Genomic DNA, 65,000 nt, shown 5'->3' with positions numbered 1-65,000 from the left:
TTGGATTTTAATAACTTTGTGGGGGGAAAAAAGAGACAGAGCTGCCGCTCCCTGAATGCTCCTAAAATTGCATATATTTGCATTAAAACCCGTTTTAGATCAATTGCACAAGAAAAAGTTACGATAAGATCTACCTAAAATGACTGTTTCAATGGTTATTTTCAGTTCTTTTTTTATATTTCACATTTTATAGGCCTTGTTATGTTTGTTAGATTAGCAATATGTGCCTTCCGTTTTGTTTTTCAGGTAATATTTTCACTTTTTCAATTTTGCTATCCAAGTTCGACCTTGTCTCTCTGAAGTTTAAATTGTTTAAAAATAGTATTATAGTTGTTAAAATGTTAATTTTGGTGTCAGTCATTTCCTAACAGACATACTAACATATGCAATACATTAATATCTCAGTTGGGTATTCATCTTGACAGAATATAGAGTTTAAAAACCGGCTGTCTTTTTGACCGCCTGTGGTCATTTTAGGTAGGAGTGAAATCCCAGTCGTTTAAAACTGAAAAACAATAGGACGGTACAGCTGTGCAACAACAGTGACAGGCCCTCGTCACAGAATAATGGTAGGTTGTTAAAAGGAAATTAACCCACATATTTTGTCATGGCAAGACACAAACCTCAGAGAACAGACTCAAAATGACGTGATCTAACGTAACTATCCACTAGATGACAGAAGATGTACACAATCTGGCGTTTCTAATTGCAGACATTACACTGAACAGGCAGGAGCCACAAAACCTGTAGGATGGACTTTGTCTTGTGAGGGAGTGACCAGACAACAGCCAGTGGCCTTGGAACATGTTTGATAACTCAAGGTTTAAATGACAAATGAGGCCATGAACTCTAAAAATCTGCGCTGACAGCATGTGGAGACACAATGTAACTTTGCAGTCCTATGAAGCTTCAACGGCAATGAGCAAACCTGACCCTCACACTGCCTGCATGCACCCTAACAATGTAAACACTTGGGATCATTGTAAGGACCTTTCAATAAAAATGGCATGTAATAGGGGTGTCCGGGTAGTGTAGCGGTGTATTCTGTTGCCTACCAACACGGGGCTCACCGGTTCGAGTAGCCTTTTTACCTCCGGCTTGGTTGGGCATCCCTACAGACATAACTGGCCGTGTCTGTGGGTGGGAAGCTGGATGTGGGTATGCGTCCTGGTCACTGCACTAGCGCCTCCTCTGGTCAGTCAAGGCGCCAGTTCGGGGGGGAGGGGGGACTGGGGGGGGTAGCGTGATCCTCCCATGCACTGTCTCCCTGGCAAAACTCCTCACTGTCAGGTGAAAAGAAGCTGCTGGTGACTCCACATGTATTGGAGGAGGCATGTGGTAGTCTGCAGCCCTGCCCAGATCAGCAGAGGGGGTGGAGCAGCGACCGGGATGGCTTGGAGGAATGGAGTAGCTGACCAAGTACAATCACGAGAAAAAGGGGGGGAAAGCAAAAAAAAAAAGAAAAAGAAAAAAAAGGCATGTAATAACTGTGAGTGTGTGTGTTGTATGGGCAGAAAGGGTGTTGCTTTGTCCTGACTGAGTGACATTTCCTTCATGCATTTCAATTAATGGTGATGCCGTAAATCGTAAATTCTCACACAACACCAATTCCTATGTGTGATTCATCTTGAACTGAATGCTACTCACCGACTTTAAAGAGATGGTCCCAAACGGCTACGAACTGTTTCCAGAAAGGCAGGTAGGGCCAGGTGGATCTGGGGAAGAGGATGATGATAGGAGAGATGCGAAACATTTCCCCCACCGAAGTGATGAACTTTTGGGTCTCCTCTGGCACCGCCTCGTTCAGGCAGCCCATGCGGGTTTCAAACAACACCGAACTGATCCCTGCAGTCAGAACAGAGGATTTCAACCACAGAATAGTACTCTTGATACATATTATGAGGGGGCGCAATTTGGTTCTTTGGGGTTGATAAGTATCCCTAAATAAAATAAGAAAACCGAGTACACAGACCGGCTCCCCACAGCGGCGAGGCAAACACCGCTAAGAATTTCAAGAAAAAATTCCTGATTGACCCGGTTTTTGTTTGTTGTGTAGGATGCAGGTGGTTCCCGACTGATTTCTCCTTAAACTCACATTCAGCGTGTTAGATGTATAACAGTCACTTCACTTCTGCCCGAGCTTAGCTGAAAAGGTTTCTAACTTCTAAGCACATTGCAGTCATTCATTGCAATATGTAAGATGAACCTCAACAATATCTGGAACCAGTGGCGCCAGAACGAGTTTTGAAGTGGGGGGAACACCCAGCTTTGGATGACGCAATAGGCTAGTAAACCTTTTCACATCAACTTCCTTTCATTCTGAGCCTCGCCTACTGCTTTTATACAACTAAATATGGTAGTGTTTGACTCAAATGGCTCCTGTTGATACAGACCCTTGTGTTTTTCACTCTGAGAACGGTTACACTGTAACCAACCAACCAACCAACAAACCAACCAGTCAATATGATTTTTTTTTAATATATTTCCCCCTTTTTCTCCCCAATTATGCTTGGCCAATTACCCCACTCTTCCGAGCCATCCCGGTTGCTGCTCCACCCCCTCTGCCGATCCGGGGAGGGCTACAGACTACCACATGCCTCCTCCGATACATGTGGCGTTGCCAGCCACTTCTTTTCACCTGACAGTGAGGAGTTTCACCAGGGGGATGTAGCATGTGGGAGAATCACACTATTCCCCCTAGTTCCCCCTACCCCCTAAACAGGCACCCTGACCAATCAGAGGAGGCGCTAGTGCAGCGGCCAGGATACATACCCACATTCGGCTTCCCACCCACAGACACGGCCAATTGTGTCTGTAGGGACGCCCGACAAAGCCGGAGGTAACACAGGGATTCGAACCAGCGATCCCCATGTTGGTAGGCAACAGAATAGATGGCTACACTACCCGGATGCCACAATATGATTTTTTAGAGGTTCAAAAGGGAATCAAAATCCAAACCTTATTAAAACAGAGTCTTTACATCCAATATGCCTACTAACATGCAAACAGACAGCACCGCAGCAGAGCAAGGTTTAGTCCCCTAGACTTGTGACGCCATGCAAATGCCTTCAGCACAACAAGTTCATGATGTATTATACATAAAAATGCACTTATCAAATCTTAGAAAGTAAATGTATAACCTGAAAAGTAGAAAAGTGTGGTCACTATTGTGAGTGGTGGCAATTAGGACATTGAAATTCACATTTTAACATTAAAAGTGATATTGTGGTGAAACAGTCAGGTGAAAAGAAGTGGCTGGCGACTCCACATGTATCAGAGGAGGCATGTGGTAGTCTGCAGCCCTCCCCGGAAGAGTGGGGTAATTGGCTCTGAAGAGTGGGGTAATTGGCTGGATACAATTGGGGAGAAAAAAAAGGGGGGGGAGATATTTTGTAATAAGGAAACATGACCAGTAGGCTTCATACTTCAGCACATCTAACAATTATCCAATGCATGGCTGCATGTCTAGCAACAAATCCTACTGAAAAGTGCACTAAGAAGAATGAGTGAGGTTTACTCCCCTATTATTTTCCAAAGTACTGACTGTGCCTATCCCCCCCCAAAGCAAAATCTATTTAACACTTTGTTCATGTCCAAGTCATCAGTCAGGTCTTTGTGGATGTGCAGGAAAAGCAGATTGTTAAGCCGTTTCTCTGTCATTGTAGACCAGATGATGCAAGTATTCAAATGATGGAGTCTCGAGAAACTCCGCTCAGCTGTGGCATCACACATCAGCACAGTGAGGTAGAGGCACAGTTTGTCTACCTCACTAAAAACATCTGCTGCATCTCCTGCTGCTGCCACAGCAACAACAAGGGTGGCAATTTGATGACTTTTGATATGTGTTAAGTTTAGCACTGAGTTGTGGGATGTCAAAAGACTCGGGAGCATTTTCAACTGTGTGTGGAGTCTTGCCATGTACACATCGCCGGTGTAGTGGGTGGCAATGTTGTACGGAATTGCGACCATAACACCTGAAAGTGAGGGGATAAAAAGTCTCGTTGCCCCTCCTATTCCCGTGCCATCGACTGGAATGAAAGTTCACATAGTGCAGAATGATCTGTGATGTTGTCCTCTTCCACAGACCTACTTGACAAAATAAGGTGTTCACTATATCTTATCTGAGGCTGACACCTTCTGGGCAATACCTTCAAGGTCATTAGGCTGACTGATACTACAAGGCTACTCAACTACCTCTACAATGTCTCACTGTGTACTTCAACCCCAATCTCAGAAAAGAGGACAATAAAGCCACAGAGGCTAATGTCTTTGCTTTGTTACATGTAATACTAATCCACAAACTACTACTCCTACTACTTTTGGCTGCTACCGTTAGGGGTCGCCACAGTGGATCATCCGTTAACCTAATCTACTGATCCACAAACTCACACTCCAAATTATAGTTTCAAAATGCATATCTGACATTGATAACGAGGACAGCTGTTAGACATCCTCCCCGATTTCAACAGAGTTCACAGTGTGTATACAGTAGTGGAACGAGATAAGATAACCATCGTTTCTACGCGAGGGTGGAATAACAAGCGGTTCTTGGAAACTTACCATAGCAAAAACAGTCATGGACAACAGCTCATTATATTCAAAAGTGATCAAATTCATATGGACTGGCTTTTCAGAGTGTCTGCCGCTGACCTTCGAACGCAAACTTGTAGAGCTCCCCTGCTAGGTCATGGACCATGACACCTTGGCCTTTGGTTTCCTTCAACCAGGCCACTTTGTCGATGAAGTCTGTGACCACTTCGTTGATAGCGTTGCTGTAGGACGAGACATGCTTGGGCTTCAGCATTCGAGGGTTGAGGATGCTCCGAATACGCTGCCACTTAGCTCCCATCCTGCCCAACACACAGGAGTAGTTTTCAACATTGTAAAATTGACTAAAAATTAGAGAAATTCATATATTTGCCTATTTTTGAAGATGCCTAGGTAACATGAGCAGCATGTATTCACATAAATACAGTAAAATTTTGAGGGTGGATGTACATGAGTTATAGAGGTAAATGCATTAACTTTTATCAACCGTTGTCATGAATTATTCCGTTTGTTAGGAAAAATAAAATTATTCGAGTGCCTGTGTAATTATGCCTCAGATTCCAGGGCATTTCAGTTCTTATGGCTGGCCAATTAGTTTATCTCAAGATACAGGTATGGCTCACAATTCCACATCAACTGCCCTGCTGGGTTGGTATTTCAGCATAGCTTGGCAAGTGTTGCCACAACAGGTCTGACAGGAATGAATCCGTGGTAAGGCAAAGGGGTTGCTATTACACAATCGATTAAACATGTTACTCAAACGCTTCAGAAAAGATCTTCCAAAGCCATGCTTTTACTCTGACTACAGTAGGACAATGACTCTTAAAACCCATAAAGGTCACTTTGAAGACTTCATCTGGAATTATGTAGTGATCTGTGTTTGTAGATTGCAGCTCAGATCAATGTTTGTTGAAGTCAGTGAATCCGGGAAGCCAGTCTAAAAAGGACTCTGTGTCTCTCCTCAAGTCACTTTATGTGTTGAACAGGGGTACCTTTAGGGTTTCACTCACTCTGTCAGAGGTCCATAGGCCTGGTGGCGGAGCTCTCGGTAGCCCCGCCAGTGTGGCATGTCTGTTCTAACCGGGTGTCGACCCTCCTGCCTCAGTACCTGCTCAATCATGTCCGCACTGGCCACGTTCACTATGACCAGAGGGCCATACTTGGACTTCCAAAGAGGACCATAGATCTTGTTGTGTTCAATCTAGGGGGATGTACAATGAAGATGATATGAATGGTTAGAGATAATGTGGATGGGCAATTAGGTCCATGTGACTAACCTCTTTGAGTGCTGAGATTGGTTAAATTTGGAAAATACAGGCTGAAATTCTGAGGTTGTGCTCAGAAATAGCCAACTGTTATTCATAAACCATGCTTCCTCTGTGCACATTTGGAAAGATACATAGCTCCCTTTTCTTTCTCCGTCTATCTACATAGTTACATACAGCCTCTGCAAGCAGCGTTACAGCTTTCCATTATTCATTATCATACATCCATTATCTACCATTTTTATAAATCTACCTTTATCGTGAATTTCCATCATATGCTATTACATGCTGTATGCACTGAGACCAGCAAACAAGCTTTCACCTATACTGTACCTGTGTGTCAGTACAGCCAATAAATACCCTTTATTTAAGGGGAGGATAAACACGATCTCCATCAAAATCGTTCAGATTATTCCTCTCGTGCTTTTCCATTCAGGTAGTAGTCATACTAAACCTCCTCTGTGCAAGTTGGGGATGCTGTTTATTTGGATAGGCTAAACCTCGCTAAGCAGTTTTGTTTAAAAAAACAACAACAACAAAAAAAGAAAAGAAAAGGGAGGCGCTAATAAACTCCACGTCCCAGTTAACTCATGCACAGTGCATTCACAAGTGTCTGCTGAGGAGCTTTGGACTGAAGGGGCAAACGTTACTTGAAACACACGCGACTAGAAACGTGCCCCTATCGGGCGGCAGGAAGTCCAGCTGCACTCCGGGATACGTCCGCACGTAGTGTGACATACTTGCATCAGATGTGTGGTCTGGAAATAGCCCTTGCCGAAAAGCCAGTATAAAGACGTGAGGAAGTTCGGTCCGTCCAGGTCCTCCATGGTTTTGGGTTTGGGGTCGGTGCCGACCACAGTCGACTCGTCACGTCCCAAGTCCCCATTGCGGTTCAGCGTCGCCGTCACCCTCTGTATCCCCTTCGTGCTTTCTCGACGACCGGCACATAATCCGGCGTTTACGAGGAATTTGCTGAACATTTTTTGGCGTCAACAGTGCCTTCGGGTTTGATGGTCTACCATGTTATCCACTCAGATTCCGAGTGTAATAACCTTCACCCACCACCCCACCCCACCCCCGTCCGCCCCTTTCGGGTGCCCGACCCGTCGCTCTCCACTCCTGGCCCGTCCTACTCCACCTGCCTTCCCCTCACATTAACCCCTTCAGTACAGGCGCACGTAGGCAGGTATGCGGGGAAATCGCCATACACGCAGTCTCATTGGATAAACTGGACAAAGTGTAAGAGTCCAAAACAATTTTTTTTTCAACCAGACGGAGGAAAAAAAGCGATTTAATATTTAAAGGACCAATCTATGCTTTCTTTGAGCACATAAAACGAGGTATATATTTAGATGCACAATTTAAGTTTGCGTTAGTCAGAATAATAGTCGGTAACACTTTATTTTAGGGGGTCGGAAATTCCCTAGTAATTTCCTAGTAATAAGGTGGTAGTTTTTACAGGTAATTTTACAGCTAAACCTAACCCTAACCCTAACCCAAACCCAAATTACAAGGTAATTTCAACCTTATTTCTACGAAATTACGTGGTAATTACCACCTCATTACTAGGAAATTACTAGGCAATTTCCGACCCCCTAAAATAAAGTGTAACCTAATAGTCTTACTCAAACGATCATGATTTAATATCTGGGCCCGTTTGGCGCCAGTGTGTTGTGTTGCTAAGGGACCACTCGAAGACACACGTCTGTTAGCATACGCTTCTTTTCTTCAACAAACCACGTCACACTCCTTCTCCCCTCTTACAGTCACTTACATCCTATCTTGTCCTCTACCTCCCCCTACTGTCCTCCAACTGCATCAACTCAACACATCACATATCCCCTTTGCAAAAGATAACATTTCCATCACCAACTATACAATCACTGCGGTGCTTATGTTGAACTATATAAGCTATGAACAGTCTTACAATAACAACAGAATACCTTGACCATAAAACAAATAACAGTTTCAAAATAACAGTCTCGTGCAGACACTACTAGGTTATTAAAAATAACAGTTTTGAACTAACAGTTTCATACCAACAATAGGCTACTCTTGTTTTAGTTTACCGTCCTCACATAACATAATCCTGTGCCCAAGCGGGCGGCCTCCTGACCCTGACCTCTCGCAAAGGGGGCCGAGCATGTAGTGGGTCAGGCTGGACTCGGCTACAGTCTATGTCAGGCCCCTTGGGAGGAAGGGCCTGCCCAGGGTCTGCGTGACCCTGAAGGGGTAGGGCTGACGTGAGATAGGATGCATTCCAGGTGCGCCCATCAGACAGTCTGTAAGTGTACTGGCCTCTTTGCTCATGCACCTGAAGAGGGCGAGAGTACTTTGACTGTCTCTTGCATAGTATACCTGGTCTCCTAACCCTGACCCAAGCAAGACCCAGGAGGAAAGTGCACTGTGTTTGCCCTTCTCTTCTTGTCTGCATTCTCCTTCATCTTTCTCTGCTTCTCTTTCACTGTTTGTGCTGTGTTTTGTGCTTGTAGGGATGTGACAGGCTGTGGTTTGTGGAGGCCTGTCACATGGAGTTTGGTGTGCATCTGACATCCGTGCAACAGCTCTGCATGGGTGCATTGAGTGGTGGCGTGCCTGGTTGCCCTATAGACCTGGAGAAAGTCTCTGGTTGATGCTGTCCATTACTTTCCTTCTATTTTCGCAGTCAGTAGACTATCCTTCAGACATCGATTAAATCTCTCAATTTCTCCATTGGCCTGGGGGTAGTAGAGTGAGGAGCGTTTGCGTGCAATTCCCCTGTCCTTTAGAAAAGATCCCATTTCCTGTGAAATCAGTTGACTACCATCGTCTGAGATTAACTCTTTTGGGTTTCCTTCCCTGCTGAACACTGTAGACAGGAAGTGGATCACTGATGCAGAAGTTACTTGGGACATGAATGTAACCTCAGGCCACTTGCTAAAGTAATCTATGAGGGCAATAGCAAAATGGCAACCAGGGGCTGTGGACTCAAAAGGGCCTACAATGTCTATTGCTACTTTTTCCCATGCAGCACCTAGGAATGGAACAGGTTACATAGGCATAGTATGTGTAACAGCTGTCTTGTCATGCTGTTGACATGTGAGGCAAGATTTGATTGTGGCTTCGACTTGTGCATCCATCCCAGGCCACCAGTAGAGGTCCCTGAGACGTTGTTTCATTCTGACAATGCCCTGATGTGTCTCGTGAGCCAGTCGTATCAGTTGTGGCTGCAGTTGCTATGGCACCAGTAGACGGTGGTCTCCCCGCAGGACACATCCATCTACTACGGACAGTTCTGCTCTCAGTCTGTAGTAGGGTGTCAGCGTTGGATCCAGACCCGAGTGTGGCCATCTTGTGGCAATGAACTTGCGCAGCTGTGACTGAACAGGGCATGCTTGACAGGCCTCCTTGAATTCATCTGCAGACACAGCTGAGAAGCTGCCGATGAGTGCCACCACCTCCAGCTCGTCCTCCTGTCCCTGATCAGCAGTTAGCAATGGGAGCCTGGACAGACAGTCAGCTGTGACATTTTCTGTGCCAGGTCTGTACTGCATGTCATAATTAAACGACAGCAACCTAACCGACCACCTAGGTATACGCATACCAGCTCTGTCCAGCCCCTTAGAGGAGAGTAGTGTAGTGAGGGGGCTGTGGTCTGTACGTAACGTGAAGCGTCTGCCCCACAGGTAGGTCCTCCATTTCTCTGTAGCCCAGGCACACCCCAAAGCTTCTTTCTCCACCATGGAGTACTTCCGCTCTGCTGATGAAAGCGTGCGTGACGCGAACGCCACTGTTCTCTCGGAGTTGTCTGGGTGTATTTGAGTCAGCACAACCCCAACCCCATAATCTGAAGTGTCAGTGGTTACGATGGTGGGCAGATCAGGGTCAAACAAGGTCAGCGCGGGACTGTGTACAATCAACTGTTTCACTGTTTCAAAGCTCTGCTGTGCACTTGCGGTCCAGACATATGCAGCATCTCCTCGCAACAGGCCGCGCATAGGCTCCACCACTGAGGAGTAGTTGGGAATTAACTTTGCATACCATGAAGTGAGCCCCAGAAAGGAGCGGAGGCCAGAGGCATCCTTGGGGGCAGGTGCCTGCAACACTGCCTCCACATGACAGGGGTCTGGCTGTATCCCCTGGGCTGACATCCTGTGGCCCAGGGAGCCAAGCTCTTCCTGCCTGAATTTGCACTTTGCCATGTTCAGTTTCAGTCCTGATGCATTGATGGCCTGGAGTACTGCTCGGAGATGGGCATCATGTTGTTCCCTGGTTTTCCCATGGATGATCACATCATCCAAGTAGCATTGGCACCCGGGTAAGTCTTTCAGTATGGTCGTCATCATCCGCTGGAAGCAGTTAGGCCCTGAAGCCAGTCCATATGGGACACGTTTAAACCTGAAGAGACCCTCGTGTATGATGAAAGCTGTGAGATTTCTACTGTCCTCATGGAGCAGCCCCTGATGATATGCACTCTGCAGGTCCATTGTGGAAAAAACAGTTCCCCCTCTGAGCTCTGAAAACATTTCCTCCATGTGTGGGAGAGGGTAGCTGTCCACCACTATAGCCTTAGTTTCCTGCAGTTATTACAGCGGGCCGTCCTGGCGGGGCAAGATGGGTAGGAAGCTTTATGGTCGCGTGCTCCACATCTGAAGCATGTTAGCCCTTGTCTCGTCGCGTTGTCTCTCGTGGACGCTGGCGGTCCCCTGGGTGTGTCCACCGGCTGCACACCCACAGCTGCCGCGGGCGGCGCTGCAGCCTCAGTTCCCCGGTCCATGATTTTAGCATTAGATGTGACGGATTCAATTAGTCCAGCAATAGTCACAGCCTTTTCCAGAGTTAGGGACACCTCAAGCAGCAAACGCTCCCTTATCCGATTGGAGTTAGTCTTTTCCAAAAACTGGTCCCGTAGCATGTCATCCTCAAACGTTTTAAAGTCGCACGTAGCAGCGAGTTCTCTCAGCGCGGACACGTGCCGTGCCACTGATTCTCCGTGATACTGACTCCTTTGTCTAAACTTGTATCTTTCAGCCACCACGTTAACAGCAGGAACGAAAAACTTCGTCAGTGCAGCTACCGTTGGTAGCTGACAGGTCTCAATACGGTTTGTATTGAGACCTGTGAGATTTCTACTCAATACGGTTTGTATTGAGACCTGTCAGTTCATTTGGGAGTGATATGCCAGACATCCAATCCCGTGTTTTATGTTTCAGCCCGTTGTTTACAGTTGAATTAAGGACTGTGCCTTTAAGACTTCTATCACTCTTGGAAATCGTCAATTTGTTTACAGGGGAATGACTTGTTCTTTTTTTGTTTTGATAAGCCATAGGACATTATACAGGGTTGAATATTTTTCTAATCTCTTCACGTGGAATAATCTGCTAGTGTTTGTGTAATGGTTATTAAAATGCTGTAATTCTAAATGCACTGAATGGGAACAATTATGTTAAAAAAACATCCACTAGCTGTGCACTGAGTATAAAAAAGATAAGTTAAAATTGCCGAGTTAAAAATGCACTCTGATCTGCAGATCAGGTTATCTGTAATCCATTGCTCTGACCTTCCAGGTAAAAAGATGGGGGTTAAAAGATATAACATATGCGTTTAAAATGCACAGTCTAATTCTAATTTACATTCCATAATGATTTGGGAAAATACACTTTAAGTTACGTTTTGCAGTGTTTCCTTATTTCGCCAGGTTTAGTCGTTAGACTGTAATCTACTGATCTGTTATCGATTGCTAATGCCTCGTTTAGACCTGTAGGGGTGTTGCCTGCGTTCGGCCATTACAACATCGGACTTGACTGCAGCAACACCGTGTCCGTATTTTGTTTCTGTCTATTCCCCCTTACAGGGGCGTAACATTTGGAGGCACCGCTGGGATTGTGTGTAGCGTGGGTCAGCGTCTACCAGATATGTCCCCCAGCCGTCACGCATCCTTTTAATCAACCCACACATCGAGAGCAGGTGGTGAATCGACTACAGTGGGTTCCTGACCATCTGACGGCAGAATGCATGTAATCTGGGGTATTTCTACATACCAGGAGAGCTGCTACGACTACCCAAAGATTAAAAGGTACCACGTCACACCGTTAATATCCACGCTCTGCTAGAAAGATGGATTCGTCGTCAGAGTTGGAGAAAGTACAGCTAGAAGTAATAAGAGAAGTATGTGTGTGCTGTCCAGAGACATTCTAGTGGAGTTGTGTGACAATCGAATCATCGCCGGAGCAGAGTTCGAGCATGTTACTGGCAAGGGTGGAACAACTCTCATCACACTAATTCCAAACTACCTACAGAGCGAAGAGCTAGAAAAACTTGAGGAGAAAGGAATGGCTTACTTGCTTCATCTTAAAGACAAAATCTCTGAGCTCCAGACAGTTTGTAAAACTGACACACTAAAACAAGTAGACGAGGAACAGAAAAAACAAGATGAAGAGAAGGAAAGAATACTGAGGGAAATTGAGGCTTTGCAGCTTCAGTTGAAACAGAATAAGAAAGACAAGCAGGAGAATAGGGAAATGAAAAACATGGTTTCCAGCAGGAAGTTAACACAGAGCACAGTCCACAGTCATGCACTTCCCCCATGGCATAAGGACTTTAAAATAGCTGGCCAGATCGGTGAGCCCGGTTAGAAAGATCGACTGATCTTTTCAAGTCTATCTCGTCAAATCGAACATGGCCTAAGTAAGGGGTTTCCAGAACTTGAGATTGTAGATGCAGTGATAAGAGCAATATCCCCTGGCATGCAACTTCGTAGCTATCTCGGGGGAAAAGCCAATTTGACCTTATCCACATTGCGGCGGATACTCCGTTCTCATTACCAGGAGAAAAGTGCAACCGATCTCTTTAAGCAGCTGACCTCAGAAGTGCAGGGCATCAAAGAAACCCCACAGAACTTCCTTATTCGTACTTTCGACCTGAGACAAAAGATCTTGTTCGCTTCACAGGAATCCGAGTCAGGTCTCCAATATGACCCTGGGTTAGCGCAGAAAATGTTTCTTCACGCTGTGTTAACTGGCCTGCTGTGACAACATCAAGCGTGACCTCCAGCCTTACCTGGAGCAAACCAACATTTCTGATGAATTGTTACTAGAGCGAATGAACACAGCATGTGCCTATGAGGCAGAGAGGCAAAACAAAAAAACAAAAAAATTGTTAGGACAACAACGGCCTGTCATTATCCACTCAGCCCAGTCAAGCGACGCTCCCGTGGAAAAGAATGAAGAACCGCCCACTCAACAAAACCCTGGTAAAATTTCCCCTATTGTTCTCTGCCAGCTTGAAGAAATTAGGTCTGAAATGGCTATGCTCAAAGATCTGAAAGCTGAAGTGTCTCAAATTAGGGAGTCCATGCAACAGCCCCAGTACCAGCCCAGGCAGCACCCAACAGCAAGGGGGGCCAATGGCGCATCAGTTCCAGTTTTCCGGTCCGCAGATGCAGGACCCGCCACAGGGATACTGGTTCACCCGTGGCCCCGGGCACAGAGGAGGAACTGCCCATTACCAGCAAATGTTTGCCCCTCAGCGCAGCTTTCCTCCATCAAACCGTGGGCGAATGAGGAAATGTTTCAGCTGTCAACAGAATGGAGCTGAAGATTACTGCACGCACTGTTATAGGTGTGGCAGCAACGAGCACTTCCTTGCTGGTTGCCGAGCGAGGGAACAGAGACAGTTTCCTTTAAATGGGGAAAGGTCGCTCGCATGGGACAGGGAATGATCAGTGACACAGCAAGGTCCCAGCACTGTGCACACTGTGGACAAAAGGAGGAACGGATAAGACTGAAACAATGTGCATCATGTAAGAAAGTGCTCTACTGTTCTAGGCCGTGTCAAGTGGATAATTGGACTGTACACAAAAAAGAATGTGCATCCCCCTCATGTATGGTTAGGAGCACTACCCCAAAAATAAAAAAAACAGGCTAAAATGGCTCCATTGGTAGGGAAAAAGCATGTGATTGATTGCTTCATCGAAGGTCCAAGTGTTGAGGCTTTGTGGGACTCAGGCTCCCAGGTAACAATAATCGATGAACTATGGAAAAAAGTGAATTTACCAGACACAAGATTAAGAGACATTTCTGAAATTCTGGACATAATAGAGACCCTAGACATAGTGGCAGCAAACGGGGAGAACATGCCATATGCAGGTTGGGTAGAGATAACTTTCAGGTTAGCTTCAGAGGGAGCACCCACCACAGAAGTTATTGTCCCCACACTTGTAATGAAGAGTGGTATTGCTCAACCAATTATTGGTTCTAATGTAATTGGCCTCATTATAGACAGTGAATTGAAACAGCCCAACAGTACTAACAGGGAACGGCTGAGTGACACATTAAGAGCAGCATTCAATTCAATTCATTGTCATTAAAAACAATGTGCAGGCACATGTTAAAAATGAAATGAGGGCTGTGGCTTCACCAAACGGTGCAAGACAGACACAGACAAACACAAGATATACACACATGAAGACCAAAAGCTAAAAATAAGTTCAAAAAAGAGCTGGAGTACAAAATATTTAATATCTACAGACGTTCAGTGGGTAGCCAGGTTCAGGTGGGCAACAGCTTGTGGAAAGAAGCTGTTTTTGAGCCTGGTAGTGCGGGCTCTGAGGCTCCTGTAGCGCCTCCCAGAGCGCAGGGGCGGAGAACAGTCCATGGTTGGGGTGGGTGGGATCTCTGCTGATGCTCAGACCCCTTCGAAGGCAGCGTTTGTGACAAATGTCTTTTATGGCTGGGAGCTCGGTACCGGTGATATGCTGGGCCGCTTTGAAGATCCGCTGCAGAGCTTTCTGGTCTACTGAGGTGCAGCTGCCGTACCACACTGAGATGCAGATGGTCAGGATGCTCTCTATAGTGCAGTGGTAGAAGTTGGTGAGAATTTTGGGGGGTAGACGGGCGCTCCTCAGCCTCCACAGGAAATGCAGGCATTGTTGGGCCTTTTTCACAAGGGCCTGGGTGTTTAATGTCCATGAAAGGTCCTCGCTGATGTGGACTCCAAGGAATTTAAAGCTGGAAACACGCTCCACTTCCACCCCATTGATGTGTATGGGGGAATGGCTGCAGCTTCTAGACCGCCTGAAGTCCACAATCAGCTCCTTTGTCTTCTGCACATTAAGGACAAGACTGTTGGTAGTACACCATGATGTGAGGTGCTCAATCTCGTCTCTGTAGGCCGTCTCGTCATTGTTGGTGATACGGCCAATGACTGTGGTGTCATCTGCAAACTTAACTATAACATTTGAAGGGTGACTTGGCAGGCAGTCGTGGGTAAAGTGGGAGAAAAGGAGGGGGCTCAGAACACAGCCTTGAGGGGCACCTGTGCTGAGGGTCAGGGTGGAGGAGGTGTGGTCACCTAACCTAACAGACTGAGGTCTGTTGGTCAGGAAGTCCAGGATCCAGTTACAGAGAGAGGGGTTGAGGCCAAGGGAGAGGAGTTTGGTGGTTAGTTTGGCGGGGATGATAGTGTTGAAGGCAGAGCTGTAATCTATAAACAGCATCCGGATGTAGTATGTGTTAAGTTCAAGGTGGGTCAGAGCAACGTGCAGGGCAGTGGCAATGGCATCCTCAGTAGATCTTTTGGGACGGTAGGCGAACTTATGTGGGTCGAATGTGGGGGGGGGGGGTAATGTTTTTGATGTGAGCCAGAACCAGTCTCTCAAAGCACTTCATGGCAATGGGGGTGAGTGCTATGGGTCGGTAGTCATTCAGACATGTGGATGTTGGTTTCTTGGAGACAGGAATGATAGAGGTGGTCTTAAAGCATGCCGGGACTTTAGATTGCGACAGTGAGAGGTTAAATACAGGTGTGAAGACACAAATTCCCGGGCCAAGCTAAAGCTTTTGTAGAACAGGTAACTGCTGTCATAGAACAAGTCAGTACTGAGCGTGCGAATGAGTATGTAGTTAAGACAAAAAAAGAGAGGATCAACATTCCCAAACACGTCAGTCCAAGTTGAGTGCCAAGTGCATATGGGCTCACCACAGGAAGATACCTCATTAATCTTTGAGCCTGATGTGAATCCCCGCTGGACGGAGAGACTTGAACTGTGTGACACGCTCATTAAAGTGACTAAACCCTCTATTACGGTAAGCGTGCAGAACCCTACAGACCATGATATGGTGTTGGCAGGGAGAACTGTGATTGGGACTGTCCAGCATATCCAGGCAGTCTACCCAGCCTCCATACTGGAGGGGTCCTGCCCTCCACCTCCAGCCACAATGAATCACATCAGGGTTGAAAAAGATCAAACTACTGGCGATGTTTGGGATCTGCCTGTGAATCTGAGCCACCTCAGTGAGCCAGAGAGAGAGAGATGGCTCACAAGATGTTAAGAGAGGAGTCTGCCTCCTTTTCGAGAACGGATGATGATATCGGCTGCATGGAAAAATTGCAACTCAGCATATTGCTGAAAGACACCGAACCTGTAGCGAAAACATATCTTTCCGTGCCTAAGCCACTTTACTGGGAAATGAAGGACTACTTGAATGACCTCATCGCTCAGGGCTGGGTAGAGAAGTCTAATTCACCGTACACATCACCGGTCGTGTGTGTTTGAAAAAAAAGATGGGAGTCTACGACTGTGTATTGATTTCCGGGAAGTTAACAGAAAGACTCCCCGACTGCCAGCCCATTCCCAGAGTGTAGGACATAATGGATGGCCTAGGAGGAAACTCATGGTTCTCTCTCTTAGATCAAGGAAAAGTGTATCATCAGGGCTTCATGGCGAAGGAGAGCAGACCCCTCACTGCTTTTGTAACACCGTGGGGTCTGTATGAATGGATCCGAATCCCCTTTGGCTTGATGAACGCTCCGGCTGCCTTCCAGCGCTGCATGGAAGAATGTTTGGAAGGGTTGAGGGATGAGATCTGCATTCCATACTTGGATGACATGCTGGTCTTCAGTAGATCCTTTGAGGATCATGTGGAGGATGTGAGGATAGTGTTACAGCAGCTACGGCAGCACGGAATAAAGCTGAAAGCCAGTAAGTGTGAAGTGTTCAAGCGCGAGGTCCGCTACTTAGGGCGCATCGTGTCTGCTGAGGGCAGTAAAATGGACCCCGCTGACACTCTTGCAGTGAGAGCTTTAAAGGAGAAGAGGCCACGGACTGTGGGAGAGCTGAGGGCAGTCATGGGGCTACTGAGTTACTACCGACAGTATATTAGGGACTTCTCCCGCATCGCTGGACCTCTTTATGCCCTGACCGAACTGGACCCTGGATCAGATAAACAGGACAGTAACACAAGGACAAGAAGAGTAAAAGGAAAGAGCAAAGGGACACCTTCACAAAAGCTGATTACATGGACTGACAAGCACCAACAAATACTGGAAAGATTGATTGACTGTCTGGTTGAGCCACCTACACTACCGTTCAAAAGTTTGGGATCACCCAAACAATTTCGTGTTTTCCATGAAAAGTCACACTTATTCACCACCATATGTTGTGAAATGAATAGAAAATAGAGTCAAGACATTGACAAGGTTAGAAATAATGATTTGTATTTGAAATAAGATTTTTTTTACATCAAACTTTGCTTTCGTCAAAGAATCCTCCATTTGCAGCAATTACAGCATTGCAGACCTTTGGCATTCTAGCTGTTAATTTGTTGAGGTAATCTGGAGAAATTGCACCCCACGCTTCCAGAAGCAGCTCCCACAAGTTGGATTGGTTGGATGGGCACTTCTTTGAGCAGATTGAGTTTCTGGAGCATCACATTTGTGGGGTCAATTAAACGCTCAAAATGGCCAGAAAAAGAGAACTTTCATCTGAAACTCGACAGTCTATTCTTGTTCTTAGAAATGAAGGCTATTCCATGCGAGAAATTGCTAAGAAATTGAAGATTTCCTACACCGGTGTGTACTACTCCCTTCAGAGGACAGCACAAACAGGCTCTAACAGGTACTATTTAATGAAGATGCCAGTTGGGGACCTGTGAGGCGTCTGTTTCTCAAACTAGAGACTCTAATGTACTTATCTTCTTGCTCAGTTGTGCAACGCGGCCTCCCACTTCTTTTTCTACTCTGGTTAGAGCCTGTTTGTGCTGTCCTCTGAAGGGAGTAGTACACACCGGTGTAGGAAATCTTCAATTTCTTAGCAATTTCTCGCATGGAATAGCCTTCATTTCTAAGAACAAGAATAGACTGTCGAGTTTCAGATGAAAGTTCTCTTTTTCTGGCCATTTTGAGCGTTTAATTGACCCCACAAATGTGATGCTCCAGAAACTCAATCTGCTCAAAGAAGTGCCCATCCAACCAATCCAACTTGTGGGAGCTGCTTCTGGAAGCGTGGGGTGCAATTTCTCCAGATTACCTCAACAAATTAACAGCTAGAATGCCAAAGGTCTGCAATGCTGTAATTGTTGCAAATGGAGGATTCTTTGACGAAAGCAAAGTTTGATGTAATAAAAATCTTATTTCAAATACAAATCATTATTTCTAACCTTGTCAATGTCTTGACTCTATTTTCTATTCATTTCACAACATATGGTGGTGAATAAGTGTGACTTTTCATGGAAAACACAAAATTGTTTGGGTGATCCCAAACTTTTGAACGGTAGTGTATATTGGGATTCCCAGATTTCAACAGATTGTTCATCATGCACACAGATGCTTCAAACCAAGGCCTAGGTGCAGTGCTGTATCAAGAACAGGAGGGGAAGCTCCGTGTAATAGCCTATGCGTCTCGCACACTGACCAAAGCTGAAAAAAATTACCATCTTCATTCAGGGAAACTTGAATTTCTAGCCTTGAAGCGGGCTGTTAGTGAAAGGTTTCGAGATTACCTAATTGGCTTATCTTGCACCATATACACAAACAACAATCCACTTACCTATGTGTTGTCAACAGCCAAACTCAACGCAACTGGGCATAGGTGGGTTGCAGAATTAGCAGACTTCCACCTAACTATCAAATATCACCCCGGCAAAGAGAATTCTGATGCTGAGGGCCTTTCACGGATGCCCTGTGAAAAAGAAACAATGATGGAAGAATGCACAGAACAAATGTCCTCTCCTTCCGTGCAAGCTACAGTACAAGCTGTGGAAACAAACGTCACACACACAGCATGGTCTGTGATGGCTGTCGGTTGTGCTGAGACAGATGACGACACGTCTATGCCCTTTTCAAGAGCAGCTATCTGCAAAGCTCAGCAAGATGATCAAAACATTGGCCCTGTCATAGCCTGCAAACTGTCAAATAAAAAGCCTGAGGGACAGCCGCTAAAATCATTAAGTGCAAAGAGCAAGTGTTTACTCCGTGACTGGGAAAAACTCAGCCTCGATGGAGATGGGGTACTTCACCGAAAGACTGCAACTAGAACACAACTTGTTCTACCCGAAATACACAAGACAACAGTTCTGAGACAACTCCACGACGAAATGGGACACCAAGGTGTGGAATGCACAACATCACTCGTTCGGGATCGCTTCTTCTGGCCACACATGCAGCGAGAGATAGAGCTCTATGTCATTCAGTGCTATGCCTGCCTCAAACAGAAAAGGCCCTGTAGAGAAACAAGAGCTCCACTCACCTCGATTGTCAAAACTCAGCCATTCGAACTTGTATCCATTGACTTTCTGCATTTAGACAAGTGCAAAGGTGGATATGAATACATATTAGTGATTGCTGATCATTACACACACTTTGCACAAGCCTATGCCACAACATGGAAATCTACCAAAACTGTTGCCGATAAGATATTCAATGATTATGCGCTGAAGTTTGGGTTCCCTTTAAGAATCCATCACGACCAGGGAGGGGAATTTGAAAATCAGTTGTTTGCGCAGCTGAGGAAAAACTTTGGAGTGATGGGCTCAAGAACAACACCGTATCACCCACAAGGCAACAGGCAAGTTGAGCGGCTAAACAGAACATTACTGCAAATGCTGAAAATGCTTACTGAGAGGCAGAAGTCAAATTGGAGAGAGTCGTTGCCCAAGCTCATCTATGCCTACAACAGCACTCGATGTGAAGCCACCAGCTTCTCTCCCTTCTATCTTCTATTTGGGAGATCACCAAGATTACCTGTTGACTTACTGTTTGGCTTGACCCCTGAGACTGGAACCACTGATCATCAAGAGTACATGAAAAAATGGAAACAACAAATCTAAGAGGCATATGCGATCACAACAGCAAATGCAAAAAAATGTGCTGAGAGGGGCAAACGAAATCATGACAACAAAGTAAGGAGTTCTGTCTTGCATGAGGGTGACCAGGTTCTCGTTAGGAATATGACACCCAGAGGAGGAACAGGGAAGCTCCGTAACCATTGGGAAGATTGCACCCACAAAGTCATCCGTCAGGTGGGAAAAGATATGCCCATATATGAAGTACTGCCAGAGCAAGGCAGAGGGAGAGGAAGTAGAATACTGCACCGTAACCTCTTGTTGCCATGCGACTACTTGCCCCTAGAGATTCAGTTAAAACCTAACAAAGAGACAAATCCCAGCTCACACCAGTAGAGACGGGAGGACAAAACCAAGAAGCCGACAATGATGATAGTGATGATGATGACTATGGATACTATATGCCAAGAGATCAGCCTCTGCCTGTGGTCCAGCCTCAGATAAATACAGAGAGGATGCTGACAGGGAAGTCACACAACCGTCACAGGATGCTGAGCCTCAGCAACAAGGCATTCCTCAGCTGGATCAGAACAGGGGAGACATATTGACTAAGGAGGACACATCAGGTCAAGAGGAGAGAATAGTTCAAGAGGAAACTGCCCTGGAAGAGAGAGTGCCACTACCACTGTCACCTGTTCAAAGTGAAAATAACAGTGGAAATGAACAGCGATACCAGCGACCAGTGAGAGAGAGACAACCTCCGAGAGTTTTCACATATGATCAGCTGGGTAATCCCAGTTGTTACAGTACTGGACTCCCAAGTAACACCATGTACTGGTACTCGCCAGCACCCTATGGAGCTATGTAAGCGACAACTGCAGGGATGACTCTGGTACAGCACTTTAACTACCAGCCTGCTGTTGTACCAGGGTACAGAATGAAGAGCACACACACAAACACCATACAGTCAAGGACTGTTGGACAAGCCAAGTGCAAACACATATACACCATACACTCATGATGGACTGTTGAAACAGCGGAGTGCTGACATATACACACACACGCTACACACTCATGAACTTTTGATTAAGCCAAGTGCTCACATACAAACCCTTGCAAGGATGATCTGATAGCATTATATGCACTGGGTAATTGTTTTAAACGTTGATAACCTGCTTCCTGAGATGTCGAGAACGGCATCTATGTTGATGGGGAGTATGTAATGGTTATTAAAATACTGTAATTCTGAATGCACTGAATGGGAAAAATGTTAAAAAAACATCCACTAGATGTGCACCGAGTACAAAAAAGATAAGTTAAAATTGCTGAGTTAAAAATGCACTCTGATCTGCAGATCAGATTATCTTTAATCCAGGTAAAAGAGGGTAAAAAGATGGGGGTTAAAAGATATAACATATGTGTTTACAACGCACAGTCTAATTCTAATTTACATTCCATAATGTTTTGGGAAAATACACTTGAAGTTACGTTTTGCAGTGTTTCCTTATTTCGCCAGGTTTAGTCGTTAGCCTGTAATCTACTGATCTGTTGTCGATTGCTAATGCCTTGTTTGGACCTGTAGGGGAATAATGTGTTGCCTGCGTTCGGCCATTACAACATTGGACTTGACTGCAGCAACACCGTGTCCGTGTTTTGTTTCTTTCTATTCCCCCTTACAGGGGTGTAACATTTTTTACATCATACATTAGGGCGGCACGGTGGTGCAGTGGTTAGCACGGTTGCCTCACAGCAAGAAGGTCCTGGGTTTGAGCCCCAGGGTAAGCCAACCTTGGTGAGTCATCCCGGGTCGTCCTCTGTGTGGAGTTTGCATGTTCTCCCCATGTCTGTGTGGGATTCCTCCAGGGGCCCCGGTTTCCTCCCAGTCCAAAGACATCTAAGTCAGGTGAATTTGCCATACTAAATTGTCCCTAGGTATGAATGTATGAGTGTGTGTGTGTCATTCGGCCCTGTGATGGCCTGGCGGCCTGTCCAGGGTGTCTTCCCGCCTGCCGCCCAATGACTACTGGAATAGGCTCCAGCATCCCCGCGACCCTGAGAGCAGGATAAGCGGTTCAGATAATGGATGGATGTACATCATACATTAGATCATAACTGCAGCAACACGAAGGACTGGGTTTTATTTCCATCGTCAATGGAGCCATTTCTTGAAGGACATCAGCAGTATCCAATACAATAAAATATAACACCACACTTAAAATTATAATCTTTATTTATCTACAAAGGATTTAACTGCAAACAGACTGGCGATAAATTGAATCTGCAACCGTCTAAGGAATTTTTTTTAAAATAATTTCCTTTTCCATTCCCCAACAGCCAAGAAGAGCGTTGTCTGTGTCTCACTACTTTCCAAAACGTAAGAGATGCCAAAGAAATGTTTCAACATAAATACAAGCTTCCCGCATGGTGAGAAAGCAGAAATGAGGCTTGACAAATAAAGAGGCCATTGTCACAATAGCTGGCCAGGGTAAAATAAAGGCACATGAAGTGCTTTAAGACTCACAGATGTGCAGCATCAATGCCTATCTCAGTACAAAGTAAATACTAACTTGCACTTCAGATTGCTCTGCTTACCGACTAAAAGTATATAAAATATATTAAGCAATTATCCATTGGTCAGAGTATACAGAAAAAAATAAATAAGTCAGATTCAAGTATTGCAGGATCAAAGATACAAAGCTAAATATTTTTTCCCCCAAATAGGCATCACTGAGAAAATCCTTGCATGACCCGAACACTAAGTCTAAAAGCATCTAGTGCGCTTGTTACCCAAAAGGACACAGATATTTTGAAATGTCATACAATAAACAAGGTCCCCTTTTTCATTTAGACTATTCCTAAAATGTAAATCAACTCAAATGACTGACCGTTCCCTCAACACTAATGCTAGGAGAAACGTATGGAGCAGAGAGCTCCACCCTGATATCGATGTAGCCAATCTTAAAACCAGCTCACAGCCAGCCCTTCACTTTTACTTCTTTAATGACAAATTAACCACTTCTGAAGAGCAACCTACTAACATAAACAAAGGAAACGAGTCCAGTTGACACATCAATTTTTTTTTGATATATCCAAAAACTGATCAGAGCTTTCAGCCCTTGTCTGACCTGAGGCACTACACAAGTTGAAAACAGCTCAAATACGGAACATTAGGGATCTTGTTATTCCAGAGGAAACCGTAGCTATTTAATTTGAAGTTACTTTGAATAAATTTAAATTCAAGTAGTATGAACTCCCCTCTCATTTTGCTCCTCTGGTGATCCTGACGTCCTTAACAGTTACAAGCACTGCATGTCTGCAGTCAGTGAGGTGAAACATCAGCAGCTAGTTTCTCTTCCCCACAAAGTCAAGTCTCCCTTTGTTCTATCAGTTTAAAATAGTTTCTTTGGATAAAGTTTGAACATAGAGAAATAAATGTAACATTTACCTATCTTAGATTTGCTGGGCTAGAAGCAATAAATTTCTCTGCAACTGAAGGTGAAAGAAGCCCTGCCTCAAAGCACTTCAGATACTTGGAAATGGGCCGACGACTCTCTGTCGAAGAAGGTAAAACAACTGTTCCACTCCATATGCATCTGCATGCCCAATTTCATTCCACATCACTGAAAAGGCTCCAAAGGTGTCCACACAGCTAGATGCGCTCCGTGTTGTTCAGTCATCACTTTCACTTCCTGATTCACTTAGTTCGAGGTCATTCTCTGAAAAAGTCAGGGAAATAAATTGTGTGAAAAAAACCCTCACTCTATAAACATTTACACTACATAACATAATGGCGCCTTTTTACAATGAGTCACATTTTCTCTTCAGCATCTTTTGTTGGTGCTTTCAAAAGAAAAACAAAGCTCAAGAAATGCATCATTCCAGCCTATGTTTGACTAAGGGTACATGAGGTTTATAAAATCATCATGGGCTAGGCATCCCACTTCTTACAATAGAATTGGCAACTCACTGAGTGTGTTCATAAGGAGGCCCCCTCCTCTCTCCTCTGGGCGGTTAGCAGAGGAGGAGGTGGGATTATTTGTGGTGGTGGTGAGGACGGGCATGCCCTGTTGGGCTGAGGAACTCCGTTCATCCTCTGAGTCGCTACTGCTGGAACTGTCATCACTACTGGAAGAAGAAGAGCTCTGGGAGTCGGAGGAGGAGCTGCCGCCACTACTCATCTGGTCCATGACCTGTGCCTCTGCCATTAACTCTGCATGAAGCAAAGCATGTGTTAAAGATGCAAAGTCAGAAAACAAACATTATACAAACCCCAATTCCAGTGAAGTTGGGACGTTGTGTAAAACGTGAATAAAAACAGAATACAATGATTTGCAAATCCTTTTCGACCTATATTCATTTGAATATAAAGACAAGATATTTAATGTTCAAACTGATAAACTTAATTGTTTTTTGCTAATATTCACTCATTTTGAATTTGATGCCTGCAACACGTTCCAAAAAAGCTGGGACAGGGGCAACAACAGACTGGGAAAGTTGAGGAATGCTCAAAAAACACCTGTTTGGAACATTCCACAGGTGAACAGGTTAATTGGAAACAGGTGAGTGTCATGATTGGGTATAAAAGGAGCATCCCCGAAAGGCTCAGTCGTTCACAAGCAAGGATGGAGTGAGGTTCACCACTTTGTGAACAACTGCGTGAGCAAATAGTCCAACAGTTTAAGAACGTTTCTCAACGTACAATTGCAAGGAATTTAGGGATTTCATCATCTACAGTCCATAATGTCATCAAAAGATTCAGAGAATCCGGAGAAATCTCTGCACGTAAGCGGTAAGGCTGAAAACCAACATTGAATGCCCGTGACCTTCGATCCCTCAGGCGGCACTGCATTAAAAACCGACATCATTCTGTAAAGGATATTAACACGTGGGCTCAGGAACACTTGGGAAAACCATCGTCAGTTAACACAGTTCGTCACTACATCTACAAGTAAAAGTTAAAACACCACCATGCAAAGCGAAAGCCACATATCAACAACACCCAGAAACCCCACCGGCTTCTCTGGGCCCGAGCTCATCTGAGATGGACTGACGCAAAGTGGAAAAGTGTGCTGTGGTCTGACGAGTCCACATTTCAGATTGTTTTTGGAAATCATGGACGTTGTGTCCTCCAGGCTAAAGAGGAAAAGGACCATCCAGATTGTTATCAGTGCAAAGTTCAAAAGCCAAAAGCCAGCATCTGTGATGGTATGGGGGTGTGTTAGTGCCCATGGCATCATGGGTAACTTGCACATCTGTGAAGGCACCATTAACGCTGAAAGGTACATACAGGTTTTGGAGCAACATGTGCTGCCGTCCAAGCGATGTCTTTGTCAGGGGCGTCCCTGCTTATTTCAGCAAGACAATGTCAAGCCACATTCTGCACGTGTTACAACAAGGTGGCTTCGTAGTAAAAGAGTGCGGGTACTAGACTGGCCTGCCTGCAGTCCAGACCTGTCTCCCATTGAAAATGTGTGGCGCATTATGAAGCACAAAATACGACAACGGAGACCCCAGACTGTTGAGCAACTGAAGTCGTACATCAAGCAAGAATGGGAAAGAATTCCACCTACAAAGCTTCAACAATTAGTGTCCTCAGTTCCCAAACACTTATTGAGTGTTGTTAAAAGGAAAGGTGATGTAACACAGTGGTAAACATGCCCGTCCCAGCTTTTTTGGAATGTGTTGCAGGCATCAAATTCAAAATGAGTCAATATTTGGGGAAAAAAAAAACAATAAAGTTTATGAGTTTGAACATTAAATATCCTGTCTTTGTAGTGTATTCAAGTGTTTTTATTTACGTTTTACACAACGTCCCAACTTCATTGGAATTGGGGTTTGTATATAATCAGAATTTCTGCTTGGAAGATTAGGTGCCAGCCAGTGTCCAGGGTGATTCCGGAATGTTGTAGAAAATGGGAAAAAGTCTGGTCATATCATCTGTGCCTTGCATGCACAATACAATAAGTACAAGAAGAATATCAATGCAAATAGTAAAATATTTTAATAGTACTTATTTTAATGAAAAGCTCTTTGCCATGTAAACCAATATTCAAAGTAAAGCCATGAGTTGACTTACATGCATATTTAAAAATGAATATCCATTCATCTCTCGGATTTATCTTTGCCTCAAGTCATCAACTCCCATATTTTCGTAATGTGTGTGTGTGTGGTGTTAGTGTGTGTGTGTGTGTGTGTTAGTTAGTGTAGATAGCGGGACCGAAAACTAAAGCACTTATGATCCTAATTGTTTTTGGAGGTGGTAGGTATTGTTCCAGAGAGTATGGGAAAAATCTCAAAAAAGTAAAATTATGCATAAATGTGCAAAATATGCATTTTTCTAAAAATGGTTAAAAACCACTTTTCTCGGCATTTCAGATGATTCTGAGCATCTTTGATTTTTTTCACCTATATAAAAAACTTTTTCTGGGACTTAGAAATGTTTTGGCATTATGCAAAATATGCATTTTTGCAAAAATGCACTTATGATCCTAATTTTTTTTGGAGGTGATAGGTATTGTTCCAGAGAGGACCAGAAAAATAGCAGAAAATTAAAATAATAATAATAATTATGCAAAATATGCATTTTCTAAAAGTGACTAAAAACCGGCATTTCAGATGATTCTGAGCATTTGGGGGAGGGAGTTGGAGTGGGGGGGACCACTTTTCTCGACATTTCAGATGATTCTGAGCATTTGGGGGGAGGGAGTTGGAGTGGGGGGGCGGTTAGCTGGCAGGATGAAGAGGAGGGAGATTTAGACAGGTGGATAACCAAACCGCTACATTGTAGCGGGGTTCTTATAGTTTAACAATAAATCTTTCATCAAAGCTAAAGCTGCTTGGGAGAAAGAAATGAATATTGAGCTTTCAGATGACTGGTGGGGTGAAGCAATTGAAAAGGTAAGCTTTACTACTTCATGTGCACGACTGGGTCTCGTTAGGTTTAAGGTCCTTCATTAGGATCCACTATTCCAAAGCCAGATTAGCAGAAATATACCCAAATGTGAATATCAGATGTGACCGGTGTAGCCACGCCCCTGACGACCTCAGCCACATGTATTCTTTTTGTCCAAAATTACAAAAATTTTGGGGCATCATTTTTAAAACTTTATCAGACATGGATAAGAATGGATATGCAGCTATGTCCCTTAATTAATTTTTGTTATCCTGTTTTTTTTTTCTTTTTTTTTTTTACATGGTGATGCTGGTCGCGTGGCTTGGGTCCTGGGCTGCTCCGGTGGCTGCTTGGCATCCTCCTCATCATATTCTTCATATATTTTATAATTCCATTATAATTCTGTTATCCTCTTTCAATGTTGTATTCTGTAATTTGAGTAAACACAACATCCATTGCACGTTGTCCATTTTGGGGAGAGAGAGCCCTCCTCTGTTGCTCTCCCTGAGGTTTCCTCCTATCTTTTCTCCCTGCTAAAGGTTTTTTTTTTTTTTTTTCTAGGGAGTTATTCCTTATCCGATGCGAGGGTCTAAGGACAGGACGTTGTGTTGCTGTAAAGCCCACTGAGGCAAATTTGTAGTTTGTGAGATTGGGCTAGACAAAATTGCCTTGATTTGACTTGATTGCCATCTTTGGGGTCCCTGTAGACATGCCAAACTTACATCCCAGACAGGCAGATGTAAATGCATTTTCTTCCCTCCTCACAAAAAGGAGGATTCTACTCTTGTGGAAATCATCTAGCCCTCCAAAAGCAGCTTCCTGGTTGGAGTACGTGTTTTTTTCCCCTCAAACTTGAGAAAATCAAGTTTACACTTAGTTCAGTTTAGAAATTTATTATCAGGCGGTAACCCTTAATATCATATTTTAGCAAGCTAAAAATTATTCCAATTGATCAGCCATATCTTACTTAACTTACTAGTTTAATGTCCTAAGGATTACTTTTATTACAAAGTAATTCTTCATTTATTCATTTAGTCCCTTTAGTCTGTCATTTTGTTTACTTACCACTAGTTTGTTGTCCTCATAATGGTTTTTTTTGCACATCTATTAAGTCATATAACGATCTGTGTCATATGTATGTGTGCTAAATTTTGATGTGTCCCATATGTATGCAACTTAAGTAGCCAGTGTATGTGCTTTGATTTATCACTTTATTTTTCACATCTCTTATCATTCTGTATTTGTTATCCTAATTCTAGTTCACTTTACCAATGGTTATTTGATCCTATGTATGCCCTGTCAGCTACTTGTATTTAGTTCGGTTTATTATTATTATTAGATAGAGATACTTTATTATTGCCATGCAACAATGTTGGTGGTAATTGTTTTGGTGCAGCGTGGTAGCTCAGTTCCAGTGCAAAAAGAAAGAAAAACAAGCAGCACTATAAACCATTACAACAACACATACAAAAAGGAAACGCATAAAAATGAGAATATGTACAGTGAATATATATGATACTTACAATTCAGTTCCCCAGCATATCAAGTAGCCCACCAGGCAGAGTACAATGATTGATGTACCAGTGCAAACAAGTCCAGTCTGAGTTCAGTCTAGTGTATGCAGCTCAGTATATGGGATTTTGTAGCAAGGGGGGCTAGCAAGGAATGTCAAAGTGTTCTGAGAGGTTGCTCTGATGGCCAAGCGGAATTAACTGCCGTTCTTGTAATCCGCTCGTCACGTGGCTGGGAGGTTCGTATCCCAGACTCACTATAACCGGTCACGGCCAGAGCGTCCACGGGGTAAGGCATTCATTAGGCCACCCTTACCCGAGGGATAGTGGGTGTAGATCGGTGTAGTGTTCGGGGACTCGACGTTCTCCAGCAACCCCTCTGGCCCATCCGGGCGCCTGCAGCCAAGCAACCGAAAGCATTCTCCCTACGTCTCCTTCACGGCCTAAAGGTAATGCAATCCATGCGATGCTTCAGCGTGTAAAATAGCGAGAGCAGCCAACACGAGTTTGAAGGAAGCTGGTGTTATGACTATCTCCTTCCTGTGGAAACGTGAGCCAGGGAAGTTATCCGACAAGAGTTCCGGCCATATGCCATTGGGTTAATCGGGTGGGATAAGGGGAAAAAACTAGAAATAAATTTATTTTTAAAAAAGTGTTCTGACTGCTGTAGGGCAGAAGCTATTTTTGAAACAAGTGGTTTTGGTTAATATGGAGCTGTAGCACCTTCCAGAGAGGAGAAACTGGAAGAGGTGGTGAGCTGGGTGGGAGGGGGTCAATGATTATTTTAGCTGCCCGGTTGAAGGTGTGCTTTATATACAGTCAGATGACTGGGGGTAGGTCACAACCAATTATGTAGGAGGCTTTAGTAAAAATTGGCTCCAGTTTCCTCTTGGTGTGACTGTCTTGAACTCCCATTGCAGACAGTGAGAGATGATGTGAGGATGCTGTCTATGATGGCTTTATAGAAGTGGGTCAACAGGTTTTTTTTGACATGATACTTCTTCAATTGCCTAAGGAATTGCAGTCTTTGCTGAGCCTTTTTGATGGCGTGGTTGGCGTTGATGTTCCATTTCAGTGTATGTAGATGTAGTGTATGTAGTGTATGTAGAGTATACTATGTAGGTGCAGAGGAATTTGAAGGAGTCTGTCAGGGCTATGGTTTGGTCAGAGATATGAACTGGGGCTTAGATATTTATCTTCTTCCTGAGGTCTACAGCGATTTCCATTGTTTCTGAGGTATTGAGTAAGAGGTTATTGTTGTTGCACCAATGTACAGCCGCCCAATTCACCTCTTGGCAGTAACGAGTCTCTTCATTGTTACTGATAAATACAATGATAGTAGTGTCATGCGCATACTTGAATATTTTGACTGAGCTTTGGCGAGATGTACACTCGGTGTAGAAGGAGAAAATCAAAGATAACAGATCAGTACCGAGGGTCAGAAGGCATGATGTAGTGTTGTTAACCTTGACAGGCTGAATTCCTATTTCTAAGAAAGTGCAGTGTGCATTAACACAGAGCTGAGTTGATGTTCATGTCTAGAAGCCTCGTGAAGAGTGAGTGAGGGTTAATGGAGTTGAAAACCGAGCTTAAGTCAAAAACAGAATGCGTGTGTAGGTGTTGGTTGATTCCAGGTGTTGCAGAATGAAGTGAAGAGCCAGGTTTATAGCATCCTTAATGGATCCATTAGCCTGGGGGTTGGCAACCTGCGGCTCTGGAGCCAGATGTGACTCTTTTGCCCCTCTACAGTGGCTCCCTGTGGCTTTGACAAAAATTATATGGAAATGAATAACAGTTACTTTTTTGCCATTGCTGTAGGCCTAAAGTGATCCTTATGTTCTCCACACTGAATAAAAAAAGTTTTAAAATGTATGCGTGTCATAGCCTACGTCTATGGCCGGCTCCTTTTCCTCTAAATTTTACTGAACCTCAATAGCTGTGGCTAGTCTTGAGTCTCCCTACCATAAGTATGAACTACATAATCCAAATATGGCTCCTGCCTCACAGAAGACAGCCTGCAGTATATGCCTAATAGAGAAGATCAGCAGTGACATCAGAAACAGAAATCGTATTAAAGGGGTGAGAGTGCGATCCTTTAATAGACTATTCTTTTGCAAAAACGGTTTAGCAAGTTGTGATTTTGTCAATGACTTGAATGACCCTTAGCTGTTGGGTTTTATGCTCAGGCCTGATGGTTGATTGCTGTACGAGGCTGGGGGAAAAAACGAGGATTACCTTACACTGAACTGGACTTTTGTTCAGTTCTGTGTTTTGTTGGTAATAGCATCCCCCAATTAAAAAAAAAAAAAAAAGCAAATAGCTTTCTTTAATGTAGTTCTATAATTTCACAAATGCAACAACACATGGTATCATTGTAATGGAAATGGAAGTTCCAAATAATCATAAATAGCCCACTGCAGAGTAGCCACATGTGGTAAATCTTAATGAATACTCATTTAGACCTATTAGTAATGTTGATAGGCTAATAGGCTGTGTTATCTTCATTATTAGGCTCAACTATGTTTTGTGGCTCCAGACAGATTTTTTTTTTTTTTGGCAAAATATGTCTCTTTTGATAGTAAAGATTGCTGACCCCTGTGTTAGCCCGATAAACAAACTGATATGGATCCATCAGTGGGGATATAAAGGACCTCAAGCAGGGAGGGACTAAATGCTCAAACACTGACATAGCCACTGAAGTGAGGGCAACTGGCCGAAGTCAATGACTCCTGTTTTGGCTGACTCAGGACCAGGATGATGGTAGATTTTTCAAAAACACTGCGGGACTGCACACTGTCGTTAAGGCGGTATTGAAAATGTCCGTGAACACTGGAGCCATTTAATCTGCACAATGCTTTCCTATTACCTTGTTCTTTGAAATTTTTGAAAAGTCTCCTCACCTCAGCCTCCTGGATGGAAAAAGGAGGGGTGAGGGAAGGTGATAAGAGTGGGGATGAGTGCTGGGTTGTGTACAAGGTCAAACCATGAATAAAAATCATTGAGCCTGTCAGGGAGACTAGGGTCCTCATCTGGGGGGTTTTGCAGTTTGTCATCTCCTTCAGGCTTTTCCAGGCTGCTCTAGGGTTATTGGTAGCGAGTTGTTGTTCCAGTTTGTTTTTTTTTGTGTAGTCATACTTGGCTTTCCTGATTGCAGAGCACAGTTCATATTTGGCAGACTTGTATTTCTCCCTGTCTATACGATTAAAGGCAGAATTCCATTAATATTTTCAATATTTTCAACTTTTGGGGGTGGGTAGGGGGTTATGTTCTATATCAGCGGTCGGGAACCTATGGCTCGCGAGCCATATATGGCTCTTCCGGTGACGGCATATGGCTCCCAGACAATTTTGAGTTGAAAATTATTTTTTTTGCAAAAAAATCAGTTTGGAACTGATTTTAAAATACTTGTGATATTTCTTAATAATACTGTGTCATTTTAAAGTAAACAGAAATTAGTTTTGAAGATAAATTTCATGGGTCACGGGTCACCCGTGGGTCGGGTCGGGAACCAATGGCTCGCGAGCATGTCCGGGTCATTGTAAAGGTGAAGAAATCAATTTTATCAGATAGCCAACTAGTTTATCCGCTTCAACCCTTGTAACGGAAAAGATGGCGAAAAGAAAAAAAGACGATGATTACCGTGCATTCCAGGCTGCGTGGACAGAGGAATTTGCATTTGTGGAGAGAGCAGGATCTGCGGTATGTCTAATATGCAATGATAAAATTGCATCGATGAAACGGTCAAATATAAAGCGGCACTTCGATACGCACCATGCTTCATTTGCATCGAAATATCCAGCGGGGGACAGCAGGAAAAGGGCATGCGAGGAGCTACAGCGGAGAGTGCAGACGAGTCAGCAGCAACTACGTGTGTGGACCAAGCAAGGTGACGGGAATTCCGCTAGCTTTGCGGGGGCTTTGGCAATAGTAAGGAATGGAAAGTCATTCACAGATGGCGAGTATGCCAAAACATTCATGCTTGATGTGGCCAATGAACTGTTTGATGACTTCCCAAATAAAGACAAGATAATCAAACGAATAAAAGACATGCCCGTCAGCAAGAACTGTGCACGATCGTAGCATCATGATGGCAAATCAAGTCGAGGAAACACAAATTAAGGACATAAACGCCGGGACATACTTTTCTCTCGCGTTAGATGAGTCAACAGACGTTAGCCATCTATCTCAGTGCAGTATCATTGCCAGGTATGCTGCAGGTGACACACTGCGTGAGGAAAGCTTGGCTGTTTTGCCAATGAAAGGGACAACAAGAGGAGAGGATTTATTCATGTCTTTCATGGAGTTTGCTAAAGAAAAAAAACTAGCGATGGATAAACTTATTTCTGTCTGTACTGATGGTGCACCCTGTATGTTGGGGAAGAACAAAGGATTTGTAGCGCTTCTCCGTGAACATGAAAAGAGAGCCATCCTAAGTTTTCATTGCATCCTGCACCAGGAGGCGCTTTGCGCTCAGACGTGTGGCCAGGAGCTTGGCGAGGTGATGTCTCTGGTCATTCGAGTGGTCAACTTTATTGTTGCCCGAGCTTTAAATGATCGCCAGTTTAAAGCTCTGTTAGAAGAAGTTGGGAATCATTATCCCGGTCTGCTTTTACACAGCAACGTGCGTTGGTTGTCAAGGGGGAAGGTGCTCAGCCGTTTTGCAGCTTGCCTGAGTGAAATCCGGACTTTTCTTGAAATGAAAGGCGTCAAGCATCCTGAGCTAGACAACACTGACTGGCTCCTGCAGTTTCACTATCTCGTGGACATAACTGGCCATCTGAACCAGCTCAATGTGAAAATGCAAGGTATTGGAAATACAATCTCATCCCTTCAACAAGCAGTGTTTGCATTTGAAAGCAAGCTGGAAGTCTTTCTCAGGGACATTGAAACAGGTCGTCTTCTGCACTTTGAAAGACTGCAACAATTTAGAGATGCATGCTTAGCAAGTGACTCCACTCAACATCTGGATCTCCAGCAGCTAGCTGGCTTTACGTTCAATCTCCTGCAGTCATTCAAAGCACGTTTTGGAGAATTTCGTGCGCGCACTGGTCTTTTCAAGTTCATCACTCATCCACATGAGTGTGCAGTGGACAAAATCGACCTGACATGCATCCCCGGGGTCTCTATCGGAGACTTTGAGCTGGAAGTTGCTGACCTGAAGGCATCAGACATGTGGATGAGTAAGTTCAAGTCACTTAATGGAGAGTTGGAAAGTCTTGCGCGACAGCGAGCAGAGCTGGCGAGGGAACACAAGTGGACAGAAATTAAAAATCTTCAACCTGAAGACCAGCTGATTCTTAAAACTTGGAACGAGCTTCCTGTGACATACCACACAATGCAGCGTGTGAGTATTGCCGTATTGACCATGTTTGGCTCTACATATGCATGTGAACAGTCTTTCTCGCATATGAGGAACATTAAGACCAACCTACGCTCACGTTTAACTGATGGAAGCCTCAACGCCTGCATGAAGCTCAACCTCACCACGTATGAACCAGACTACAAGGCCATCAGCAAAACCATGCAGCACCAGAAGTCGCATTAAAAGTAAGACATATTTAATTTATTATACGTTAAAAATACTATATGGCTCTCAATGAAATATATTTAGAAATATTTGGCTTTTATGGCTCTCCCAGTCAAAAAGGTTCCCGACCCCTGTTCTATATGCTTGAGGGGGAGGGAGGGTAGGAGGGAGTGGGGAAAGGGTGATGGGGATTACTGTTAATTTAATTGTATTAAGATTCAATAAAACTGTATTGGAAAAAAAATAATGTAGCCAATTTCAAAACCATCAAACAAAAGAAATGCAAAGTAAAGGAAAATGGCTTACAGCTATTCCAATGTAAAAAAAGACACTGAAAATGGGAAAAGAGTGATTAAGGGTGAACTATTTTGCCATTTTGTCACATAGTTGTAGGAATGGGTATCATTAAGATTTTAACGGTACTACTACTCATCAATCCGGTACTGTAACGGTACTCTTATCAGTTCTTTTTGTCATTTTTTTAAGAGAAAAAGTAAGACAAATTAAGAACAGAATTAACATTGCTTTATTTTCTCATGTCTGGACAGGGCATTACTTTTAATAACTAACCCATGTTTATATAATTTAGTTAGCTCTGTGTGGGTTCGAGGCTGCTAGTACACATAACATTCCTGAGGTGAATGGGCAACAAGAGATTAACTACGAGCTAGGCTGTCGTAAACTCTGTATTTCTCCGCCTGTATGTGTTGCACTTTCGCTGCATGTTTGGAAAAAGACTGCTTGTATTTCCACGCTTACATGCAAAAGACTTGTTGCACGTTTCGCAACAAGCACTGTCAGCATCGACTCTAGTGACGTATAACCAGACTTTTGACCGTTTAGTTCTCCCTCCGCCATTGTCACTGAGAGCAGGCTCTTTGGGTCTGTGTGTGTGTGTTTGTGTGTGTGAGTGTGTGAGTGAGTGAGACAGAGAGCTGGCCCCGCCCCTCCGCTCGCACATACAGCAGGCTCCAAGAGAGATCTCTTTTCTGGATTGGGAATAGCGAAAATGTATGATAGACAAATGTCTTAATCTTATTGCAAATTAGAAATGGAGTTGGGCAGGGAAAAAGTGCAACGTTTATGCAGCCTAAATAAATAGGAAACTTATTTTCTTAACTTCTCCGATACCGATAGCAGATTCGTTAACATCGGAGTTTATCAATGCTAAGGTCTTTAACAACATAACACCGGTGCCCGTTTAATCCTGCGTTTCAGTACCCATCCCTATGTAGTTGTACTTGATTTGTATGGCGGTTGGGCTACAGCAGCTCACGTAGGGCAATCCAAGTACGTGACTGCCCGGGGTTATACATTATTAAACAACAATGAAAATTCATTCATTTTACTCATCTAATAAACACTGAGGCCCACCTATTTCCCCAAGAGCTACATTTTTGATAGAAGGGTTTGATCTTTTGTATCTTTTTTTTTGTTTTGTTTTGTTTTGTTTTTTTTGTATCTACTGAATCTTGTTTTTATTCATAAAACTTTCTATTCTTTAGGTGGAATTATTGCTAGACACCATGGCCGACGAGATTTGTTTGTCAAGAGTTTTAGACTTTCGGTAATTACCGGCTAACAGAAACATAAAACTTACCTGATGCATATTCAAACACAGACATATGGCATTTCCTAGTCACTCATAATACACACTTAATGCCACCACGGGCATATTGGTTTGTCCAAGTATGAGTTATCATGGATAAGAGCATCAGCGAAAAGCTTAAAATGGACATGAAGCAGTCAATCAAGTTACCATGATTTACTAAATGTATTTCCACTCTAATCAACAATTATATACCAAACATGGCAAATGTAAACATATAAAAGAAAAAAATAAGCCACGTAATATCTTTCGTGGCAAGGGGCCACCATCTTGCAAGTACTATAACCTGTGACGTCACGGGGCTGGTTGGCTTGGCTGAGTTCAACAGATACACAAGGCTCAGCGTTTTCGGTTTTATTGTTCAAAGCCATCCAGCATGCCGAATTTAGCCACAAGAGGACACTGTTACATAACCTCACATGAAAAGGAACAACTTTTGGATCCGTGGAAACATAAAATCCGGGTGAAAATCAGTTTAAAAATCTGGGTATTTTTCGGTGAAAATCGGTAAAAACCAAAAACACTGAGCCTTGCAGATACAATGGTAAAAGAGAAAGTTGGAGACTGAGGGGCAAACTACACATAGAAAGTGTTCATGTGGCATCATATTGTTGTGTCAGACCTCTCAGACATGTTTTGCATCACACTGGCTTGTTCACCAGAAGCATGTAATCTAGTCAGCTGTGTGACAACTAATGTTAGGTACTGTCATTGTAGGCTGACAGCTGTTATTGTCAACTAGCCAACACTTGGGTTTAGCGAGTAATTAGTACGGGGTGCAAAATAAACAAAAACGTGTCCATCAAACAATTATATGTAAACAACGTGCACATAGAAACATCATTCACACTGTATCCCATCATATTCCTGTCTCTGGCCAACACCTAGTGTGTATTTGTTTTATTTTCCTGCATAAGGCTAATGCTATTGGTCCATTCACCGGCAGTTACAGCTACCTTGACTTACCTGTTATTGACAGGACGCTCCAGTGTTCCAGATCGGACATCTTTCAGTGAAAGCACGCCACCTCCAACACGTCCACCTCCCGGCATACTATGCTGAATGTGGTGATGCGTGATGACGCAACACATGGTTCAGACCAGCCTCCTGACAGCAGATGGACTCCGATACGGTGGGTAACAGCCACACTGACACCTAGTAGAGTTGCCGACCCGCTCTTCACCCCAAAGCACCAGCTCCACAATTTATGGTCTTTTCAGACAGTAAGCAACACTCCGCCTGCGTACCCACGGGGTCACAATGTGCTCCTCGTCAATGGACAGGCAGACAAGTGTGCTACGAGTAAACGCGAGGCACGCTTTGCGTGATAACCATGGAAATGGCTTCTGTGCACTACTGTATACCTGTCAGTACAACTGTATTTTCTTTATAGGCTATAGCAACATATTAAAATATATCTTCAAGAAATATTGAAAGAATATAAATAACATAACTACTAACTTTCAGATTAGTTCAGTTAATTAGTTTACTAGTGAGTTGGGTTAGTTGAGAGGAACTCATGCATGGCAAGGATCAGTCTCGTCCATTTTGTGGGGTAACACTGCGCATCGGGTAGAAAAAAGTTCAACACAATTAAACTCCGGCAGTGGACAGGCGTGTGTGTGTGAGACAAGCACGACTGTGAAAGTTTCATGGGATTGCCAGATTGGGAGTGATAACACACCTAAGTAATTAATTTTCTTCAAAGAGAGATGAGTGGGAAGGTATGGAGGCACCAGCAATCTGTCAGGTGGAGGCGGAATGACAAGCAGACTCAATCCTGTGAAACTGTCGCTGTTGTGCTGGTCTCACACACACGCCCGCCACCAGAGCTGAATTGTCTTGGAACTTTTCTGTACACGACATGCAGGGTCACCCCACAAAATGGACAACAGACTGAGCCTTGCCGTGTTATTTAGTTACAGACCCTTACAATATTTCTACAGGATATATTTTAATATGTTGCTATAGCCTATAAAGAAAATGCAGTTGTAGCTAGTGCAAAAAAGCCATTTCCATGGTTGCCACGCGTACAGCACCTGGCATTTATTTGCGGAGCGCTTGTCTGCCTGTCTATTCACATGAGGAGCGCATTGAGACCCAGTGGATCCAAGGGGCTATGCAGGCGGAGTGTCGCTTATCGTCTGAAAAGACCATTATTCCACTCGGTTCCCACACCTTATCAGCTCGAATGCAAATGCAACTTGACAGAATGAAGAATTCTGACAGAAATTATTCAGTACTGTTCTCTGTTTCAACGGTAGTTTATGAAAACGGACTGTTTTGTCCTTGGCTGTAACCCCGTAAAACTAATTTTTACATCCAAGAGCAATAAAATAGCTGCCTCCCTTTTGTCTTCTTCTGTCCTGTGGCTCCTCAGACCCCAACTTTCTCTATCTTTTACCATTGTATATGTTGAATTCAGCCAAGTCAACCAACCTCGGGACATCACGTGTTATAGTGCTGCAAGATGGTGGCGGCCTTGCCATGAAAGCTATGATGGGGCTTTTTTTTCTTTTTATCTTTACATTTGTCATGTTTTTATGCAATTGTTGATTTGAGTGGAAATACATTTAGTAAATCATTCTAACTAGATTGACTGCTTCCTGTTCACTTAAACTGCACAATGATTGAGAGTTTAAGATAAATGCTCGCCAGTAGAGACATGATCTTAGATGTGCCCAATGCCAGAATGCTACCTCTCTCAATGTCATCCATGGGAGAAGCAGGAGACATCTTTTCTTTAGGCGGAGAGCTCTTGGAGCATGATGGGGTCTTGTTACTGCTGCCGCTGGTGGTACTCTTCATCTGCTGGCTCAGACGAGAGGTCAGGTGAGACTGGATCTTACTGCTACCCTCAGCCCTAAATACATAGCAAAGTCACACAGGTAAAAAAACAACAACAACAAAACAAAAACAGATACACTTATTTATGATCGGGTAAAATGCAATGAAGAATCAATCAGGAATAATAAAATGATGAGGATGAATCTTAAAATAACAATGCCAATGTGGGTGAATTAACATTGGTCTCTTCTGTACCAGGCCAACCAACCTGGTCTTTTTCACAGCGATGTTGCTGTTGAGTTTCTCCAAGCGGTACTCTCCGGTATCATGGTTCACAATGAGAATGCATTCTTTCATGTAAGGCCGCTTGGAACCCTTGAAGACTGTTACCGGGGCAGTTGAACCCTAAAAACAAGTAACAAGAAAGTCAAGTCAATTTTATTTATATAGCCCAACATCGCAAATTACAAATTTGCCTCAAGGGGCTTTACAGCAACATAACATCCTGTCCTTAAACCCTTGCATCGGGTAAGGAAACACTCAATAATCTAAAATGTTATGCTTCAGAATGCTTAACACATGATTATTTTTAATGGAGGATCACACATTCATAAAATAGTGAGTCAACTAAAATTATAGAGCATCGAGACTACAAACGTTTACCTCTAAATTGGGTAAAGTAATGGTGACTTGCTCTCCTTTGCCAACTTCAAGCTCCCCTTCACATGCCGTGTCGATTGAGGCAGGTTTGAAGTCATCTGTTTCAAACACATGTAGAAAACTGCTGGTAAATGAAATGACAGCCAGGTTCAAACGACGACGAGTTGTGGTTGCCGTCTTTCCCCCAAAAGATGGCGACAGTGTCATACTCTGCGACCACTAGTATTTATTTCGTTAGCTAACATTTTGACAGCTGGAGCGTCAGCGGTTAAAATAAAGTTGAAAAGACCTAAGATATGGACAAAAAAATAGGACTGATTATGGGGAAACAGAGAGTCTACGTAGCTTCGTAAACATCGCCAAGCACACATCCGTTCCGAATGGACCGCCGATCAACTTCCCCTTGATTTTTAGCTAACAAGCTAACTAGGAAGCTACCATCGTTTACCGCTAGCTAATCGGACAATTTTCTGAGAAATATCACTTACATCGCACCGTGTGGTATGCACTTTTGGGATGCTTCTCAAACGTCTCCCCTAATTTCAAGACATGCTCTTGATTGTCAAAGTTTGAATATGTAGTTCCATTCATTCTGGGAGTTTCATATAACTGAAAACTTTATACAGCTGCTTCCAATCCAACACCATCTATGGTAGAATTCCGGCCACCTCAAACCTACCACTAAGCTCCGCCTCTTTGCTGTGATTGGTCAAAACTTGCTGTTTCCGTTCTCTGATTGTTTTGAAAATCTGTCAATCAAGATTTGGGCGGAAGTAATGAAAAGAAAGCTTCAGCGCTCATGTCACATGGCCCGGTGGTACTCGTTTATCGACCATCTTTAACGTCCGTTATTGAGTAACTTCTCCCCAGAAGGCCAGGCCATCATCTGTAATCAATTGCAATGGTTTGCTCCCTTGATCTGTCCATAATATGATAAACTTATCAATTTAATGTATGAATGAAGAAATATCTAAAGAGAAAATACAAAAAGAATAAGAAAATGAATGACACCAATAATGGGAATATTAATAATGAACATTTACAAGTTCTGTAATGCCTAAAACTGTATCATCATATCAGATAGACATAGCCAGATCTCAAGAATTAAACCCATGGTACATAATTTGTAGCTCAATGTCACAGTTTCAAGTCAAATACAAAAGTATCCACTTAATTCCTAAATTTAACTAATAAAAAGTAGCCAAAACTTGCCTCACTTACTGGTGAATTTCTTTTCAAGTTAATTTATTCCTTAATAATATTGTATTGTGGGTTTTATGTTGTAATCGTTCTGTATTTTATTGTTTACATTCCTTAAAAGTGTGCTGATATTTAGGCGACAGGCATGGGTGCAAGTCCATGAATATTGGGATGGCATCCAGTGCTTTACCTGTGCCCCCGTCCACAGGATTAGTGGTTGTGTCAGGAAGGTCATCCAACGTAAAATTTTGCCAAATCCGTGTGAGGATTAACAAGACCATACCGGATTGGTCGAGGCTCCATACTGGATTGGTCGAGGCTCCATACCAGATAGGTCAAGGCCCGGGTTAACAACGATCACCATTGGTCCTGTGCCCTCACAGGGTACTGATGGAAACTATAAAATCTGCTGTGGTGACCTCTGAGAAACAGGGAACAAGTTGAAAGAAGAAGAAAAGTGTGCTGATATTGCATCGTCATTACCATATGCAGTTGAGATGGAACTAATTATAGCCACAAGAAATGGTAACGCTTTTTATTTACAGTATTTTTCCAAGTGTGGTGTTTCTTTAGCCTGCATGAAATCAAAGGCTGTTGAATACATGATTTGGAACAATAGCCATATTAGCAATACTGTACAATCAGCCTACACTATGTGGGCTAGCTGTTGAGCTGAGCAGGTAGCTAATGCAATAAATTAACAGTCACCTGCAGTTTCAGTGTATTGGCTGAGCCTACAGGTGGGTAACGTTCTCATCTTCTTTAGCCCCATGACAGTGAATATGTTTTGTTTTTGTTTTTTTGTCCTCAAATCCTTGGTGAATCCAAAGTCTTAAATGCTACCATGTGTGCTCTTTATAAAAAACCATATGCTGCTATGTCTAAATGTTGGCGAATCAAAATCAAAGACTGGAGAAGTGGAAGGTTGAGGTTATGCAGGACAAGAGCATTATCAGAGAGCTGTCACAACAGTATTCTTTTTTCCCCCCTTACCAACAGAGGACGGAAACAAAGGAGAAAGTGTGTGTGTGTGTGTGTGTGTGTGTGTGTGTGTGTGTGTGTGTGTGTGTGTTGGGAGGTTATTATTTGCCAGGTACAGTATGGACCCTGTAAAGACATGTAAGCCAAGTGATGAAGGTCTGTGATGGGCCAAAAAGCGCAAGAGGTAAATAATAATAGAGAGATGGAGAAACAACAGGTAATTCAGGGTGGGGGCTTGTAATGACTGAGTAACAGAGAGGAACAAGTTGATCTGAAAATCAGTGAGAGATAGATTAGCCTGCTGTCTTAACTCTTGTCTCCTGGTTGAAATCAGGCAGTTATTGCAAAGGCCTGCATTCCCTTTTCATGCATTTATCAATTGTTTGTCAGTTTTCTGTGCTGAAGGTTGTTGAATTCAAATCAGAATCATATTTCACTGGACATGGTGCTCTGTGGACATGGTGACGATAGATCATGAAAGGGACTGTAACCCATTTCATTGTATCCATATCCCATGTGAAAGGAAGCCAGTAGGGGCTCTGTTTCCATGGATGAAAGTAAACAGTGGCCATATCCCTTGATGATATCAGTTACTATGGGGTTGCCCTTGTACTGTTGGGGGTAAAGTTGACTGTTTCCAAGCAACAATGCACAAGTTCACAACACTGAACTTCAGTTGAGGGTCTCCTGTGTTGTAAGCCAATAGCAGTGGCGAAAAAGATAGGGTACCCCAGGAAATACAAGCCTTTGTAACACAGTATGAAAGTCTACCTATTTGTCTGATGCATGTGGCCTACATACGGTCACATTTCACCTTCCAACCTATCATGACGCTGATGATGAAATGTAGTGATCTATAGGTCGTCTTTATCAAAAGCATCCTTTCATCACCGATAGCCTTTTTAAACGAGAAAGCTGATTTGACTCCACCGGTTGCCTTTTCACGTTTTAAGAGCAAGACGTTGCTCAAAACACTGGACGAGCTCTTCGGGTCTTATGGCGAGGGACAGCGTAATGATCCACCCCAAGCTACTTTTGCCTTTTGAGTCCTGAGGGGGTCGAGGGGGACATATGGGCTGCGTGGTGACAGGCAGCTTTTTTTTAAAAAAAAATTTGGGCCAATCAGGGGCTGAGTTAGCGTTTGTCCAGTGTTTCGTTCCCAAGGAGATCTCCCTAACGAGAGGAGATGTGTATCCGTGATCCTCCTGCACAGATCATACCCATCTACACATACACGCGTGAGTGAGAGGTACGACGTCAGGGAACACACGGGAGCACGGATCTACCCACAGATCTGTCCGTTCAGGTGATCCTCTCGCCGCTGGCTCCGTCTGCCATCGGGACAGTCGAGTCGAGGTAGTTCCGGCACTTCTCTCGGATGCGATTGAACAAGTGACTCGGGGGTAAGTATACAAGCAGGGATGGCGAAATTCCCCATTTTGCTGAGCAATAGAGATCCCGGCTTGTTCTTCTGTTTTCGGCTCCGGCGCCGGGTTTGGCACGTCAGCGCAGCGTGCTGGAGGCTTCCCTCCACGAGCGTGGTCCGTATTGTCTGGTGTCTCTGCGTGGCTTCTCTGGTTCACCGTGAAGCTTAGCAGTCAGACAGGGATATGCGACCGGTACATTACTCATTTTGATGAAGTGAGTAGAGGAGGACAGCGGTGGAAACAGCTGCCGGAATGAACGATAGGCTCGCCTCGGGGAATCCTCCAAACTGGGTCCTGTTTTACAGACGGACCACACTGCCGTTTAAACCTCATTACTACAAATCACGTATACGTACTTAACATCACTCCTCGACAATTTTCCAAACCACAATATTGTGTTTTGGGATTTTTTTTAATGTTTTTTCCCCTACCAGGCAGTTGTTGGTGTCCGTTCGTTTCGTTGCGGTTTATAAAGATTAACTTGATTGAAACAGGTACGGTCAACATTTCTTTTCCTTTTTTTCTTATCTGTCCAAGTTGCGTTGTCGTTATATGGATGTACAACTGAGCGCGTGCGAGCTGATTAGAGAAGTAATGCCTGCACGCTTAATTAACAAACGATACTCAAATGACTTCAGCATGAATTGCGGAGAGGCAGGCAGAGGACTGATTGGAAGGTGGGTCTGTCAACCCTAAACGTCTGAATCAGGGAATGGGTAATTTAGCCAAAAAAATTAAAAGGGAAATAGTGTAAAGTATACTCGAATTGTAGTAAATGAGGCAACACGTACATAAACAATGACATGGGGTCGTTTTGAAGACCGCTGGGAGTGATGTTGAGGCAGGTGCTCCTGTTGAAATGCGTGCTGCTGGCTGGCTGGCTGACCCCCACAGGGGATGAAATGATGTGATTTGATAGAACAGCAAGCTCTTTGTTTTTCACGATTGTATGGTAACAATGGTCTTCAGTTTTGTTGGTCCTCTCTGCTGCATACGTGTAAACCATCAATGATAATTAACAAGTTGTGCCCTATCATGTGCCATTGAGGGCCGTGTGTGCAGGTTTTCCTTCCGACCTGACACTGTTGACGAGTCCCTTCCCTGTCTGGTTGAAGGTTTTTGTTATTGGTGAACTTGGGGCTGAAATGCACCATGGTTTAAGACGATGGCCACAGGACTGGAAAGCCATTTGACTTGTCTCGAGGGCTCTCACAAAGGCAAGTCCCATGTCCCTGTGTATAGTCCATCATTCTGCTATAGCACCTGTAGTCTTCATCCCACGTTATTGGCCCATCACGTATGGCAAACCGATGAGTTATGAATCACCTTAGCTACATTCTAACAAATTCCAAGTCTTATTTCCAGTTTTTTTCAAACTGGATGTAAGAATTCACTGAGGCCGGTCCTTGTTTCTCTGCACATATCAGAGCATCGGGATCTGAACTGCGCCTTAGTGTTTCAATGTATAACGATGTAAATTCGTTTTAAGGGCGGGTGGAGGCAATCCAGACTAGTGGAGGAAGTTGACGGAAAAAAATATATCTTCAAACAGGTTCATGATAATCTCTTAGCAGAATCACAGTATCAACCTTTCTCTCTCTCTCTCTCACTCTCGCTCTCTCTCTCTCTCTCTCTCTCTCTCTCTCTCTCTCTCTCTCTCTCTCTCTCTCTCTCTCTCTCTCTCTCTCTCTCTCTCTCTCTCTCTCTCTCTCTCTCTCTCTCTCTCTCTCTCTCTCTCTCTCTCTCTCTCTCTCTCTCTCTCTGTTTATATCTTGAGAATGAAGGCCCACATTGGCAGTTTGTAATCGTACATGACACAAGATTGATGTGGGACACGCAAAGGGGCCCCCACATAGAAACTCATAGATTTTCCTCCCAGGTACACTGTTCAAATGTTGCTTGCTTGATCCCCGGAGGAGCCCGGTGGGGATTTAATCAGTGAGGTGCTCTGAGGAAAGGTCAGGGAGTGGCCCCTGTGGGCTCCTACAGATTCTGGATAGCCAACTGACATGCACGGCCTGGCCAGCCAAAGAAGAGTCAATACCACTAGGCTTAATGAGACGGGTCGATCAGTCAAGTTAAGCGACCAGAGATGTGCACTAGCAGGTGAGGGTGCCCTGGGCGCTCTAATGCAAATGTGTATACTTGTGACAGGAATCATAATGTATGTGTTTTCCTTTTCCCCCCATTTGGAGCATGACCAGTCAGGCTGGTCAGAGCATAACAGCAATCCATTTACTTATTGGCTGAGATAAGGAGTTTTTTTAGTCCAGTGATTTCCAATTATTTAGCCCTAAGTGATAGTCATTAGTGTGCTCATTAAAAGATTAAGGTTATATTTCATGAGATGTTTTTGCATCGTGCACCAAATGTGCACCAAATGCAGTGCACCAAATGTGCACTGCAGACATTAGTATGATTACGACTTTAACCATGCATGATGTAGGTTTCTACTTGTATACTGATTCCACACATACCAAACAAGAGAATCCACCTGGGAAATTTTCCTTGTCTGAACTGTGTAAATTATAACGCCATGATCAACAGGGACCATTTTTTTACATCCCCACAGAGGCAGAAAAAGTAAAGTCAGAGGTACTAGATTCACATGTAGGACCACACATGTAGTCTATCTATTGAAATGTCCTTGTGGGTTTTGCTGTGTGGGCAAGACAAGAAAGGGAATTGAGAATTGGGATCACTGAGCATAAGAGTAGCATCAGAAATAGGGACGAGAAGTCTCCTGGAGCCAGACACTTTAATTCTGCTGGCCATGGAGTTTGTAGGCTACGGTTCATGGGAATTGAGGCTGTTAGGCCACTATTGAGGAGAGGAGATAGGGAGAGGATACTTCTCCAAAGAGACACCCATTAGATACACTAATACCTCACTCACACATGCAGTCTTTCCCTGAACTGTGCAGGGACGCTTCCTGCATGGGGTCATGTGTGAATGTGAGCAGGGATTGATATTCAGGGAAATCTCTACCGCCAATTTCCCACCTCAAGATACCTCAATGTATCGTTTCAGGGAAAATCTCAACATCTCTATATATATTATATATATTCTCTGCACCGCTGACTGCTTTTTATCACTTCTTATTTCACCTGTATATTAGAATCAGAATCATCTTTATTGGCCATGTAGGTTTGCACACACATGGAATTTGACTCTGGTTTTGTGGCCCTCTCAGTGTACTTAACATAGAATAACAACACTACAACACAGCAATCTCCAGATATATACATAAGGATTGACTTATACAGGTGAAATAAGAGGTAATAAAGTGTAATGGTGCAGGGAATATAAACTTAGCACAAAAAGTAAGGAAATGTGTGTTTGGTAGATTATTTTTTTGTTGTAACAATGCCTCTTGGCAATAAATCTTATATCAGGCACCTGATTGTCAGCACCTGGGGTACCAGAAGCTCAAAATAAGAGTCAATAGCAGCAGCAAAATAAGCTGTTTGGCATTGGCAGAGAAGATCTGGCAAATTTTTCATGGGCACAACCCACATACTCAGCTCTGCTGCTCATCCCACAAATGCATGTTCCTTACAAATGTGGTGCCATTTAAAAGGGAAATAAACAGACTTTCCAATGGTATAAGATTTATTGCCAAGAAGCATTGTTACAACAAAGAAATAATCTACCAAACACAAATTTCCTTACTTTTTGTGCTAAGTATATATATATTTCGCCTGTATATAGTCAATCCTTGTGTTGAAATCTGAAGATTATTGTGTTGCAATGTTGTTATTCTGTGTTGAGTGCGCCGAGAGGGCCACGGAACTGGAGTCACGTTCCATGTTTGTGCAAACCTACATGGCCGATAAACATGATTCTTGATTCGGATTCTGAAAAGGCCAGTAAGGCTGTGTTGTGAATGCGAGCGGTAACATTTAAGGGAAGCAAGCACACATAAAGGGTTACGTCCATCTGATAAAGGAAAATACAATTGAACAGCATATTCTTCTATTTTTCCAAAATGGTCTTTTTTTAAAAAAAAATTTCCCCCCTTTTTCTCACCAATTGTAACCAGTCTCTGCTCCATCCCCTGTGCTGATCCGGGGAGGGCTGCAGACTACCACATGCCTCCTCCGATACATGCGGGGTCGCCAGCCGCTTCTTTTCACCTGACAGTGAGGAGTTTCGCCAGGGGGGACGTAGTGCATGGGAGGATCACGCTATTCCCCCCAGGTCCCCCTCCCCCCTGAACAGCCGCCCCGACCGACCAGAGGGGGCGCTAGTGCAGTGACCAGGACACATACCCACATCCGGCTTCCCACCCGCAGACACAGCCAATTGTGTCAGTAGGGACGCCCAACCAAGCCGTAGATAACACGGGAATTCGAACTGGTGATCCCCGTGTTGGTAGGCAACGGTATAGACTGCTATGCTACCCGGACGCCCCTTTTCAAAAAGGTCTCAATGAAAATGTTAAATATAAATAAATACGTTTACTTTTAACGTGTTAAAATGCCATATCTGATTGCTCAGCTTACCCCAGGGCTTTGGCTCATTTTACCCCACGGGCACCATACTGAGAAAAGAAGAAAAAGCCCCATACAGGTAAATGACACCTGATATTCCCTGAGACAACGTTCACTACTGCTGGATGGTCTCTTGCCCCATCTATTCTGGCACTGCCGTGGCATGTGTGAAAAGCTGCAGGATGGAAATGTCCCTGAACGTAGCTGCATGTGTGGATGGCGAAAATCACTAGCAGTGCCTGAAAGGCTTTCCCAGTAATTTACCGGGAACTGTGCGTAAAAGATCCTTCACAGACTTGAGTATCAATGTGTTGCTTTTTTGTTGTTTTTCATGAATACAGATGGTTATTATTGATGAATTGGTATTTGTAATTCCTATGGAGGTGATGAGTTTACATGCATGCATTTTCTTATTGTTAGTGTGTAAATCAGGTGGCTTCTTTTCTGGTCGTCGCAATAAGAGAATGTGATATATTTCTTCTCATGACTTAATTTCTCTTATTTCTATTTTTTTAACCAGTATTTGTCTTGTTATTAAGATGTTTTTGATGATTTGCAGCAGCTGGTTGTTAATCGCTGGCAGATCACTGGCTGCTGCTTAATAGGGGTCACAGCCACATATGTCTCAGAAATGGCGAGGACGGCCTTGGGGCTGAAACACGTCCGCTTCCTTCTGCTGCTGTGCATTATTAAAAGCATTAGGCCACATACTTCTTTGCGAGTGCTGGCGATTTGCTATTTCCGTACATATCAAAACACGCGAGGTTCGATCACCCGAGATTTGTGGTGCAGCCGTGTCCAGCATCCAGACCATTTAAAACCCCGTTGATAACGGCGCGCCATTAGAAAACACACCACGTTGTCACACCCATCCGTTGTTGGAGTGTGAGCTGCTAATCTGCCTCCGCCAGCTGATGAGTCAAGTCTGTCGGGAGTCATTTTGGGTCCATTTTTTTTTTCATTGCTGGCAGTATTTTAACATAAAAACAGAGAATACACAAACACAGAGTAGTACATAATGAACTGACATTACTAAGACTGGTACTTGCTCTTGGTGAAGTTATGCCGCCTTGTCTCAAGAGCACCATAATCATACCCATATCACGTATTTTCGACAGCTTAAAAATCTGGTACGGATGAGAAGCAGCAAACGGTGTCTCCGTATTCAAGGCGGTGGATGGCAACTTGTTCCCTGGTTTTGTTGTTTGTGCATTCAGAGCGAAATTGTAAAAATGATGAAGGTGGCTAGATAATGAGCCAGCCTTTCTGCCTATCTAAGCACCCCATATATCCAGCTCCACATCCAACCCCCCCATCCTCTCTTGTGGACCATCTTTGTTCCTGATCCTGACTGGAGGGTAAATGGTAACATATCCCATTGTGTCCTGCTGGAACATCAGCCACAGCTGCATGCATGGGAACATGAAAGCAGGGTCAGGGCTCAAGGACAGTGTATGCATGTGTGTGTGTGTGTGTGTGTGTGTGTGTGTGTGTGTGTGTGTGTGTGTGCGCATGTCACCCCGTTTTCTCATATAAGACAATAAACAAAGGGACATCAGGTGGATGGATGACAGACATTTGGTGGAAAGCCAGGCCAGGAGTCATGACGGACAGCCATGAACAACCACTAATTACCCATGGGGTAATTAAGAACCAGGCAGCTGGGGCAACAACATACCACTTAAAGTACAATAGACTGCTCGGAACTGCTTATCCTCGTAGTGAAACAGTTGATCACTGGTGTCCATTACACACTGCATGTTGATATTCTCGTACCTCTTTCACACACAGAGACATACTGTATGGCCGCACTCTATTGCTTTTTGGGTTTGTTTTTTTTTAGCTTTTTTTCTCCCCAATTTAACTTGGACAATTACTCCACTCGTCCGAGCCATCCCGGTCACTGCTCCATCACCTCTGCCGATCCGGGGAGGGCTGCAGACTACCACATGCCTCCTCCGATACATGTGGAGTCGCCAGCCGCTTCTTTTCACCTGACAGTGAGGAGTTTCACCAGGGGGACGTGGCGTGTGGGAGGATCACGCTATTCCCCCCAGTCCTCCCCCGAACAGGCGCCCCCACCGACCAGAGGAGGCGCTAGTGCAGCGACCAGGACACATACTGCAGACATGGCCAATAGTGTCTGTAGGGACGCCCCACCAAGCCTTAGGTAACATGGGGGTTCAAACCGCCGATCCCCATGTTGGTAGGCAACGGAATAGACCGCTATGCTACCCGGATGCCCCCTTGTCTGCACACTATTGTTGATGATACTGAGAGAGAAACTACTCTTCTCACTGGTTATCGCCAGATGATTTGGTGGCCGTTCTGTTCTCGTTAGATTATTCTGTTTTAGAGTAGAAAGAGAAAAGCTGGAGTTGGGAAGGAGTGTTTTTCAGAGATGGAAGGTCACTTGATAAAATGCTAATACCAGCGCTCAGCATCCACGCTTTGTCGATCTGACAAGGCTGGATAGCTGGCTGGCTGGCTGGCTGGCTGGCTGGGAGACATCTCTTCAAATAGGAGTGACACATACATACACACTTGCGTGCGCATCACTCCAGCCCGCTAGTCAGGCGAGTGCTGTGTAAGGACATTGATAGTGTATCAGGCTTTTTATAGACAAACAATTCCAGATTCCCACTCCAGCGCTGTACTCGCTGCACATTCCTATCATTATATGAGAGACTCACGCAAGGGTTTGCATCCGTAGCTCGTAAGATATTTGATCGTCCCGTGTCCTCAATATTCCTCACATATTTTCAGCAGTTCGCATCGGTTGCACGTCTAATCAGCAAGGTTTCGACCTGATGGCGGCATCTGTTTTTTTTTTCAATTAATGCCAGTTCTTTGAAATGTCCAGCCCTTTCTGATATGGCCCTGTTTTTGTTTTGTTTTCTTTCTTTTTTTTTAGGGGGGGGGTTCCCCCCTTTTCTCCCCAATTGTATCCGGCCAATTACCCCACTCTCCCGAGCCGTTCCGGTCGCTGCTCCACCCCCTCTGCCGATCCGGGGAGGGCTGCAGACTACCACATGCCTCCTCCCATACATGTGGAGTCGCCAGCCGTTTCTTTTCACCTGACAGTGAGGAGTTTCACCAGGGGGACGTAGCGCATGGGAGGATCACGCTATTCCCCCCAGGTCCCCCTCCCCCCTGAACCGGCGCCCCAACTAACCAGAGGAGGCGCTAGTGCAGCGACCAGGACACATACCCACATCTGGCTTCCCACCCGCAGACACGACCAATTGTGTCTGTAGGGACGCCCGACCAAACCGGTGGTAACATGGGGATTCGAACTGCCTTCCCCGTGTTGGTAGGCAACGGAATAGACTGCTACACTACCCGGATGGCTCATGGCCCTGGTTTTTTAAACATGATCATCTTGTATCAAGTATAAGCGAGCATGTTTAATCGAATGAAATATACTTGTCTAATAAGCATTAGTATTGCAAGAAATGCATTTTGGGGGTTGTTGTGTGTGATATATAATGCCTGACTTTGTGTTAGGCTTCATATACCAGCCGGGCTTCTAGCAAGGTGCATAAAAGATGTAGTGTGCAGCCATGTAAACCTCCCCCGGCATGCAGTTGCTTTCTCTGAGAGCAGTCGTTCTTTTTTAAAAGGTACCGAGCCCAGCTAACAGCCCCCTGGCATGGTAAGAGCCCCCCCCCGCCCCCGGTGTGTGACCTCCACACCCGTCACCCGGTTTAACCAAGAATAAAGGCACAGCGAGGCTTCCGGCTCACTCGGTCCACCCCGTGCCTTTCTCCCCCTGCATCTTCCAAACCCCTTTGCTCATTTTCAACCCCTTGTTTCTTGTCTCCCGTCTCGTCTTCCTGCTTTCACGCTACATCCGTTCTCCATCCCTCCATCATCCTCACTCCTCTGCCCCTTGTCTCTCCTTTTTTTCCCTTCATTCTCTCCATCTCTCTATTAAGTGATAGCTGACAAAGGATCACACCGACGGCTCTTCTGCTGGGCTCTCCGTCTCAGCTCTGTCATCCCTCCTTGGTCTCGGCTTTGGCTGAGTGGTTTGAGAGGTTAATAACTGCCGGCTCACACAGCGGGGAATGCACTCAGCTAGCTGCCCGCCACAGCGTGAGCAGCAAGACCGGTCAGCCCTCAGACGGAGGATTCAGGCCACGGCGCTCCCGTTCGCTCATCCGAAAACAGGAATCACTCACTGAGAACTCCCATCAGCTAGCTCCAACATAATAAGCCACTGGCCATCTCAAAAAAAAAAAAAAAAAAACACACACACTTTACTTTGGATGAGTGTATTTTTGCCCAAAAGCATTTTGCTGGAAAAAAAAATAAATGAAAAAACAACCTGCCACGCAATGATATATTCCTTTTCAACCACACAGTAAAGTGAAGGTAGTGGCATTTTACTAGCAGCATGTGACCTCTCAGAGGACAGCACTCCCTGTGTGTGTGTGCGTGTGTGTGTGTGTGTGTGTGTGTGTTTGTTTGTGTAAACACATGCACATGTGCAACCCCGAATTAATTTATTAGGATTCAAGTCAGGGCAGATTTTAGTAACTTGAAGGATTATCCTCAAATCAGCTGGATCGGCATGCGTGTGTGTGTGTGTGTGCGTGTGCGTGCGTGTGTGTGTGTGTGGTTGTAGACATGTTGTTAGTCAGTCAACCAGACCCCTGAAGCACACAACAGTGTCCAAGCATTCGCCCGTGCATTGCTTTTCAGGTGTCCTCTTTTGCTGTCGTGGTGATTAAAAGGAGGTTTATGTAGGCCTCCAACACCCCCCCCCCCCCGTTCTGAAATGGATGTAATGGTTGCTGTCTTGTGGGTCCCCGGGCCAGAACATTATGACAGCTGTGCTAAATACTGTAATTCTCCTCCTTAACTCCACTGGAAGCAGGAAGACTGAAAGCTCTTTCTCCCGCAGTTTATGTTTTTATCCTCAAAATAGGTTACCATCCTGTTGGCCTATTAATCCATTTGGCATTTTTGTTTCTTGCTTGCAACATCTAAGCTGCTTTAAGCAAAGAAAATGCCAAATCTTTAGGGCTGGTTTCTCATTTGTGCAGTTCAGCGAATATGATCCCTGTGATCCCTGTTTGCAGAGGCCCATTAAGCCCATGTTTATCATTAAGTGCTTTTTTGTGTTGAATGTCTCTGGCTAGCTGTGATCTTCGATGGACATCTAGCCCCGAGATTTCCTCAGACATCTTTTCTGTGCTAAGTGGCGTGACCTTGCTGGGTTGCTGCGCTCACCCAGGAACCAGAGATTTCACATCGCTTTCATGTTGCTGCTCTCCGCAGCACAGTGTTTAGTGTTGAAGTGAGTCTCATCTTTATGCGGAGGGACTTGACTTGTCCTTGCCTGTTGCCTTCGCTCTCTCCAACCATGGCATCATTGAGATTCAAAACATTAAAAAAAATTAAAAAAAACTCGCCCACTGTCTGAATGTTCTGTGCACTCCAGACTGGTGCTGAAAGGGCTCGGCCAGCCTGTCCTATTATTGTGTAAATATTGATGCCGCTGAAGTGTTTCTCTGCTTCCCCCTATTGTCATAATGATTACCGTGTTTGAATTTTGATGGAGGACATCCTTTTGGTTCCGTCTCCCACGCAACACAAAGTACTTGGAAGCAATATAGATGACTATGTTAACAGTGCACGGCTCCTCAGCCGCCCTATAGGGGGAGAGGGACCAGCGCTGATCTCATCTGTTTCTCGGCAGCTAATCTTTTCTACATTCAGGACGATCCAGCCATCTGGGCTGGCGACCTCTTGCCGTCGTTCTCCACATCCAAAGCCTTCACCCCAGCGTGCCCTCTCATTGCTGTACAACGTAACCATGGTGTGTCAACAATCCTGTGTTTACTTTGTCTTTTATATATATATATATATATATATATATATATATATATATATATATATATATATATATATATATATATATATTTATCCCCCCCCCTTTTTCTCCCCAATTGTATCCGGCCAGTTAACCTACTCTTCAGAGCCATCCCGGTCGCTGCTCCACACCCTCTGCCCAGGGAGGGCTACAGAGTACCACATGCCTCCTCCGATACATGCGGAGTCACCAGCCACTTCTTTCCACCTGACGGTGAGGAGTTTTGCCAGGGGGACGTAGCAAATGGGAGGATCACGCTATTCCCCCCAGTGCCATGTATAGAGAGAGTCTAGCCATCCTTTGATCTTTGCAACATGCGCTGTGATTGGTTGCGAGCCTGTCACGTGCTTGACGGGCGCCATGTTGCCTACCAACGTCTGGCTCTGTCATCGTGACGTTTCAATGATTTTTCCTGCGTTTTCGGCCCATTTCTCACCGATTTGTAGCAGTTGAAGGAGAAATGGGGTGTTGTGCGGCTTGGGGCTGTTCTGTTTGGCTGGGACAAGGCCGTGTGATGCATCGATTTCCACAGGATGCACAAAGGAGGGCAGTTTGGACCGTGAAGATTCGTAGGCTGGGCTGGTCCCCCTCAGCTTGTTCCTACGTGTGCTCGGTGAGTTCATTTCAGGGTTTACGATTTTTCGATAAACTAACTTCCTTAGAGCAATCGGAGAGTCTGTAAGGTATTGATGTGTGGAAATCAGTTATATAGCACATCCAAGCCATGTATAACCGCTGACAGAAATCAGGCATATGTAAACAGTGTCAGATTGTCATATGGGATGGATTGAGTGACAGGCCTGAGCCTGAGCCGAGGCAGTGTGTGGGTAGTGTTGAGATAAACTAGACAAGAGCCCCGATACAGAACTGACGCTGCACTGGCTAAACCTCCAAACAGGTGGGCCTAATGTTTCTCAAGTGTCCCTGATATTATTGCTCATTATCATTCACTAGTAGCCTACTGAACATTGCAAAATATGTAATACTGGTACTGATCATTAATTTACCCACCACACCAGTAGTGTAGTGGATAAAAACTAAAGTCTCTGGAGTAAATTCTTTGGGTTGAAATCTACATGTATGCAGCAGAGACCCCTGCTCAGTGCCCTAAGTACTGGTACTGAATGATGTAAAATGCATAAAGTGCCTCTCAAAGGTTTTTACACAGCGATGTGGCCTTAACCTCACCCAGCACCCCATCTCTGTTTTCCCTTGTTTCTTTGAAAGTGCAGCTTGAGAGATCATGAAGATAGGACGATTTTGAATAGCGCGCGGATGGGGCTGCCTACCAGTTGATAGGCAATATGGTGTCCATGTAGCCAGTTGGCCAGACTCTCTATACACGGTGCTGTCCTCCCCCTCCCCCTGAACAGGCATCCTGACTGACCAGAGGAAGTGCTAGCGCAGCGACCAGGACACACACCCACATCCAGCCTCCCACCCGCAGATATGGCAAATTGTATCTGTAGGGACGCTTGACCAAGCCGGAGGTAACACGGGGATTCGATCTGGCGATCCCCATGTTGGTAGGCAACGGAATAGACCGCCATGCCACCTGGATGCCTACGTTGTCTATTGAGGCAGTTAATTGGGATTGGATATGGAGAGGGAAGTTCATTTTGCAGATGAGTGGAACTCAGTCACGTTTCTGCTGGACAACAGACTCACCAAGGTGATTTCCTATTTGCCATCAGTCTGGCTAATACTCATTCAAATGCATGATGGCATCACTGCCCCCCTGGTAGTCTTCCATGTTGCTCTGTGGTATCAGATGAAGCGAGCTTTTTAAGCACAAGCATAAACATTTACTTATCGAGTATTGATCGTACTGTGGGGATCAACTTGAAAGCAGGCCTGTTAACGGTGAAAATGTCGACGGAAGTGAAACCACCTCCAGCAGACCTTCAGTAGCACAGTGGTCTTAATGTGTTCGTTCATGTGCAGTGGCGATAGGTGGAGTTTATGAGAGGTTTATAAGCGGTATAAAAGAGATCCAGGTTTGCTTCGGCTTTAACGGGAGTCGTATATCTGTGGTTAAACCACAACTTACTGCAGTGACAATGGACAGATTGACAGGAAATGTGGATTTCATGGCTTCCCATCAGGAGGGCTGGGCTGATTAGACTTAACACACTACTGCAGACGTGCCGATTATGTCGCCATGCGGTCTCCTCATGCTGCGCTTTTTAATCAGCCCGTCTTGGTACAGGCATGGGAAACCACTGTTAGCTGCATGCCGAGTGCATGAACAAAAACACATACATATGTACATACAACACAAATGCATGTACTACACACACAGTCAACACACATAGGCCTATGTGACACACATTTTCAAGTGCCTTTTCTCTGTCCTATTCACCCAGGCACCACTGTGTGCTTTCACTCCCAGAATAGGTCATAGAACTTCCTTTATGTAATAATTGATTTGTAATAAGCAGCTACACAGAGTGCTGTCTTCTCAATTAGACCTGACAAAAGTGGATGGAAACATAAATAGCAAGGTTTTTGGGTCAGGTTAAATGCTTTTATGTGATGCTATTATTTCGATCATCAGGATTTTATATATAAAAATATTGAAAAATATATAATTTTTATATATTTTAAATATTTATATACACACTAACGCATGCTGGGTGAAGCGTATCATCCAACAGAAAAGGTAACAACTAAAATAGAATGGGATTCTATGGCACTTTTATGTACATTAATGTAACTGCCCTGTACGCCTTCTTCAGCATCATGATTGACATTGCTGGCCTGGAAATATAACTATTATTGATATGGCTCTCAGTATGACTGGCACATGCTCACGCATATGTGACATGCATGGATGCATTCAAATACGGGCATACAACACACACTCATGCAGATACACATCACTTTGTCATGAGTGAATGAAGAAACAGTTTTAGTTGAGGAATGTAGGCCAATTCCCATGCTGTCTCCTGGGCTCTGCAGCGCTATGGGTAAAAATTATGTTAATGTTCCCACAACCTAGCTCTTCAGAATAGGATAGGATAGGAGAGGACAGGATAGGCTAGGATAGGAGGAGATGGGATGGGATAGGATAGGATAGGATAGGATAGGATAGGATAGCATAGCATAGCATAGGATGGGATGGCATGGCATGGGATAGGATAGGATAGGATAGGATAGGATAGCATAGCATAGGATGGGATGGGATAGGATAGTATGAGATGAGATGAGATGGGATGGGATGGGATAGGATGGGATGGGATGGGATGGAATAGGGAGTAAATAAGTGCATGGTTCTTCACACTTCACTTGACTCTCTTTGACTGAATCAGTTGTGGCATGTAGACTATTTTAAGCATCAGCCCCAATACATGTTACTTTGAATCTTGGAGACTAAACTAGCTGAACTTGTATGTCAGCAGACAAAGACAGTTTGCCGTGTAAATCTGTGTCACTGATAGAGCCCTTAGCTAATTTCCTTTGTATGTGTCACTGTGTCCCTTTGTGAACTGTGACCCCCCCCCCCCACAAACACACACACACACACACTCTCAACAACAACACCATCCACTGCCTACCCAACCACCCATCACTCAATCGATTGTCTCTCCATCCCTGGCCGGCCATCAAAGGATGCCATTGTGTCCATCAGTGCCCCTGTGGTTACTAAACAATCGAGACCCGGACAAACAAAACACCAAATAATATTTATGACATCCTGTGTCGATTTGCCCTCACTAGTTTTGCACACACACACACACACAAACACATAAACAAACAAACACACACACACATACACACACACACACACACACACACACACACACACACACACACACACACACACACACACACACACACACACACACACACACACCTCACCAAGCAAACATTTCCTTCTAGTTGAAGGGGGTCACAAACAATGCATTGTTCTTACCCAGCAGCATCAACAGTAATAACAATTGAATGTGGAACTGAACAGGATCAGGCAGATAGGGTCTGTGTTAATAACCAAACATTGCCTGTAAACACTCTCTTTGTCATCTATATATGGACAGATGCAGCAAAAGACATGACTTAGGTCTGCCATAGGTCTGAGACAAGGGCCCTCCTATTGCCTATGAGGTGGGATAGAGGATGGATTAAATGGTAATGAAAACAAGACCCAACAAGTTAAAGATTCTCCAGAGGTGTTGGTGAGGATGGTAAAAGACAACAACACTCAGGGGGTTGTGTATCTACTAGTGTGGAGACAAAGCACACAAGCAACTTTGCGTTGCAGATCAGAGAGGTGGGATCCAAGGTCCCTTTTGAAAGACGCAGTGCTGTTTCACTCAATATTGCATAGGCTGGGCAAGAACAGGTGAAAGGAATCCTAGAAAAATCAGTCGACCTACACAAGCAACTCAAAACAAGCACGAGAATGCAGAGAATGTCAGGAAGGCTTGTCACCCTCCTGATGTAACATCTACAGCTGCCTGAAGGCAGGAGTACCAGGCTTCTCACAGTGTGTGGCACATACAATATGGTTTGACAGATCCAGTCAGTCAATAGACTTCTTCTACATCCCATTAAGGGCGGTCTGGTGGCGGCCTCGCCTGGCATTGACTGTGTTTTTGGTGTCATCGTGTGGAGTGCAGGGTGGTGTGTCGAGGGTGTCTGGCTGGGAGAGCTGGTGTTGGATTGGCTGAGGGAGCCTAGTCTGCTGCGTTCGGTGGGCCCAAGAACTACAGCCCTGCCCGGAGCTGTGCCCGAAGAGGAAGCACAAAGGGCAGTCTGACAGGACGCGGAAGTGGGGCAGGCTAAGCTAACTGCTAACCCATGCAGACTGACAGTTCCAACTGTCATCGTGGCTGACGTTCATTCTCTTGGACAGTAAATGCCCCTGATTCCTGATCATCAGAACCCTTGCCACCAGATATGTCTAAGATCTACACTTGTAGATCATGTGATTTACATCTCCAGTTATTCACCTACTGGCAGCAACTAGGAGTGGGGCTTGCTGTGGGCAGCTCCATATCCCCCTTCCTTTGAAGGCATTTGTAGAGGAACAAGGCAAATAAGTGTAAGGCAGAGTCTGGTTCCCTGCAAGTGGGAAGTGTCTCTTCTCAGAAGCTACATGGATGGCATCATTGTTCCTACTACTAACAGCGCATCCAAGTTCCTGAAGAGGCCAGATGAAGTGATGATGGTCTGTCATTGTGGAAACAAGATACAAGTTGGATGACAAAGCCAAGAATTTTATTCCCAATCGCTTGGGCTGCCACGGTACCCCTCAGTGACAGGAATGTTTTAGGTGGAATCTTCTCCACCTTCTTATATTCATCTCTTGAAATCCACCAAACTCTGCAATAAAAAGAGGAAGGCAGATGTGGTAGTCAAGTTAAATGACTTACACAACAAGGTGGGGAGAAACCTGGGTGTTCAGGTGGTAATTGGCAGAAAGTGGTTTTGCACATAGACCTGCACCCTCCTGTTGAACCACTGATGCCAATCTCTGACATATTTTGTCCAGCTCCGAGACTTCATTGGCACAAGGTGATGCTGGGAAGTATTTGAAAAGAAAAGGTCCAAGTAAATCTTGAGCTATCAGCCCCATGTGAGATCCATTTTCTCATTCAGTTAGAGAGGTCAGCAGAGGCCACCAGCAGAAGAGGACCACCTAAACGGCTGGCTCCTGGTGTGGTGTGGTGGGTATATGTGGATCTGGGTGAGCAACCCCACTTCCCCGGGGAAAGTGAGAAGCAAGATATAGTGATTTGCTCGCCAGCCTCTAAAGCTTGTTTTTTGGCTAAGTTTATGGGTAGAAAAAGGAATAGAGGCTATTAATGAGAAAATGAAATAAAGTATACAGTTGGCTGCAGAATGCAGAGAACAGGGCTACATTACATGTGTCTATCTGGTCAAAGTGGGACACAAGGGGCCTTGTGAGCACATGAACAACCTTCTTTCTCAAAGACCCGGGGCTAACTCAGCAACTAGGCTGCAGAAAGCAACCAAGGAAGCGGAAAAAGAAACATAAAAAGCAAGCCTCTGTCTTTGACTCAGGAGAAAGGAAGAAGGCACACAGGGAGCAATCATCTCTGCATGATGGGATCACTGTAGGTACAAGATGTGTCGTCTCTACCTGGCCAGAAGTATATGATCTTGGATAATGGGTGCAACACTGATGAGCAATGGTCTCTGGCTGACCCTCACCTTGATATAACCTCATGGATGCTGTTGGATGTGCGATGGGGTCAGAGCCAAGGAAGATTATCACCACCCTTACGAATCCACTCTTATTTCCTTCCTGACTAATGGAAATGATGCTGAATATAGAAAACTTTAAAAAAAAGCGTTGGTATGGCAAGTCCTGGTTGTCTCATCCTCTTTCCCTTTCTCTATATTTCTCTCTCAGTAAAAGGCGTGCCGTGACTCACCCATGGTGGAGTGAGGGCCTTATGAATAATTGAACCAATGGTGAAGCCCTCATAAATTAACCAACTGTATGTCGCCAGGCGGAGCGGGGCAGCTGAGCGGATATAGCTTGGTCCTCTCTGTCAGGGCCACCTGGACCTCTACATGGTCTTCGGCTTGTTTTTTAGCAACACACAAACACAAACGCAAGCTGCAACCAGCCCTCATCTTGTCAAATCCTTACAAGTCAATTACCTAATAATTTGTGGGCTGGAGACAAATTCTGTTTACTCTGCTTCACTCTGAACTCGACTCCATCCATGGCTCTCGATTCTGTCCTTGGTGTTTTTTTTCCCCCCCACTCTGCAAGTGTATCAACCATCTTGTTTGCAATCCATTGCGCAATGGCCACAGTAATATCCTGTTGTGTGCTAATGTTCTTCCATGCACCACAGCCTCACATAAGAACTAGCTAATTTGGAATAAATGTTAAGCAGGTTTTCGATTGGCCTAATTTGCAGTCATAATATTTCATATTTTTCTACACACACACGCCATTTACATTCTCCTTTTTCCCTCCCTTTTTCCCCCCAATTGTATCTGGCCAATTACCCCACTCTTCCGAGCCGTCCCCGTCGCTGCTCCACCCCCCTCTGCCGCTCTGGGGAGGGCTGCAGACTACCATCATCATTATCTCATACCTTCTCCGATACACGTGGAGTCGCCAGCCGCTTCTTTTCACCTGATAGTGAGGAGTTTCGCCAGGGGGACATAGCACGTGGGAGGATCACACTATTCCCCCTCCCCCCCCGAACAGGTGCCCCGACTGACCAGCGACCAGGACACATACCCACTTCCGGCTTCCCACCCGCAGACACAGCCAATTGTGTCTGTATGGACGCCCATCCAAGCTGGAGGTAACATGGGGATTCTAACCGCCGATTCCCATGTTGGTAGGCAACGGAATAGACCGCCACACCACCCGGACACCTCCATTTACATTCTTGATTAATGCTGTCCTGCAATCACCATTGATTGGCTGATGTGTGATGGAGCTACTTAACATCAGAGGAGCACTTAAACAGCTTCCAGGCGCTTTCAGTGTGTTTCTGGTGGCTGGAGGCTGGAGCGGCAGAATGGTGCATGTTTATAGAACACACCACCCTGAGGAAGAGGGCTGCATTGAATGCTGATAATGGACACCCTGAAGCTCTCTCCCTCCCTCTCTCTCTCTCTCTCTCTCTCTGTCTCTCTCTCTCTCTCTCTCTCTCTCTCTCTCTCTCTCTCTCTCTCTCTCTCTCTCTCTCTCTGTCCTCCAAGTGGTGGTTTACTGGTGTTGTCTCAAAATGTGTGGGATGAGAAACTTGTATTATTGAAGCTCTGTCTGAATCAGCCCACCGAGCGGGACAGAGGGTTGCCTCTGGTGTGATTTGGCAGTAAGATGGCGCGGCAGTGATGAGCATATGGATGGTGTGGTGACACTGAGAAGTGCACACTCACACTTGAGCTCGACATAAAAAAAAAAAGCACATGCAATCACACACATGCACACATGCACTTAAACGTGTGCACGCATGCACTTTTTTCATCTCCATGTTACTCTCCCTCTCTTTCTCTTTCCCTCTCGGTTTCTTTTGCTTTTGTTTCTGCAACATTCGAACATCTAAAGAGAGGGCCTTCATTCACAGTTTTCCTTTTTTGTGTGTGATTTATTGGATGGTACTGTAAAGAACAAAAGGAAGGACGGAGTGGAGACAGGAGGGAATTATGTGCAACGTAGACAGAATTCGTACCCGGGCCATTGCTGTCGGGCCTGTTTCTATACGCTGCATGTACTAGTTAAGCCAGTTAACATCCCACCCGCACACATCCTACAGTTCAATCTCCAAATGATCAGATTTATCAATAAAATTAGGGGGGGACCTCATCTATTTTTAGATATGTGACTTCATTAGGTCACTACACTAATGAAAGTGTGCAGGGTTTACTTTGTGTCCACACACACATACACACACACACACACACACACACACACACGCACACACGCACACACACACAGAGGGCTGCTTCCTGGTGGTTCCTGGCTGTGGGCCACCGTGGCTTGTTATTCCCACAGGAAGCTGAGGTTGTGGGGGGAGATTAGCTCATCCTCCATATGCCCAGTAAACACCATGCAGGCACACCAGCACATTGTCAGCACAACACATTGCATTAGGGGCCAAATACTCCCATAGTCCCGCCTCAACTGGGGCCTCTGGGAGAGCAAGGCAATGCTAATCCTTGGTGTTATGCATTGCTTCCTTTTCTTCTTTTTTTTTTTGAAATAGAAAAGAGCATCAGTGTTTAGAAGGCTTGCCCGGGTAAACGTGTCAGTCAAAACGTCGTCTACATTTATGTCAAAGCCTCAAATAATGGAATAGCTAACTTGAAAATAAATTGAATAAATGTTGACTTTTTTTCTATTAGATAATCCATTTCTGTCGCTATATATTTACAATGATTCATACCTGAACTCAGTCAGATCTGGGGTATTTCATAGCACGGGTTTGTCAAATGCAAGAGATTACCTTCATCCAGGACACACAGGTAGATGATGCAGGTCATTGGCTGGCTCTGACAGCAGAGGCCTTATTACATCATTCTGATTGAAAATGGAGCAAGAGATTAAAGATTAAATGTGCGTTGAGTGATCGCTAGGATGATGACACAGCAGCCCCCGTCTGTCCTTTATGTTTGTGTGTGTGTGTGTGTGTGTGTGTGTGTGTGTGTGTGTGTGTGTGTGTGTGTGTGTGTGTGTGTGTGGTGTGTGTGTGTGTGTGTGTGTGTGTGCGTGCGTGCGTGTGTGTGTGTGTGTGTCCACATGTGAGAGAGGGGTGGAATAGAAAGTACCTCGGCATTGAGCGCAAAAGCCGCTTCATGGTTTCCATGACTACCACAAGGGCTGTTCAGTCGGAGCATGCTCAGTGCGGCTCCCCTCCCTGTAACAATAGCCAGTGAGAGGGCTGAAGCGCTCACACCCGCATACACACACACACACAACCTCACATGCATACACACACACACACAAAACTGACTGACTCCCTCACTCACACATTACTCCAGCTCACAGTAGGAGTAAGACGAGGAGGAGAGACTGCCTGCTGCGCACTACGGAGCTCAAGGCACTTACATACACATGCAAAGGTAAGTCTACAAAAAAATGCAGAAGAAGAAGAAGAAGAGAAAAGCTGGAGAGTGAATGCAGTTGTTGCCTGTGTTAAAACTAGGGATGTGTAATGCTGAAATGTGGCTGAGCGTTGCACACTGCGAGTGACGGGGCTGCAAGACTCGTCAGTAGTTATATGAATGTAACTGGACCATTAGGCTATATTCACATGCACCCTGAGGACGGCATGGGGAGTATATTTTTCCGCTAAATTGGCGGTGTTGTAGTTGACAAGGCAGATAACGATTAATAATTCACGTAGGTGTCTTCGTGGCACAGGAAAGCCGGCGGATGGCAGGAGGTGTAACGTGATGCTCGCTGAACTCTTCTCAGCACCTTTGACAGGACAGGTGACGGAGAAGCTTTATTCTGTTATTTCCCTCAGTATTATATCGAGCCTTGCGGAGATGGCTATACTGCTAATCCTTATTTCAGGTACAGCTAAGCATCACTTTTCAACAACTTTATAAGATTACCACTCCCCGATAAAGAAGTTCGGTGAATGAATGTCGCGTTAGGTTTATGCGTTTTTTTTTGTCATGGTAGCATCCTGCAAGAGAAATGTCTGTCTGCAAACTTACTTGGCTAATAACGTACCCCTTCTTCTAGAAGGAACCCAGAGAGGCGGATGGTTGACCGAACATAATGAATCGGAGTAAGATTCACATTGACGTTTCTCTTGTTCTCTGTTTAGAGAGGCTGTGAGTGGTGATGAATGGGTGCAGGATAGATCGTGTAAGATCCTCGTCTTATTTTGTCTGTTATATGATCTGGGCTCCGGGAATGTGAGGAGCTCCTCCAGTCATGCCTGGCTGGCCCTTTGAAATCTTGTGCGTCTCTAAGTGTGTGTGTGTGTGTGTGTGTGTGTGTGTGTGTGTGTGTGTGTGTGTGTGTGTGTGTGTGTGTGTGAGTCTGTGTTGGAAGGCTATTCGGTTCTACCCACTAGTCTCGCCCCATTTCTCACTTGCCACCACCCTCAGGCACACACACACCATCACTATCCGCCCGCCACAAGATTAATTGGTGTGGCTGCTAAATTCCTGGCGGGTCGATAGTGTATTCCTCTACAACCGTCCAGTCTATCTGTGTGTGTGTGTGTGGGGGGGGCATGCTGGCTGGTCTCAGAGAAGCACATATCAACTGGCCCTGTCTCTGCCATGTAGACGGGGCCATACATAAACCTCGGTCAAGCCCCTGTCTATCCCACCTGCCTGCCTCTCTGGCAACACTACAGGATGCTTATGGCTATCTCAGCTGCCAAGAGTGGGAAAAAGAGGAGAGAGAGAAGGAGCGGGAAATGGTTAAGAAGAAAGAAAAGAGACAACATGTCGAGCCGGGGAGGAGAGAAAGGGAGAGATGCAGAGGGGAAGGAGCAGGGAGAGGGAGGCAGAGGAGGAGAGAGGCTTTTCACCCCAAAGGAAATTGGAAAATAAATTGAGTTGACATATCCAGGTTTGCATAACATTGGTGCAAGGGGAGCGGGAGGTAAAAAGGTTCGGGCCCGCGGCTCGGATGGTTCACACAAGGCTAATCAGCTCCATGCCCACCAGCCATGGCTATCCACAGATTTCCTGATTTCCATCTTCTACTGATTTAAAAAAAAAGATACAGTACGAGTCTTCACCCTCCTCCCCACCACAGCCGTAGCTGCAAACATTTCTCTCCTAAGCGTGGAGTTACCTGTCAACAGTGATTGAAATAGTCCCTTATTCACGCCCCTAGCTGGACGTGTGCACATGTTTTAGGGATGATCTGCATAATTCCACGGGTAAAAAACAGGGTTTGTGCACGGTGTTTGGCGGGATATGAAGTGGCATCCACCGCGGGCTGTCAGGAGTGACTGTAGGAGTGCAGGGCGTTGTGGGCACTGACTGGCCAGACACGGTGTGTGAGTAATGTGGCTCCTTAATGGTGTGATGGAAACTATATTTCTTCTGTTGCTGCTTCATAAAGTGCAGTTTAGAGACAGACAGGTGTGTTTCTGTCTCCACGTGGCTTGGCAATTGTCAGACACACAGGCTAATACGCACACACACGTGCACACACACACGTGCACACACACACGTGCACACACACACACACACACACACACACACACACACACACACACACACACACACCACCTGACCTCATTCCTCTCATCTGTCTCCTGGGAGAGAGAAAACGGAGGCTGGTAGAAGGTGGAAGGTGAGAAAGACAGAGAGATAGATGAGAGAGAGAGAGAATGCATGTGGGTGGGGGGGTGCAAACAGAAAACTGTAGAAGAGGCAATGGGGACTAAGAGAAATGTTAATAAAACATGGATAAAACGATGAATGTGACAGGAAAGAGGAAGTGAGGAGAAGAGAGAGAGGAGAAGGAGAAGAAGAAGAAGCGGACACCTAAGCAATTGGGAATGGAGGGGCACAGGAGATGAAGCAAACTGAAAGAAAAAAGAGTTAAACAGAGAGGAGAGAGGCAGCGAGGCAGAAAGAGAGAGAGAGAGATGTAGCTGTTGTACCAGGCGCGGTGTTAATAAACAAAGAGAGGGTAATAAGAGAGGGTAATAAGCAGCGAGAGGATTTGCCGGGGAGCAGATGGCTGTGAGTCATTTCTAC

At 44.8% G+C, this 65,000-nt stretch overlaps 2 protein-coding genes across 2 annotated transcripts in view; both read right to left on the bottom strand.

The window, feature by feature from the left end:
• LOC130120613 (sterol 26-hydroxylase, mitochondrial) overlaps window positions 1–6,854 on the bottom strand; it is a 16,542-nt gene extending 9,688 nt beyond the window's left edge. The window contains exons 1-4 of the mRNA XM_056289259.1: window positions 6,554–6,854; window positions 5,559–5,749; window positions 4,651–4,850; window positions 1,648–1,845 (exon numbers count right to left, since the gene is read on the bottom strand). Coding sequence (XP_056145234.1) covers window positions 1,648–1,845; window positions 4,651–4,850; window positions 5,559–5,749; window positions 6,554–6,793 — 829 coding nt within the window. The 5' untranslated portion in view covers window positions 6,794–6,854. The remainder of the gene's footprint in view (window positions 1–1,647; window positions 1,846–4,650; window positions 4,851–5,558; window positions 5,750–6,553) is intronic.
• Window positions 6,855–21,786: 14,932 nt separating this feature from the next.
• On the bottom strand, window positions 21,787–39,467 carry eaf2 (ELL associated factor 2). The gene is made up of 6 exons (XM_056289967.1): window positions 39,327–39,467; window positions 38,842–38,936; window positions 38,447–38,583; window positions 38,091–38,254; window positions 23,820–24,062; window positions 21,787–23,568 (listed from the first exon to the last, which is right to left on the bottom strand). The coding sequence occupies exons 1-6, from the start codon at window positions 39,427–39,429 to the stop codon at window positions 23,522–23,524; spliced, it is 789 nt and encodes a 262-aa protein (XP_056145942.1). The 5' UTR covers window positions 39,430–39,467; the 3' UTR covers window positions 21,787–23,521.
• Window positions 39,468–65,000: the final 25,533 nt, after the last annotated feature.

Source organism: Lampris incognitus, chromosome 11 (genome assembly GCF_029633865.1).
Source record: "Lampris incognitus isolate fLamInc1 chromosome 11, fLamInc1.hap2, whole genome shotgun sequence".
In the NCBI taxonomy this organism is placed as follows: Eukaryota; Metazoa; Chordata; class Actinopteri; order Lampriformes; family Lampridae; genus Lampris; species Lampris incognitus.
Note: the sequence above shows the minus strand (reverse complement) of the source record. Positions and strands in the feature narration are given on the sequence as shown.

What these genes read in the sequence shown, in the direction of transcription:
- eaf2 (XM_056289967.1), bottom strand. Translation starts at nt 39,429, where the DNA reads ATGAATGGAACTACATATTCAAACTTTGACAATCAAGAGCATGTCTTG. An exon ending in CATGGATGACATTGAGAGAG is followed by an intron (nt 24,063 to 38,090) that starts GTAGCATTCTGG and finishes TGCTTCATGCAG; the next exon opens with AGTTAATGGCAGAGGCACAG. An exon ending in CCTCCTTATGAACACACTCA is followed by an intron (nt 23,569 to 23,819) that starts GTGAGTTGCCAA and finishes TGACTTTTTCAG; the next exon opens with AGAATGACCTCGAACTAAGT.